This window comes from Tasmannia lanceolata, unplaced genomic scaffold (genome assembly GCF_043159265.1).
Source record: "Tasmannia lanceolata isolate RefF3 unplaced genomic scaffold, GAP_Taslan_0.1 ptg000015l, whole genome shotgun sequence".
NCBI lineage: Eukaryota > Viridiplantae > Streptophyta > Magnoliopsida > Canellales > Winteraceae > Tasmannia > Tasmannia lanceolata.
In genome coordinates, this window is record NW_027518692.1 from 40,259,710 (window position 1) to 40,310,449 (window position 50,740).

The 50,740-nt window shown below is 39.4% G+C and overlaps 3 protein-coding genes across 4 annotated transcripts; 1 reads left to right on the top strand and 2 right to left on the bottom strand.

The window, feature by feature from the left end:
• The first annotated feature begins 807 nt into the window (after positions 1-807).
• On the top strand, positions 808-17,272 carry LOC143847239 (E3 ubiquitin-protein ligase ORTHRUS 2-like). Its single transcript, XM_077355995.1, has 10 exons — positions 808-1,419; positions 3,153-3,685; positions 4,382-4,507; positions 12,903-13,002; positions 13,476-13,537; positions 13,620-13,722; positions 15,049-15,190; positions 15,451-15,668; positions 16,214-16,527; positions 16,619-17,272. The coding sequence occupies exons 1-9, from the start codon at positions 940-942 to the stop codon at positions 16,514-16,516; spliced, it is 2,067 nt and encodes a 688-aa protein (XP_077212110.1). The 5' UTR covers positions 808-939; the 3' UTR covers positions 16,517-16,527; positions 16,619-17,272.
• A 1,984-nt stretch (positions 17,273-19,256) lies between these two features.
• On the bottom strand, positions 19,257-34,280 carry LOC143847240 (integral membrane family protein). The gene is made up of 5 exons (XM_077355997.1): positions 33,973-34,280; positions 26,124-26,487; positions 20,165-20,235; positions 19,722-19,820; positions 19,257-19,576 (listed from the first exon to the last, which is right to left on the bottom strand). The coding sequence occupies exons 1-5, from the start codon at positions 34,252-34,254 to the stop codon at positions 19,469-19,471; spliced, it is 924 nt and encodes a 307-aa protein (XP_077212112.1). The 5' UTR covers positions 34,255-34,280; the 3' UTR covers positions 19,257-19,468.
• A 7,858-nt stretch (positions 34,281-42,138) lies between these two features.
• LOC143847242 (ethylene-responsive transcription factor ERF113-like) lies at positions 42,139-44,220 on the bottom strand. 2 transcript variants are annotated; one of them, XM_077356001.1, is made up of 3 exons: positions 43,799-44,220; positions 42,585-42,942; positions 42,139-42,488 (listed from the first exon to the last, which is right to left on the bottom strand). In XM_077356001.1, exons 1-3 carry the CDS (start codon positions 43,905-43,907, stop codon positions 42,434-42,436), a joined length of 522 nt encoding a protein of 173 aa, XP_077212116.1. In that variant the 5' UTR covers positions 43,908-44,220; the 3' UTR covers positions 42,139-42,433. The 2 variants fall into 2 exon arrangements, with proteins under 2 accessions (XP_077212116.1, XP_077212115.1); XM_077356000.1 differs by having other exon boundaries at positions 42,139-42,942; positions 43,799-44,219.
• Positions 44,221-50,740: the final 6,520 nt, after the last annotated feature.

Consider the following 50,740-nt stretch of genomic DNA (forward strand, 5'->3'; position numbering starts at 1 on the left):
ATATTCGCATTCGCTAAGATCCGGATATCTAATAAACGGGTTCGGATAATATCCGTTTGAAACAAATTCGGATAATATTTGCTTTAAAAAGATTCGGATGCGGATAGTAATTGAATTTTCAAATGCCCATTTACAGCACAAATATGGTATAACCCACACGCGAATGTTTCGATCCCATGTTTTTGGAACAAGAAGCGGCTAACAAGATCATGTGCATGTTGAAATGCATAGGATTTTCACCATATTATGGTGCACAAAAGTTGCAATGGATCAATTTTCTTTTACAAGAAAAAAAAAAAAACAAATTAGCTAATTAAAGCAAAAAAATTTCGTCTTTCCCCTTTTCGTACTTATATTAAAAATTCTTTCAATCCCAATAGTGCCATAGGATTCTATTAGTTCGACATAAGATGGGTATAAAACAAATTTGCACCTATTTTTAAGTGAGTAAATGGGTGCAAAATTTGTCTAGCTCTATTTCTTTCGACGTTAAATTATTAAAATTGTTACGCCCATATGTAAGCCTAACAAATCAAGAAAGCCTAACCCTACAAATTATCTTCGCATGTGAACAATATATTGAACTATAGTAGTGTTAAGAAAAATCCATTCATGGTTTTTGAGAAGATAAGAGTTCGTAGGTAATTTTGTCATTTTAAATCAATTTAGTGAGAAATAATGAGTTTTATTTTACCGGGGGTAATTTTGTAATTTCATGAGTATACCGGGGCTAAACTTGGAAATATGTTTCAGAATACGCCCCAAAAAATTTAAACCCATGTCTCCTTTCATTTTGAAACCCCGCCTCTTCTCCTTCCCCTCTCCTTATAAATAAACAAATCCCGTCGCCGTCAATCACCCCATCTTTCTGATACTTCCACCCCCTCCTTTTCCGGCCCCCCTCTCCTTCTCTTATCCTTCACCTCCCTCTACCCCGACATGGCGCACGTTAGCAACCTCCCCTGTGACATAGACGGCACTTGCATGCTCTGTAAGAAAACCCCTTCCGAAGAAGAAAAACTCCTCTGCAACACGTGCGCCACACCATGGCACGTGTCCTGTCTCTCTTCCCCTCCTGAAACCCTAACTTCGACTCTCGCCTGGGAATGCCCGGACTGTTCTCCGGCTCCGATCGGATCCTCCGGCATTATTCCCCCTCCGGTTGCCGGAAAATCAGTCGCATCTGGTTCTGGAACTTCCGATGCTCTTATTGCTTCTATTAGAGCGATCGAGGCCGATGGATCGCTCACTGATAAGGAAAAAGCTAAGAGGAGGCAAGAGCTGATGAGCGGAAAATCGCCGAATATTGATGAGGAGAAATCTGGTAAGACGAAGAAGAAGGAAAATGATGTTTTGGATGTTCTCGATGAGAGCTTGAACTGCTCTTTCTGTATGCAGCTTCCAGATAGGCCTGTCACGGTCAGTTATTATTTATTTTAATGATTTGCAAGAGTTCTCTGTTTTTCGTGATTTGATTAGTTTTGTTTTGACTAAGTTTTGATTCTTGTTGTTTTTAGGTCATTGGAGGAGTTCTCTGTTTTCATGATTTGATTAGTTTATTGGTTGATATTTTTTTTTTGATTTGACGAGGTTTTGATTCCTGTTGTTTTTAGGTCATTGAAAGGTCCGCTGCTCGCCGTTTATTCTTATTTCATACTCCTTTTTTAATGATATTGAGATGAGATTTTGATATGCAGGCTTATCTTCTTATGCTCTCATTTGTATTTGAAGGTGTTATCTGTTTTTCATGATTTGATTAGTTCATTTGTTTGAAACTTTTTTTTTTTTTTTTGATTTGATTTGATGAGGTTTTGGTTCTTGCTGTTTTTAGGTCATTGGAAGCTTCGTTGCTGGTATTTTATTTCTTTATTTCTTTCTTTTTTCTGACAATTTTTATGTTAAATCGAACCTGCAGAGAACATTTCTTAAGATTTTTTTTTCTTCTTATTTCCTCTTAAGATTTCTTTTTATATTCTTGTACTCTATTTGTGTTTGAAGCAGTTCCTCATTTTTTCTATATTTGATTATTTCATTTGTTGATTTTTTTTTTTTTTTTTTTTGATTTGATGAGGTTTTGATTATTATTGTTTTTAGGTTATTGGAAGCTCTATTTTATTTATTTATTTTTATTTTTCTTTTTTTCTAACAGTTTTTTCTTAATGTTAAATCAAACATGATCTTATTCTTTTTTTTAATGGTACTGAGAAGATAGATTCGACATGCAGTGATTCTGATTATTTCTCATGTTATCAAACTCTGATTTGTGTTTGAAGTAGTTCTTTTTTTCATGATTTGAGTATTTAATTTGTTGAAACTTTTTTATTTTGATTTGATGAGGTTTTGATTCTGTGTTGTTTGTAGGTCATTGGAAGCTCCCTTGCTGGCTTTTATTTCTTTGATTCTTATTTATGAAACTTTGATTGTTAATTTTAGTAGATTTTTTTTCTTAATAAGTCTTTTATTTATGAAGTCTTTTATTTTCTGATGACGTGATTTCTGGCTATGAATGATTTTTGCTTGAGATAGATGCTCTGCATTGCCCCTTACTTTCCTTTAAAATGTTTCTTCCTTTTTTGGATGCTTTTGGTTTGAGTTTTCAAAGCCCCTTTTCTCTCTCATTTATTAGGGTTTTAGGTTCAGTTCACTGAACGCTCCATCACTGCTTTCTAGGTTTTATTTGATCAAGATTAGAAGCTCGGAATCCTCTTCATTTATTTCCTCTTTGGGTATTTTGATTATTGGTTTCCTTAATTTGTTATAAAAAGTTTCTAATCAAATATTTTTCTTCCTGTATTTTGGTTATTGGTTTCCCAAATTTGTTAGAAAATTATCAATTGGAACTCTGCTCTGGCTCTTAATGGAGTCCCATTTTTCGTTTTCTCAGTCGGTTGGGTTGAATCTCTGTGCTGGATGACTTTTATTAAATCGAATGAATTTCAGGAAGAAATTACCCAACCAGTTATTGAATTACCAAAATGCCCTCCCACACAAATTGCCTGCTAATATTAGAATTAGTTTTCGTGGCAGTTTGGTCATTTAGAGATTTCTGGGGCTCCACTCTTTTAACAGATCCTGTTTGACTCGGTTTGAGTCTCCTGTCTTTTGATCCTCATACCTCTGATTTTCTATCCCTTTTTTTTTCTCTGTTCCAGACGCCTTGTGGGCACAACTTCTGCCTGAAATGCTTCCAAAAATGGCTCGGTCAGGGGAAGCGCACTTGCGCAAAGTGCCGCAGTGCAATCCCCCCAAAGATGGCAAGCAATCCGAGGATCAACTCAACACTTGTTATTGCAATCCGTCATGCAAAGGCCGCAAAATTGATCTCCACTAGCGGGCCCTTGAAAGTATACCATTTCATGCACAACGAAAGCCGACCAGATAAAGCATTCACTACGGAGCGGGCAAAAAGGGCCGGCAAGGCAAATGCTTGCAGCGGAAAAATCTTTGTCACAGTCCCTCCCGATCATTTTGGCCCAATTCAGGCAGAGAATGATCCAGAAAGGAATCAAGGTGTATTGGTTGGTGCCTCATGGGAGGACCGTATGGAGTGCCGCCAATGGGGTGCCCACCTTCCCCATGTTGCCGGCATTGCTGGCCAATCAGAGTATGGTGCCCAGTCAGTGGCACTCTCAGGAGGATACGAGGACGACGAGGACCATGGCGAGTGGTTTCTCTACACTGGAAGGTTTGTTTGTTGACGTTTAACACACTCTGTTATATCTAGAATAGACTGATATGATTCATTGAGTGAGATTGGTATAGACTTAGCGAGTGTGCTTATTGGTTTCCTAGCTGTTTTTTTTTTTTTTTCATTATAACCCTCTACTATACACAATAATATGCATGCAAAATATTATGGTTTTTGCATAACTCAGCATTTGTTGATAATAAACCCAGTAAAAGTTCATTGATCCTAGTGAGCATGACTTGGGTAGGATCACGAGCTGACTGATAGAGTTTCTGGAAGTTCGCGGCCCCATATTCCTGTAGTTTTTCTTTTTGTTAGCAGAACTCCTGTTGGAACTCCACTTGACTGAAATCTGTGATGATTTTGATTCTAGAATTTGTTTTGATTGAAATATGATTTGGTTTGTTCTGAGTTAACTCGGCTCTAGGCTAGCTCAAGGCAAATATTTATTCATTCTATTGTTTTGAACAAAACCTATTAATGTTCCATGATTTACTTGCCAAGCTAAGTGGCACTAAGCTTAGTCCTACCTTGATCCAATCCTGACTAAGGTCTTTAGTCAAAGTATCAGTTGTATTCTAGACGTTTGGCATATTTTCAATGTGGATTTTTATACGTGTTTCCTTTTTTTTTGAATGGTTTGATATAAGTTTCTGCTAGATGCTTTATTGGTTTGTTTATTTTGATGGGCAGTGGTGGGAGAGACTTAAGTGGCAACAAGAGGACAAACAAGGAACAATCCTTTGACCAGAAGTTTGACAAGATGAATGAGGCTCTGCGTGTCAGTTGCAAGAAAGGTTATCCAGTTCGGGTGGTGAGGTTAGTGGCTTGATTCTTTCCTTTAATCGAGTTTGTTCAAACATTGAAAGGAAGCTTGTATGATATTGTGATATTTGTCAGGGGAATGGGATTTTGAGGGAGCAACCAGGGCAGTCAATGGCCTGTGTAGCCAAATGAGTCATTAAGCCCATTGTTTAAAATCTCCCCTAGTCACTCAATGACTAGCGAGTTGACTCAGTTTTACGTGCTCCAAGTTCTCATTTTTGTTCGAGTTTTTCTATGCCACGCCAATCAAAAACCTTTTGACCAGCCCAAGTGAATGAAAAACTGATTGTGTTGATCTGACATGTCTTAGTTGACTCCTTTTATTTACATTGACCGAGTTCCCGTCTCAAACTAATTTTTTTTAACATCAATTAAAGTTCTATTTTTGGCCTGGTTTAGTCCTATCTCCATGATTCATGGGCCAGGCATCAGCCCTGAACTACTTAGTACATTAGAAATTTAGGTCCATGTAGTTTAAGAGATGAATATATCATTAGCAAGCACTTATTAATCTTGACCGTTATATTACTTACTAAAGCATGCATTTATAAACTAATAACAGAAAATAGAAATTAGTCCTACTTCTCTCCTCCACAGAGTACACTTCTTTCAAATCCACCGTCACTAGTGGGATTCAATTTTACATACCAACAAAGAGATGTTGCCCCATATCATCTCATGTGGGTCTAATGCAGAGGCGGTGATGCTTTCTGAGTTTTCAAAATCATCCACACTCAGGACTGGTTGAGGTGATAACCAGTCAATTGGGATGCATCCTTCAATGCAACAAGGGAAGAAACAGCGATAAGAAAACCCAAACAGAAACGTGCAATTTCTGTGTTGTGCAGCCTTGCAAACGTTTAACATCACAAGAAAAATAAATAAATAAAGAACACAGATTGTATTTTTGTCCCAAAAGCTTCCTTCTTTCATTCATAGCCCTTTTATAGACGAGGTCCTCTTTCATTATATATATATACTCTTGTCCAGAAACAAGCAACCTCACGTCCATGTGGCAAGATTTGCTATTTTTACAAACATAAATAGAATAAGCAGACCATTTAAGTAAGTTTCAGCAACGATGTATTGTAAAAAGGTAACTTTCCACTATAATGATTCTCCAAATAGCAACTCTCTTCCTTCGTTTGGAATTTTCTAAGTCTTTTGTAGGTATTAGCTGCTCCTGTTCTCACGTGTGAGATAGTTGTTATCTCAACAATTCCAACAGCTTTCTTGCTTCCCGTACAAGGTGAATTTCCAAATCACATTCAAATGAAATGTCGGTGGACAGCAGCTTACTATTTCAGCAACCGATAATTTAATAAGTTGGTGTGCTGCCATCCCTCATTTACTTCATTAAATTCAGCAACAAGAGATGGCTTACGAAAATAGGACTTTCCTTTAAGACTTAGGGTTGTTAACAATGAAAAGAAAGGTGCTAAATAAGGTAACATAGAAACAGAAAAGTCTCGCTTACAAAATTGCTTCGTTACTATTTTGGATAGAATTGAAATAGCAATGTATAAGATGAGATTTGACCCATTACGAAGTTCCTATATTGAGTGAATATGAAATTAAGAAATTACTAAACATAGGCGAACAAAGATAAAAACTAACCAGCTTAGAAGTCAAAATTCAAATTTAAAAAGGGTTTTTAAATTTGTAACCAACCAATTTGGAAAATTGACAAAAATAGGAGTTGACAAAATGAGAAACTTTCAAAGTTGGAAACTTTTCGAAACGGCAGGTTATCTAATAATGTCATTTCATCACCAGATCATAGATTTGGGGTGGATCATCCAGCTGAGAAATTTCTACCGCTTGATCATCCAGCTGAGAAATTTCTACCGCTTGATCATGGATATGAGGTGTCTGTCTGCTTATTTGAACGGTCTGATGAGATGTACCTGCATCGTACACCCTTTCTTTAAAAGAACTCGACCACTAGTTCATATGAACGACGATAATGACGTGGGGAGTAAAGATCTGCATGAAAGATCCGCTCCTCGTTCCGACTTCAAATTGAAGTCCTTTCCATCGAATCAAGTATTTCCATCAAGATGTTAACTCGTTTCCTGTTGCTCCCGACGCATGCTATTGATTACCTCCATTAACTGAGTAAGGTCTAGAGGGCTCTTACAGACTCTAAGGGTGGAGAGTTTAGAACAGCTCAGGGCTCTTTCCTATAAGCCCAACTCCGATACCAAATAATGCAGAGGTGCTTGCGGAAGCTTGCCAAGTTTTCATAATAATCCACGTTCGGGACTGGTCGTGGTGACAACAATCAATTGGGATGCATCCTTGCATACAACAAGAAATGATGAAAAGAAAACCCAAATAGAAGCGTGCAATTTCTGTATTGTTCAGTCTTCAAAAATCTTACCATAAATAAAGAACACATATTGTATATTCGTGGCGAAAGCTTCCTTTCTTCTTCCATTCATAGCCCTTTTATAGAGGACGTCCTCTTTCATTACCAAAAAATATATTAAAACACTCGTCTAGAAATAGTAACCTCACGTCCATGTTGCAAGAGTTCCTATTTTTACAAACATAAATAGAATGAGCAGCCCATGTAAGTATGTTTCAGCAACGAAATATTGTAAAAAGGTAACTTTCCACTATAATGATTCTCCAAACAGCAACTCTCTTCCTTTTTTTGGAATTTTTGTAAGTCTTTTGGTAGGTAGTGCCCCTCTTCTCACGTGGGAGATAGTTGCTATATCAGCAACTCTATCGCTTTCTTGCTTCCCATACTAGGTGAATTTCCAAAGGACATTCAAACAAAATGCAGGTGGACAGCAGCTTACTATTTCAGCAACTAATAATTTAATTAGTTGTTGTCCTGCCACCTTTCATGTACTTCATTAAATTCAACAAACAAGGGATAGGAAGGAAATTTCTATGTTTAGGAAAAGTGATGACTTACGAAAATGGGGCTTTCCTCTAGGATTTGGGGTTGTTAATAATGAAAAGAAAGGTCCTCAATAAGTTGACATGGAAACGGAAAGGTCTTGCTCACAAAATTGCTTAGTTTCTATTTTGGAAATAATGGAAATAACAATGTATAAGATGAGAGTAGACCGATTAGGAAGTTCCTGTATTGAGCGACTAGGAAATTAAGAAATTACTAAACAAATGCAAACAAAGATGGACACTACCAAATTGGGAGTCAAAATTCAAATTTAAAAAGGGTTTCTAAATCTGGAACCAACCAATTTGGAAACTTGACACATTGAAAATTGAAAAAAATTGTAATTGACAAAATTAGAAACTTGCAAAGTTGGAAAGTTCCCAAAACGCCATGTGTCCGTATGATGTCGTTTCATCAGCCAGATCACCGATTTGGGTCGGATCATTGAGCTAAGAAATTTGGACGGTGTGATCATGTCCCTGAGGTTTCTAGCTATTGATTTGAAGAATCCGATTAGATGTACCTTCATCATACCCCCTTCTTGAAAGAACTCGACTGCAAGTTGATTTCAATGATGATAATGATGTGGGGAATAAAGATATGCACGACAGATGTGCTTCTTGTTTCGACTTCGAATTGAAGTCCTTTCCATCGAACCAAGTATTTCCCTTGAGTTAGCAGTCGTGCATGTTTGGGTGGGCGATGGGATATGATTTGATTGGAAATTATGCTGTCGAGCAACTCTTTGATCTGGTGTAGCTGAGGCGGAAAATATCCGGAACACTCGGCATGAAGGGCAGGACAATTACTTAGGTGGGGCAAATCTCGGTTCGCCGTCGGTTGATCGTATGTGTTAACCCGCATTCTATTGGCTCATCATTGTGGGCATCCTCACCCCGAGGTTCAAAATCTTGAGTGGCTCTTCTTCCTCATGATCTCGAGGTTCAGAACCGGCTGCAGTCCAGGCTCGACTCGGTCACAGGTTATCATTACCCTGACCTAACATGCCAAGCTATTGACTCGTCTCCTGTTGCTGCCAACGCATGCCATTGATTACCTCCATTAATTGACCGAGGTCTGGTGCTCTTACTGACTAAGGGCGGATTTTTCCAGATCTGTTGTTATGGAACTCTTGCAAGCCCAGCTCTGATACCAAATAATGCATAGGCGCTAGTGGAAGCTTCCCGAGTTCTCGAAATCATCCACGTTCGGGACTGGTCGAGGTGACAACTAGTCAATTGGGGTGCATCCTTGCATGCAACAAGGGAAGAAACAATGATAAGAAAACTCAACCAGAAATGCACAAATAAAAAATAAAAACACAGATTGTATATCTCTCATATACTTCATTAAATTTAGCAACAAGACGGCTTATGAAATTCAAATTTATATGTTTAGGGAAAAAGACGGGTTACTAAAATGGGGCTTTCCTTTAAGATAGAGTTGTTAGTAATGAAAAGAAAGGGTGCTAATTAGGGTGATATGGAAACAGAAAGGTCTCGGTCACAAAATTGCTTGGTTTCCATTTTCGATAGAATGGAAAATAGCAATGTCTAAGATGAGATTTGACCAATTAGGAAGTTCCTATATTTAACGAAAAGGAAATTAAGAAATTACTAAACTTGGCAAACAAAGATAGAAACTACCAACTTAGAAGTCCAAATTCAAATTTAGAATGGGTTGCTAAATTTGGGAGTAACCTATGATTTGTGGACACGGACACGACTGTCGCGTGTCGACACGGACACGGAGTTTCGAACACGGCAAACCCCCAAACTTTAGAAATGGGGACACGGCTAAAATAGAAAGTATATGTAATCATGATTTGTGGACATGGATTCGTGTGTCCAGTTTCGACATGGATACGAGTTGTCTCAATGAGGTAAACACAATATTCAACAAAAAAAAAAAACAGAATTTCACATTTGACACGGTACAAAAATATGTCCGCACACCCACATTAAGTCTAACACTTCCAGCAATACAAGTAAAAGTGTCCAAAGGAGTGTGGACACGTGTGGACATGCGTGTCGTGTCGGACACGGCAGAACACGTGAGTCGGCAATAATTTTGAAGGGTCAGACAAATCATAGGGACTAACCAATTTGGAAAATTGACAAAAATAGGAGTTGACAAAATTAGAAATGTGCAAGGTTGGAAACTTTCCGAAACCGCAGGTGTCCTAATAATGTCATTTCATCACCCATATCATAGATGTGGGGTGGAACATTGAGCTGATAAATTTCAACCGTCCAATCATGGATTCGAGGTTTCCGACTGTTGATATGAAGGATCCAACCATATGTATCTGCATCGTTCCTCCTTCCTTGAAAAGAACTCGACCACGAGTTTAGACCAAACGTGGTGGGGAGTAAAGATCTGCAGGACGGATGCACTCCTCGGCCCAACTTCAAATTGAAGTCCTTTCCATCGAACTTGGCAGTCGTGCATGTTTGGGGCAGCGGTGGGACTTGTTTTGATTGAAAATTATATCGTCGATAAACTCTTCTATCTTGGGAAACGGAGGCAAAAGAATATGTCGGCATACTTGGCATGAAGTGTGGGACAATCACTAAGGTGGGGGCGAATCTCGGTTCTCCTTCGGATTGAATGTTGCCTGTAGTTGCATCTTCTTTGTCTTTGGGTCCATCCGATGCATGTGTTACCCCGCATTCGATTGGCTCATCATTGTCGGCATCCTCACCCTGAGGTTCAAAGATTTCGAGTGGTTCTGCTTCCTTCTTTGTCTTTGGGTCCATCATGCAGAAGCGGATTGTCAAGAATCTGTGAGAGCGACTCGGAGTCGCTCTGCTAAATCTCATTATTAACTCGCAAAAATGAGAATTTTTAGAAACGGGCCTTTCTGGGTCACCTTCCGAACAAGATTTTTGCAATTTTTGTGCTTTCACGATTCCCGCCTAAAAAATAGGTAGAAACCATTATTATAATAGTTGCCGAACACGCCCTAATTATTTAATAAGTTGTTGTGCTGCCATCTCTCATATACTTCATAAAATTCAGCAGCAAGGGATATGAAATATGAAGGAAATTTCTATGTTTAGGAAAATAGATGGCTTACGAAAATGGGGCTTTCCTTTAAGACTTCGGGTTCTTAATAATGAAAAGAAATGTGCTAAATAAGGTGACATTGAAATGGAAAGTTCTCTCTCACAAAATTGCTTGTTTTATATTTTTGAAAGAATGGAAATAGCAATGTCTAAATGAGATTATACCAATTAGGAAGTTCTTGTATCGAGCGACTAGAAAATTACAAAATTACTAAACTCAGGCAAACAAAGATAGAAACTACAAACTTAGAAGACAAATTTTAAATTTAGAAAGGGTTTCTAAATCTGAAACCAACCAATTTGGAAACTTGTCGCAAACAGAAAACAGAAAAAAATTAGAAACTTGCAAAGTTGGAAACTTCCCAAAATGACAGGTGTCATGATTATGCCATTTCATCAACTAGAACACCGATTTGGGGCGGATCATCGAGCTGGGAAATTTGGACGCCTCGCTCATGGATCTGAGGTATGCGGTCGTTGATTTGAAGGATCCGATCAGATGTACCTGCATTAGGGTCTCATTATTACAACCAATGCAAAAGGCTGAGGACAAACTCCCACATGGTGCTGAACTTTTATTCAAACAAATTATAGAGTTGTTTTACTTTTACACTTTATTTTGATGAAAGCATTTCTATGATGATGTATATTTGTCCTGCCAAAAAAACTTGGAACAAAAGTTTTAGATATCTGGTATTCATAATTATTGAAAGTTTATGTTTTCTTTTTTCTATAGGTCAAATTATATGGCTATTATTTTGATAATATGTAGCTTTCTTTTAAATTAAAAAAAATATGATACTTTTTACAATAGGTAAGGTTGCCTTAATTTAAGGAGATGTATTTCGCAAATGGAACGATATAATTTGCACTAAATTTGGAACTACTATAAATTATAATGATTTAGGAAATGGTTGATAAGGTTGAAACATGGCATGCCTTTTTTGCTATGATTTAGCCGACACTTTGAATTTATTGCCGACGCACGTGTCTTGTCGTCCGACACGACACTTGTAGAAGGTGCCGACTTTCCTTTAGACATTTTTAAATGTACTGCTCTAAGTGTCAATAACTTTATATTTATGTATGTGTATGAGTGTGATCCTATTTCTAAACTTTTAGGGGTTTCCATGTCAGAAACCTTGTACCCGTATCGAAACTCAGCACACGAATCCGTGACTATAGATCACGATTATATGTGATTTCTATTTTAGTAGTGTCCCTGTTTCTAAATTTTGGGAGTTTGCCATATCTCGTGTTGCATGTATTCTTTGCCCCCTTATTCCAAATCCGTGTCGACACCTCTCCACATGCTAATCAGACATGGATTCACATGGGACACACCCGGATTCTTGTCGTAGCCGTATCCCACATGAATCCTGTTTTTCGGACGAATCCGACTCATGATTGTCTATTTTAAAATGCGAATCCTGTATATTTCCCCTTGAAACGTGTTCCCTTCTTAACTTTCTTTTATATGAAAGCACAACCCGTACTCTTTTAATAAAAACCCTAGCGCCTCGACCCTAGAACATCGACCTCCCTTCCTTCTTTGACTCTCTAAATAAAAACTCAAAGGCTTCAACCCTTCATCCTCAATTTTTTCATAAATGTATCCACAGGTTGCTGAAAATATATATTTGAAATTTTAGTTTTTATTTTTTAAGACTTTATTTTAAAAAAATTATCGAATCCACGATTCCTACTTTTTGGGGGTTTACTCAATCTCACACCTCGAATCCATGTTGGATCCCGACATGAATCCGAATCCATGCAACACAGGTAGCGTCCGATACTCCTTGTCCGTGTTGACATGCGACACTCGTGTCTGTGTCCACAATCAAAGCTTTCTTGAATAAGGAATGCATGTATATCCAATTGCTTGCACTTGCAAATCTCAAAATATTGAGGGTACAAATCAATTTTTATCCTATAAAACCAATAGGATCCACTTTGTTTGTTCACTTTTGTTTTAAATGAAACCCATGACAGAAAATTTGTTGGTTAGGATGTAGGTTAAAGAGTTTCATTGAAAAATTTCCAGGGTTAAGTTGGGTTACGTTTTTGGAAAACAGGGAATTTTTTTGGTCCTAGAGATATTCTCCATGGAAAATTATGGGAAATGATAAATGTGCCCCTTTCATCACTTGGGACACCCCGCTGCATTGTACGTGGCAATCAGGTCACTTCATTCCTTCGAAGGTGAAGTACATCAGCACCTTTGCAGTGATAGATACACTCTAGCTGAGTGTCCCAAATGATGGAAAGGGGCGCATTTATCATTTCCCAAAATTATTTGCCCCATGCATTGAAGTTTTACATAATTTTTTTTAAATCAACCTTTTGATGTTACCATCTATAGTAACAAATTTTATTACCCCATTTACTTAAGTTTTCTTATTAACAGGTCACATAAGGAGAAACGCTCATCATATGCCCCTGAAAAGGGGGTGCGATATGATGGCATTTATAGGATTGAGAAATGCTGGCGGAAAGTTGGAATTCAGGTATGGTTATTGCTTTTGATTGAGGTGCGTTAACTTGTATTGTGTAAGCTGCTTGGGTTTTGGTTTGAGGATGCTTAGTGCGCACGCTTTCTCTTGCGCGCGCGCACACACACATATATGTATGTACGTACACACACATCTGCTAAAAAGTGAGCCTATGTGGCTGTTTTCTCCTGCAAAAGTGAGCTGGCGCTTCACAAAATTGCCTAGCAAATACCATATATATATATACCATATATATATATATATGTTTCTTTTTATCAAATTCTTTGAAATTTAATCTGCTTATTTTTTGTGATATTTACAAATTCTTGGTTTTGCAGTGTTTTTTTTTTGTTACCTTTTGATCATTGACTGTCAAATCATTTTTAGGGCAAAGATCATGAAGTTGATTTTGTTTTACAATGGGTACACTTCCATATCTGCCATTCTTGCCAGCTTTTAAGTTTCTAATTTTGCTTTGACTCATACAGGGTTTCAAGGTCTGCCGGTATCTATTTGTCCGTTGTGATAATGATCCTGCTCCGTGGACGAGGTTCGTGCTGTGTTCTGCCTTTTGGTCTCTGCTTTTAGTACATCTTCTGCTGTAATATAGCTTATTCACTCTGTAACTACAGTGACGAACAAGGAGATCGCCCAAGGCCTTTGCCTATCATTAAAGAGCTTAAGAATGCAACAGATATTACTGATCGAAAGGACAGCCCATCGTGGGATTATGATGTATGCATCTGCTCTCTTCTTTTATTCGCTGGAATGATTATTTTAGTGCTTACATGTATGTATGTGTGTATTAGCTCTTAACTTGTTACCAGTATAGTAGTTCACATTAATAGCATGACAAAACTTTGTTTGACAACAGTTAGCCTTAGGTGAGTGGTTATTTGATAAATTACAAATTGGCTTTTGTCATTATAGCATGTACGCATCTCTTTTTATTTTCCCGCCGTCAATCCAACCGCTGGACGTTCATTGGTGTTGTCAGGCTAGGACTTCCGGCCCTAATCATTTTTGGCTAGACACGCTAGCGGGCTGCCAATTTCCCTCCATCCAATCCATCTCTCTCTCTCTCTCTCTCTCTCTCTCTCTCTCTCTCTCTCTACACACACACACACATGAGAATACCCCAATTTCTTTAACAAAATCAAAACCTGTCTCCAAGGGCATGCAATGGTGATTGGATCACATGTGTCGAGATAAAAAAAAACCCTGTCGTGTAGAACAAGAAAAATCCAACGCAGCCTAGTTGGTTCACATTCATTTCCCACAAGAAATCGCAAATCATCTGAAAAGAGTGTCTTATAGCATCTTGGTATCTCTGCATGCAGAAACCATTTAACATATCGAATTTCCGGTATGTTTCAGACACATCAAAATACGATACTTGTCATTTCATATTGCCTGAGACAAGCATTGTATTGTGTGATATGGTTTGTTTTCTGGGTGAATTGTTTTTTTTTTCTTGATGGATTTCATTAATAAACACGAGACCAAGAGGGTCTCAAATATGATGAAAAAGGATGGATACAGAATTAGAGAAATATGGAACAATGAAGATTAGAAGTTACGGGGAAGAAAATCACACAACTCTAAATTCTCCCTAAAATCTCCTTCCCTAGCTAGTTTGTCCGCCTCGACATTGGCAGATCGCCTGACATGGAGAAATAAGACCGAGGCAGATCCGAACCTGTCCTGAATCTCATCAAAGAGAGCAGCAAATCTCCAGGAACCACATGTGAACCTCTAAACCATCTGATAACATTGAGAGAATCCCCTTCAATCACAACCTTGTTCAAATCCACATTGAAGAATAATTTGACTCCTTGATGAATAGCTGATTAGCTGATAACATCGGGTGAATTGTATACATATCAGAAGATACCTACATTTTGTATATCTTGTGCCATTTAGCTGAAAAACTGAGACATAAAAGGTAATGCCTCTTGGCATTGGTTTTGTTTACTTGGAACGTTTTGAGTCATTTAGTTCCAATGTCGCAGCTTACTAGCTGCAGGTCTATGTGCTTGAAGTATTTTGTTTCTCCTTCAGGAAGAGCATGGTTGGAAATGGGCAAAACCCCCACCAATGAGCCGAAAACAGGTTAATACTGGGAATCCTGAAGACAGGAAGAGAGCAAGGAAAGCCATTAAGCAAGCACAAAACATCTCAGTGAGAGATAAGCTTTTGAAAGGTTTGGCCTATTATCTGGTTCTGCATTGTGTTTTTACACCCAATTAGGTAGTGGTCTTCCTTGCCTTTGACCATATACATGGGTATTGTCCAATTCAAGTTTAACTCTGTTGAATTATGGAGAACTTTCTCATCCAGGAAGGGAAACTTGATTGTGACTCTCAAGGGATTGATGATCATCTTAGTAGAGTATCAATCACTCCTTCATTCTTTTTATTTTTTAGTTATTCTCAAAGAGGAATTGTTATTTTGATCATGCAGAGTTCAGTTGCCTGATCTGCCGCAAAGTGATGACACTTCCGCTTACAACGCCCTGTGCTCATAACTTTTGCAAGCCATGTTTGGAGGGTGTTTTTACTGGTCAAACTTTCATACAAGAAAGGACTCGAGAGGGAGGGCGGACACTTCGAGCACGGAAAAATGTCATGAAATGCCCTTCTTGCACGAATGACATCTCTGACTTCCTTCAAAATCCTCAGGTACTATTATCAATTGGCTCTTAAGGGTGTGTTTGGTTTCCCAAAAGCCAAGATAGTTTAGGGGTTTTCCTTTGCATCATGTCAGCCAAATCTCTTGTTTGGTTGCCAATGCGGCATCAAAATCCTTGCAGACTATTAGACATTTTTCATAGGTAATTATTGCATGTCTGGTGATGTGGCATCCATGTCCCCTCATACCTTCCAAGCCAAATTTCACCTCAAAAACAGGTGAAATTTGGCTTGGAGAATGACATTTTTTCTCTTTCTCTTTCTCTCTTCCCTCTTTCTCTTCTCTTTCTATATTGCTAATGACAGCCCCTCCCACTACGAGGTTGGCAACCAAACACTACTTATCAGTTATCACTATTCTATGAGGCAAATTCTAGGTAATCAAATGTTTGTCTTCCCCCTATTGACTACTTATACCATTAATCTACCAGATAACTATCCGCAGCCAAATAGAGCCTACAAGAATGGCAGTTGTTTTGCTTCTAAAACAATATGCCTGATTATTTACTTGAATCCAATGGATGGTCTGTGGACAGGTGAACAGAGAGTTGATGGATGTGATTGACTCTCTCCAACGTAAGACGGAGGAGGATAACACCGAGGAGATGAGCGAAGAAGGGAGTGATGATGTGGAGGAGATGCTTGGGGATGGAGATGCTGAAATTGGGAGCTCCCCAGCAGGTAAGGCTAGGAAGAAAGTTAAAAGGAACAACGGATCCAGTGAGGAAAAAGTAGGAGAGGAATATCCATTGAGCCCACTCCCTGTTGATTCGGATGAGGCAAAAGTAAGAGAGGATTCACCGTCTAGCCCTCTCCATGTTCAAGCCAACTTCGAGTGATGTTCTCTCAGGTGAGAGAATATTGTCATTACAGTATGGTGCTCTTTTGTTTCTCTGTTTTTGGGAGTCTTACTGCTTTTACATGATGGTCTTGTTTATCAGGTGAGAAGATTGTCACTACATGACGGGGCTCTTTTGTTTCTCTTTTTGGGTGTAATACATGGAAATGGCAGAGGAAATATCTTCAAATTTTGAATAGCTTTTTGGGAGCCAAAATGCTCATACAGAAGTCACAAACTTTTCTCATTTACAATTTGTAATTGAAAAACCTCAATATTGCTTATTCTGAGGCTATTATTGTAGAACATGTAATTTAAAACCTCAATATTGCTTATTCTGTTACTCTATTTTTATAAAACTTGTCATTGAAAAATATATTGGTCTCTACTTTGTTTAGATGAGACTAATGTAGCTTATAGATCTTTGCTTGTGCAGGGGATAGAATTAATTCCAGTATGGTAATTCTGCAACCTAATTACTTACTGTGGATTTCCAGGTGAGATTTTACCACTTGTACTCTAAATCTGAGCCCTAACTATACATTCATGCTATGTTAATTGTAGCATATTGTAATCTAATTACACTGCAATAAGAAACCAACAGGTATCAGCATGATTGCAATCTAAAATGGTTGCAATTACTTTTGATATAGGTTTGCTAGAGCAAAGAGACTCTTGTTTCTCTGTTCATTGACCAATTAACAAAGTAAACCAGAGCCCCCTTTCATCAATTGCAAGGGTTTTATTTGAACTTAAACTGCTTCTGGACCTCCCTTTCAAGAATATCTTCTTTAACAGGAAGCCTAAGGAAACAAAAAGAGAGAAGTTCTTTCTTTATTTATACTTTCTTGATTGATTGAGAACTTGGTACAATGCTCTATTTATGTAGTTTTACAATGCATTTACAAGGATATTTTGTATCCTATAAATAAAGGTATAAAAGAACAAGAACAAAAGAATCTTTGAAGGGGTTTTCTTGCAATGCAATATTTTGCCTGGTTCTCCAAGATTGATATTGCCATTTATAGCTCGCGTTGATTTGCATAATATAATTTAACTTCTTGACTTGATTTGTTTGATTGATACTGACATCTATAGCGTTGCGTGGATTGCTTAGTTAAGTTGCCTTTAATTCTCAATTTACCTTTCCTCATTAGCGCAATACTTTCCTCACTATCAATGCTTTCTTGTTTCATAATTTTGATTTTCATTCTCTATATTCTTGTACCCCCGTACCCCCCCTCCTAGAATAATCTAATGAGGATGGACCCAAGGGCAATGAGCTAGGGTTCCAGCTCAATTTGACTTTTGGGGATTTAGGTTGAGCTTTTACCATAAAATTGGGGTTTGAATCGTTCTTGTTGTGGCAAGTGTTACAAACCATGTTATGCTACGTACGTGCACTTGGTTAATTTGGTGTTAAAAGTTATCAAGAGATGAGGCTTAGGCTGGTTATAGAGGGATTATGCGTCATAGGCAAGACGAGTAAATTTGATGCTTCAAAATTTCATGCTCGTACGTTGTTTGATTACACGTGAAAATGTGACTCCTACGGGAGTTCAAATTTTATAAAATAGAATTCAAAACAAGCTTTTCTATAAAATAGAACAAGCATATCTATCTATTAGCAGAGTTTAACCACTAAGTTCGGCATGGAAGCATATCTATCTATTAGCAGAGTTTAACCACTAAGTTCGGGAGGGATGGATTGGTGCGGCCCAGCATCCTAAAATCTCTCTCACACACACACATTTATGAACTACATGGCGGGGCCCAATAATTTATAACCATGACCACCATATGTGGGGCCCACCCTTTACCCTCCGGCAGGTCCACTATCTCCACCCACCAAACCCATGCGCAGGATGGGCCCCACCAATTTACATCTCATTTTATTGATGAGCTGGGGCCACCACTTTACACCTCATGTTTTCATGGGGCAGGGCCTACTATTTTGCACCTCACTCCCATGATGAGTGGAGCCCACTCTCTACCCAAACCTATGCATTCGAGTCGGGCCTTACACCCATGCACGGCGTGCCTAGAGAAATAGGTAAAAAGGAGATTATATGAAAATGAATTCTTGAGAGGGAGAACACACATTTCTCTCTCTTTCCGATGATAATTTGTATATGACATTGGAGAAACCATTCTTTCTACTTAGAATTGGCTTAGTACATGAATTATTCTCCTTCATGATAACCATCTATATATGTTCTCATGTGATGGATATATGAGAGGAATTTCTTTTCATGATAAATGGGTGTCTCCAATGGGTGATGAGTGTTAAGTAACTAAAAATCAGGAAACTAAAAACAGAAGACACTAGTTTCCTGTTTTTTGTTTCCTGATTTTTAGCCACTTCACCCTCATCACCACTTGGGGACCCCGATTTATCATGAAAAAAAATTTCATGATGGCCAAATGTGCCTAAAAGTGTAGCAAATTCCACCCCACTGAATTAATATAACCCTCCAATTTGTTGAGGCTTTCTTGATGAATACAGACCGTTGATCTTTTATTTTCTCATCGTCCATCTAGTGGCCACAAATTGGAGGGGTGGAATCCTCCACTGGGAGTGGATTTTGCTTCATGGCACATCTATAGCAAGGCCTAGGAAATAAATGGTTTGGTTAACTGAAAAAGTAGCATCCCCTTGTACTTTTGCCCATCAAATTAGAAACTTCAATCTATATAAAGCCTTGAACACGGTCTAGAAAGAGTCGGTAAAAAGATCGATCGACGGCAACCATAGTAATTTACCAATCTAATAAGATACATTTCTACCGTTGATTTGAAAAGATGAGATCTACAAAATGAGTAGCTTCCATAAAGGCACCACATACAGATGCAGTTCGAGGAATTTAAATTCCAAAATTAATACTGTATCATCAGCTTCTCTGAGGGTGCCCAAGTAGAGTACCTGTGTATGATAATATTTCTTCATAGCATTTTAATTAAGATTCTGCCCAAACTCTTGCTCTAGTTTCTGCACCAGAGCTTGTTTTTCCTCTTCCGAAAGAGCGTTAAACATGAATACCGACTTGTCGCCAATGTCGTCCTTGAAAGGAACAAAAGAAAATCATGAGAAAGGTATGAGAGCTTAGAAGAAAATCAAGTTAAACTGCATGAGAGAGAGAGAGAGAGAGAGAGAGAGAGAGAGAGCATTATTACACTAAAAAAACCAGATTTATCCAACAAGGTACCTTAATGGGCTGAGTAAACTTTCTTCCTGCGAATACGGCAAAGAGAGCCATCCACACACCCAATAGACTAAGTTTCAAGCCATCATCCATTAAACCACTCTGCACATTTCCAATAGTATAAAGAGGATGAAAAAAAATGTTCTGTACTCCTAGGTTTGGCGTTAGACGAATTGGACAAACTCTAAATGCTAAGCCTATTCTAGGCCTACTAGGACTGGTTGAGGTCACCGAGTTTTCGATGAGACAAGGAATAGAGTTTTCAATGAGACAAGGCATACTTTGTCCAACTCAAGAAAAAAGTATCAAGAAGTTTGGTTCGTTCCTACCTAGGACTTCTCCAATTGCCATTAATGATTATATGCATGGTGCTTTTATAAATAGCTGATTAACTATGAAATGCAAATAAATAAGGTGTGGCTATGAGACATTAAAGATAGAGATACCAGGTGGCCAAGAAGAACTGTAGGGATGATAAATGTTAGGATACCAGCTTCCAATTTTCCATAGCATAGACCTGAGCACAGATTAAGAATTAAAACAGAATTATACGCAGAAAATGGAAGGCCATAGATTTAAAAAAAGAAAAGAAATGATACTACACTAAAGAAATGCTGCATTATGGGCGGATTGGATCAGAAAAAGTATTGCATCAAGCATCCATATGATTTTTTCTGCTAAAACATTTATACACCATAACTGGAGACAATGTAGCTCCAAGTGAAGGAGGGGTTTCGGTCAGAGAGTCCTGTGTAATAGGCTTTTCAGTTAGGTCGTTTTGAGGCCCCTCTTGAGAGAGGATGGATCTATCTCTCTAGTGGCCGGAGTTTCAAGAGCTCCTATTCCGTTAGAATTCAAGATCTTTTCTGGACAGCTTTAATGGGGAAGATTAATACTCATGGTAAACAGAAGTGTTTTTTTTTTTACAACGATCAGTAGAAATATTTTCGACTGGAAAATATCTGCATTTTATGTATAGAAGAACCTCAAACTATATTTTCATCCATTGCAAGGTATATGTAGAGTGTTGAGCATGGCCATGTGATGGAATGACCTAGTTGGGCTTATCCTACCTCTAAAGGTAACCTCCTTAAGGCTGATTCTCCCAACATAGGATATGAGTCACATTCTTTGGGTCAAGGATGGGAGGAGTTCTTGGGAATGGAAAAGAAGGAAATTTTCAAGGATAATTCAGGCCTACTGGTTTAGAGGAAGCAGGAGCTCTTCTCACAGGTTTCAAAATCTTTGTTATGGAGTTGAGGCAAAAGCTTCCTGTAGAGGGGAAATTTTCAAGGTTAATTCAGGGCTACTGGTGTAGAGGAGGAATCAGGAGCTCTTTCAACAGGTTTCTAAATCCCTGTCTTGATAGAGGGGAACTCATTGAACACAATGAAGTGAGTTCATGGCCCCGGTCATTGGTATCTTGCTTTGCCTCATCGATGATGTCAATGAAACTTGTAAAGGCTTGCATATATTATTAAGGGAAACCTCTATCCCTGCTGTAATTCTCTTTCCTTTTGTATATATTCAATAACCGTTTTCACAAAAAAAAATTGTTAAAATATAGCTGTGTAGCAGAAATGCAGGCTCCTTGTGAGTCCTTTCTTCTGAAATAGGGGACCCGTCTAGCAGAAATGCGGGCTCCACGAATGCATCACTTATGATAAAGGGATTGTCTCTTGCAACTTTTAAAAGATAACTTGCATGGCGCTAAGGCTCGTATGAAGCACCAGGCTGAGAAGCATTGACCTAAACGAGAGTTTCAAAATGAAGATTGGGTATTTCTGCGCTTACAGCCTTATCGACAAGCATCAATCAACATGTGTTCTTCAATGAAGCTCTCTTTCCTCATTTCTGTGTCCTTTATATGATAGAACACATAGGGCCTGTGACCTATCGATTAGATCTTCACACCAGCTCCAAAATCCATGTTTGATGTCTGAAAAAGCATTAGGGAGATCATGATGCACTTCAAAATCAATTTCCAGGCACTAATGCTAACGGAGAAATCAAAATTCAGCTTCTTCCCATATTGGATCGATGAATAGCTAAGCGACATAATCAGGCTGTGACCAAGGTTCTTGTTCAATGGGCCAATTTAGCTATAGAAGATGCCTCTAGGGAAAATTTCCGTTCATTCCAAGAAAAGCATCCAGGGTTTGCTATAAAACAAACTTGAGGACAAGGTCGAAACTAAGGGTGGAGGAATGTTAGGGTGACAACCCAAAAAAGCGGTGTTAGATTCTTGTTGAATAGTGTGTTAGCGTAGTTTAGTCATTACTAGTAGTACGAGGGGCATTGTAGTCTTTGTACAAGGTTGCCCTACATTGGGCCTATACATACATCATTTACATGGGAGGACTCCTTGGTGGAGAAGTCTCACCTTCTCCCTCACTCTTCTCCTCCTCTTCTCATTCTCATCTCCTACCATGGTATTAGAGCCAAGATCCTAGGGAAAGAAAAGAAAAGGAAGAGTCCTCTCCTATCCATGCTTCTCCCCATCTCTCTCGCACGTGACTCTCCATCCTCGCCTTTTTTTCTTTTTCTTTTTTATATTTTTGCCGCAACTCCAAACCCTAAAATCTCTCCCCCTAGATTTCCTCTCCTCCTCCTCCTCCTCTCTCTCTCTCTCTCTCGCTCTCTCTCTCTCGGTATTCTCCCTCTCGCATTACATTTTTTTTCACCCCACCGTAAACCTCTCAAACTAGTTTTTGGGTTGCCGTAACACCTCCCTCACCCATTTTTGGGTTGCCGTAAACCACCCTCCACTATAACCGTAAATTCAATCCCTCCCTTAACCTTTTTATAAACCCAAATCCATTCCCAAATCCTAAATCTCAACCCAAAATTCACAATCTCTAATCCCAAAACCTAAATCTTTCCTTTCTCTTTTGAATATCCATTTGGGAAGAAATTTTCTTCCCAAATCCTTTTTTAGCATCCCCAAAATCCAAAATCTCCATCCAAAATCCCAAATCTATCCATCCAAACCCTAAACCCTTTCTTTTGGGTCCCTAAACCCCAAATCTTTTCTTGTAAATACCATTTGTAGATCCATCCATCCTCAAAAAAAAAAAAAAAAAAGAAAACCCCAAAAGATTCATTCTTGTACATTCTTTTCCCTCTTTTCTCCATCCAAATCTTTCTTTTCTTGTTCTTTCTTCTCGTAAATCCATTCTTTTTCTTCTTTCTTGTTCCTTTATTGTCCTTTTTGCTCTAAATCCCTAAGTCTCTTTCTTCTCTAAATCCATACCCTTGTTGTGTTCTTTCTAGTTTCCTCTCCTCTTTCCTTATGGTTTAAACTCTTCATTTCTTTCTCTTTTGGAAAACTCCCCCCATCCACTCCATCATACTCTTTGTTTTCCTTCTCTCGATTCGTTGTGTTTCGTGGACTCTGTGTTGTTCTTCAAGGTGCACACCAAGTGTTTGGTAAAATGTCCGAGAGAGGTGCGGTGCCTTGAGAGTATTCTTTTTACTGCAAGTTGAAGGCCTTCGGCCTCAACTTGAGGGGAGTGTTGAAGGCCTCGTGTAGTTCCAAGGATGGAGTGTTATCTTGGTGTTGTCTTGTTCCTTTTCGTTGGTCTAGTGTTGTCCTGTTATTATCATATTGTATTGTTGTTATTTCCGCATGATGTAGTTTCGTCTTCCTTGTTGGTTTGGTTGCCTTTATGATTGCTCCTTTGTTGGTGGGTTTTCTTCCTATTATGTTTTGTCGTCGTCTTCAGGTTGATGTAGTATCGTCCTCCTTGTTGGGGTGTTGTGAGGTTTCCCTCGTTGGTTCATTGGCTGGTTGGTTAGTTTCTTCTTCGCATTGTTAGTTATTAGTTCTTTGTGTTGTTAGTTGTTTCCTTCCGCTTGGTGTGTTGTTGGTGACTCCAGTTGATGTCTTTTCACTATTCTCCGTGTTCTTTGTTAGTTGCTCCTTCTACTTGTTGTTGTTGGTTATTGGTTGGTGGTAGCTGGTTGTTGGTGGACTCACATTACGAGTCGTGTTTGTTGATGCTTCTACATGGTGAGTGTAGTTGCTTGGCGTAGTTTTACGCCTTTGTTGCTGTTGTAGTGGTTTGCGTTGCAACCCACCTTGTTGGTGCTTCTGCACGTGTGTAGTTGCCTTGCGTAGTTTTACACATTCGTTGTTGTTATAGTGGTTTGCGTTGCAACCCACGTTGTTGGTGGCTATATGCCTGGTTGTTAGCATTGCTTTCGGCCTTGTTTTTGTTGGTGGCCATATGCCCGGTCGTTAGCGTTTTTTTCGGCTTTGTCACTGTTGGTGGCTGTATGCCCGATTGTTGGCGTTGCTTTCGGCCTTGTTGTTGTCCAAGCGACATGCTGTTTGGCCGTTGTTAGTTTGTTGTTTCTCCCAGGCGACATGTTATTTGGCCATCGTGCGCCCCCTTGTTGAGGGCTAATTGTTGATTGTTGTTGTGATGGACTGATTTTCTAGTGCCCCTATTTGTTGGTTGGTTGTTTGGCTGCTTCTCACGCTGGAGTTCTTCTATTGGCGATATGTTGTTCCGCTGATGTCTACTCGTAGTGCTTTTCCATTGTTCGTTGTGCGTGCCTTTGGTGTCAATATTTTGTTCGTGCTTCGTTGCCATTTTCCTGCGAAGGCGCTTCCGTTCGATAGTTATTGGTTTGCAGATTTGATAGCCATGCTCTGATTTGGGGGGAGGCTCGGTGGTGATCGCTCTGACGGTGCTGCTGATTCAGGGGGAGCTCGTTGTTTTTTGTGGCTGTTGTACTCGTTGTTGCCGTTGTCGCTTTTTTGTTATGTATTTCACTATGTATTCACCACACCAGCTTGAGGGGAGTGTTGTACCAAGCTGGCTGTGTATGAGATGATTATCCTTTTTTGTTGTATGGGTTTTATAGTTGTTTGTTTGGCATTGTAATTTTCTTTGTACCAAGCTGGAGTTCCATAGTAAATTATGTATATACACTCCAGCTTGAGGGGGAGTGTTGAATAGTGTGTTAGGGCAGTTTAGCCATTACTTGTAGCATGAGGGGTATTGTAGTTTTTGTACAAGGTTGCCCTACTTTGGGCCTATATATACGTCATTTACATGGGAGGACGCCTTAGTGCAGAATCCTCACCTTCTCCCTCACTCTTCTCCTTCTCCTCTCATCCTCATCTCCTAACAGTTTAGTATATATATCTTCTGAATGATAGATTTGTTTGGTATATTGTATTTATTTAAATTATAAGTTGGTCTGGATGGTTATTTTTTCTACATTATAGTTAGAAGTTAAGGTAGTTACTGTGTATTGGGTTATGGGTTATGAAATCTGATTTCTGAAAATGACTTGTGAACTTCTGTGTTTACAACAAGATGAATGTCTGGATTGCCTCAAACTAACCTTCTTTGTTCTCCTTTAATCTAAAGTTTCCATTAGAACCCAATTGATAGACCAAGTGCTTTATCATCTACATACAATAGAACCTAAAGCACCTACCAATGATCTCACCCATGCAGGGAAGGCTTACCGAAAAGAAAAAACAAATCCAAACAGTTTTTGCTCCAATGTTCACGGCTGCATTCCATGGGGATAGGGCCTCCAGTTCCTTGGTCAACGCTTTGCCGCCCTGGTTTATGATTCTTTGAGCATGTTCTTCTGATTCCCATAATCCCGTCTAAATAAGATTTCCTTTCCATTCAATTTCCATGGTTTTTTTTTTTTTTTTCAATTTCCATGGTTCTGGCATCAATGAGAAACTCCAATGTTTTAATACTCACTTACGGATTTCCTCAAGATTCCATTATTGCTATGTAACTCTTTCAATCAGGCAAGACTCAAGGATCTTCACCATTTCTTCCACCTCTTGCCCTGATATTTTTACATACATAGTGATACCTCTTCCATCAAAAGTTCAAAACCTCAATTTTTCCTCAGGCCATTGACAAGCCTTCGCTGCATAGAGGAAAGAGTTCTTTGGTTCAATTTGTCTCTTGCCCCCCACTTGGTTAATCCTAGATCCACATCGCTGGCATTCAATTCTCCTCCTTATGTTGCGGTATCGATATGAACTGCATTTCCAATCTCCAGGCAGGAAATTTTGGCTCCCAACATCCTTTTCTATTTTGGCCCCTTCTTTTGTTTCTTGGCACTTCCCATGTTCTGTCTTCCATTCTGGCTGATTTCAGACAGAATTTATAGTAGTTTTGAACAACTCGGTTAGGCCTCTGGGTTTTCATTTATATGCTCTTGAATAAAAACTTTTCAGTGTATACTTAGGAAGAGAGAGAGGGAGGGAGAGAGATCGGCAAGTCTGAATCATGCTATAGAATAGTTGCAGTATGATACATTTGAGGTTGAAAAAAACAATGATGCACATTATTATAACTTTGGAAAATGCTCATCAGATGAGGGATTAAAAGAAATTAAAAAAATTCTATAAGTACTTGCCTTCCTTAAAGACGAGTCCTGTCAATGATGCAAAAAGGGGGCCAACTAGCCATATGGCACTGGGGTTATCAACAACATACTGTGCCAAGCTCTGGCCAGCGGGTTGAGCAAGACTTAGATATGTTCCGAGTGATCCAATGAAGCCAATTACCCATAACGCTTGAAGAGTGCGTTTAATTGGGGTGACATAAATGTGAATTAAGAACAATGACAAGCCAAGCCCTCCCGCTCCAAGTGCATATAACAAATCAATTTCTTGTTTTATTATCTCTCTCAAGAAAGTGTTTTCTGGTAGAAATGCGGCTGAAGCGGCAATCACAAATGATGCAGCAGCAGTCACCAGTCCAGATCTATATAAGATCACCTGTCAAAAGTACACAACCAATCATATACTCAATTAAATTGGAAATTAATCCATGCCAGAGCCGATATTCAGGAGAGACAGGTAATTAACATGTATATTAGTATATGCGTGCCAAATTCGTTAAGATCTTACAATTTACCATCACAATTAGTAAAAATTGCACATGTATCCAACAGTTGAGTTAAAATGGAATGATAGTTTTCACCAAGGATTGAAATTTCGGTGGAAATTTTGGCTTCGGCTAAAATTTCAGTAAAAATATTATAATTTCAGCTGAAATTATTAAATTCCGGTTTTAAATTTCAGTCCCTGAAGAAATCAGAAATTTTGGTATTTCGGTGAAATTTAAAACCATGGTTTTCACGACAGTGAAGAATTTCAAGGTTAGTTATCTAATGGACTGAAGGGAGATGAAATGGAAGTGCAGGTAACACACTTAGAGTGATTCCTGTCAAATGTTGGATAACTATTGATGTCTATATAATTTATTATTCAACATAAATGAAATGAAATGTTTCTTTTTTGATAAGATTTTGTTGATAAAATCAAACTAAAATATAATTTAGACAGGAGTAGGATTCCTTAATATAAATCCTGCCTATTTACACCTGTAGCTAAATTAGTCAGCTACTTCAATGGCCTCATGTAGAAGACGCTTGAATGACATATCTAGGGAACTTGTTAAGTGCAAAGCTCAATCAATTATGAAAGATATTTCCATGTACATGGACTACTACTCTATGCAAATCAAATTTGTGGAATCCCATTCACCGTCAACTTTGTCTCTCTTACACACGAGTCTTAGCCGTCCAAAAGGGTTCTAGCTTCCCCTAATGGAATCTCTGGTTTCTATTGGGATGATAATCTCTCCTTTAAATATACCCTTATACCCAGCTAAGCCAAGGTTGCCAATCATGCTTTGATAAAAAGATGAGCTTCATGGTGCCAGCTGATGCAGGAGCATGTCCCGGGAGTCTCTACACTGGCCATTGATTTGCTCATTAGCATAGGTATTATGTTTTCATTAGTGCTAATGATGTAGGGTGGATTGGTTATTTCATTAGTTTTCATGTCCTTAGTGGTCTTTTACATATATAAGGTAATTTGGTTATTTTCCCATTGATCCTTGGGCTTTTAGTCATTTTGAGTTGCTAGGGGTTGCCAAGTCATTTTGCAAATGTCACGGGCCATAAATAGCCAATTTCCCTTCATTTGTAGTTGGACCTTGATTTTTGAATAGAATTTTTCCATTTTTGCAAGAAGGTTCTTCTTCTTGTGCTGAAATTTCATGCAATATTAAAGAATTCGAAGCTTAAATTGCAAGCTTATTCCTTGATTTCTCATCTCTTTGTCGCCGGTTCTTATATGGTTCTTTTGAAGCAATCACGAAGGATGATCCGGATGGCGCGAATATGCCATGGAAAATGTAAAGCAGTGCTTGAAACAAAGGATTTTGTGAGCTTGTCGGTGAAGTTTTTCATCAAATCTCCAATCTGTAAGTAACGATCCTCTCACTGATCGACTTGTAAGAAGCTTCTGTTTACATATTAGTATCTTTAAGGAAATTAGTAGAAATTTCTCACTTCAAGTGATGGAATGGCCACTCTTATCTGTTTGCACGTTAGTCCATTGCTAATAAGTTGCCAAGCACAGAGATGGATGAAAATATAAAGGTGCTTACAAGCTCTGGATATCCATCTGAGGAGATATCCCACTGATGGTCAGATCTGAGTCAATTTGAAGCAGTAAATTCGAGTGCTATTTTCGTATTTCTCAATTCCATGTGTTTAATCCAATTGATTCAAAGGACTTGTTGAATCTATCTGTCTCTGAAGCTAGGTGAACTAGTTTGCAAGAAAATAATTGTTGTAAAGGTATTTTAATCGCTCTAGGTCCTGATCCATCGGGATTCTACACCATTTTCTCTGAAGCTGAAATCCAATATTACAATGAGTATCAGTCAGATCTTTGAATGAAAAGCCCTAGTTGAGAAACCGATTCTCAGTTCTATTGTGAATTGACTTGTTCTTGAGCCTCTGTTTCGAAGTCTGAAACCTAGTGATGGTTTGTAGATTGGTGTTTCATGCGACTTGTGCAACTTGAAGTGTGGTGTTTGAGGTTTTGGTTTGTACTTCCATGGAGTTTTTCCAATCTACATGTGGCACTTTAGAATTGAGAAGATGCAAGCTGAAATTTTTAAAGAAAGCATGTGTCCTAATCCCTATCCATATGACACTAGTAACTGCCACGTAGGCAGCGCTATAATCTCCTCTCTATTGTTGGAATAAAGCTGGATGTGGTTTATAAGAGTAGGCTCCTGAAGCCTCTATGGTGATGAGTTACTGTGCATAAATGCTCTAGTGGATTTACTCAATTCAATTGAGTTAATTCAAGATTGGGAATACAAAATAAACTCATCTACCGGAATCCTTTTAACACCCGAGACTTCATTTCACAAACTACCATATTAATTGAAACAAGTGCATCCAATTACTATATTAGCCCCTGCAAGCGTTTTCAACTGCGTCACCAACCAAGGTTCTTCCCACCAAGCATTGCCCTCCTTGGAACTCCATCTATCATTTCCAGCTGTGATTGCAGTCTTTCTACTACTATCCCAGGACTCTTTTTTCAATAAGAGTTGAAAACCAAAGCATCAAGCTTTTGATTTCCTTCGTTAGCTATGAAATCAGAACCATGTCTCTGAATATCATATCATTACTTTCCTATTGATTTTCCCATAAGATGGCGTATCAAAAGCTACTCCATATTGAAATTGCTTTCAAATTCCTTCTAAAACCTCAGGGCCAAAGCACTCGCCCTCCTTGGAAACAATTGTGTACAGGCTCAGGTGGCCCTAAAAAGAGGTTAATTTCCCCAGTAAAGAACATCCCTAAACTTCACTAGATCCCCAACACCCGCACCAAAACTAATACATTTCATAATGAGACACCGACCTCATCATCTCTAATGTTAGATCACTCTGGGTATTGCAAGAGTTTCCTTTCTACATCACTTTGGAAACCCTATGAAGCTTATTAATAAATAGAATGCCATGAAATGCTTTCTTTCGGAAGGAGAGGAGATAATGGAAGACAAATATCTCATCAGGGATACGACTGAACTTCTTCTCTTCTCTATACTTGCAGGAGGTGGATTGGAGACCGAGGTTGGAGGGATTGAAGTTCAAAAGATAGAGCACCTGGTTAGAGAGCCACATTTTCGAGGAATAGGTGGGAAACACCATTTTCAGCGTGTCAAAAGATAAAGCACTGGGAACGGATGGCTTCCCCATCGTCTTCTATCAAAGCCGAGAGCTAGTTAAAACAGATGTTCTAGCATTCTTGACAGAATTTCATGAGAGGGGCAAATTAAGAAGGAGAGGAGATAATGGAAGACAAATATCACATCAGGGATACGACTGTGAACTTCTTCTCCTCTATACTTGCAGGAGGTGGATTGGAGACCGAGGTTGGAGGGATTGAAGTTCAAAAGATAGAGCACCTGGTTAGAGAGCCACCTTTTCGAGGAATAGGTGGGAGACACCATTTTCAGCATGTCAAATTGTCAAAAGATAAAGCACTGGGGATGGATGGCTTCCCCATCGTCTTCTATCAAAGGTACCGAGAGCTAGTTAAAACAGATGTTCTAGCATTCTTGACAGAATTTCATGAGGGGCAAATTACGAAAGGAAATGAATGTCACCTTCATTACCCTTATTCCAAAAAAGGAAGGAGCCACAAGATAAAGGATTTTAGGCCAATCAGTCTGGTGCATGGAATGTATAAGATTTTGGCTAAAATATTAGTTAGGAAGGTAAAGATGGTTACGGAGGATGTTATATCGAAGTTTCGAGGAGCTTTTGTAAAAAGGGAGACATATATTGGAAGGAATTATAATTGCCAATGAAGTCAACGATCCCACAACACGTAGTGGAGAAAGCATAATTATATGCAAAATTGACATGGAAAAAGCATACGATCACGTTGATTGGTTGTTTCTTGACTTCATACAGGAAAGAATGGGATTCGGGGCATGGTGGAGGTCTTGGATAAGGGAGAGCTTGGTTACGACATTCTTTCCCATATTAGTCAATGGGTCGCCGACGGGTTTCTTTGGTTGATTGAGAGGCATAAGATAGGGGGACCCCAATCTCTCCTTTTTCATCATGGTTGCAAAAGCCCTTAGCTTACTCATTTCATAAGCAGAAGAAAAAGGTTTCATTAATAGTTTTGCACCGAGTAGAAACTCCCCCTCCATCACACACTTATAGTTCGCCGACGATACATTGATGATCCTTCAGGAAACTCAGAGCACAAGAAATCTCAACAGAATTTTTAGGTGGTTCGAAATGGCATTTGGCTTAAAAATTAACTTATATAAGAGCGTGTTAGCAAGGCTTGAATATGGATGCAGAATCTATAGCAAAAAATGCATCCATTTTGAGAATCTATAGCAAAAAATGCATCCATTTTGGGATGTAGCTGGGAGAAATTGCCTATCACTTACCTTGGATTGCCTTTAGGTGTTGGCATGCATAAAGGCTAAAGTCTATCAATGGGACCCCATTATTGAAAGAATGGAGAGACGGCTAGCTACATGTACATTAATAAAGGTGGCCTTGGCAAACATGCCTCTGTACTTCATGTCCCTATATAGAATCCCAGTTAAGGTGACGAGGCGAATAGAGAAACTACAGTGAGACTCCTATGGAAAGGCAGGGAGGTCAAGGGCAAACTAAAACACCTGATGTAATGGGAGAAGGTATGCAAATTGAAACCTCAAGGAGGTTGGAATTGGAAGAATAAAGAAGTGCAATATATGCCTCTCGGGGAAGTGGCACTGGAGATACGGGGAGGAGGGGGAGGTTATATACTTATATGGCATTCGATCATCAGCAACAAATATGGGGGGACTGGGAGGGCAGGACCTGACTTTAGGAAAAGGACCGGACACATGGAAGTCTAAATGCGCCTCTAGATCATTCTTTGAGCCATGCATCAGATTATCTGCGGGCAGGGGAGAGAGCACTTGACTCTAGTTCGATCTCTGGCTAGGGGAGTCATGGCTATGCGATGCTTGCTTGGACTTATTTGCGCTAGCAACCGACATATGGGCCAGAGTATGCAATTATATGCAAAGAAAGGAGAAGAGAAGCATAGATTGGATCATAAAGCTATGGAGAAACTTAAAGGATGAGGAGATAGCCAGTCTCTCCAGTCTTCTCTCTTTTAAAGACTCAGTATTAATCCCCTTTCTCTACCGATCAGAGAATTTGGTGTCGTGATACCTCAAGAATAATTTTTGTTCACCCTTTCTTCCACAAGTTGGTTAGTGATGATGGGAATGGGACCAGCTTCTCAAGCATTTGGTAGTCGGTGCCTCCACCAAGAGTCGTAGCTTTTGCATGGACGATAGCTAATAGAAGGATTAACACATGTAACAGGCTCAAAAGGCGTCATATCACCCTGGCCAGTCGGTGCATGCTTTGTAAGGTAGCAGAAGAATCCATTGGTCATGTGTTATTACTCTGCCCTTTCTCCTTTGATCTTTGGAGGGCCATCGTAAGAAGCTTCGGTTAGCCATGGGTGTTCCATAGATCAATCAAGAAAACTATATTAAACTGGTGTAGTAGCCCTTTTGGGAAGATGGGCTGCTCTCTGTGGTCGCTAGTCCCATATGCGATTGTATGGCATATTTGGAAAGAACGGAACACGAGAATCTTTGAAGACAAAGAGAAATGCTTCGGGTAAATAGAGTCGGAAATCAAAGTTTACTTGATTGTTTGGGACAAGATGGAGGATGTCCTAACACCATATTCCACAGCAGATATTATTTTTAATTGGAGGTCGATTATTTGGGAAAGATGTTCTAAAAATCGCCCTTCTTCCTCTTGGGATCCCCCTCTGAGCGGATGGTTAAAGCTCAACTTCGACGGTAGCACTAAAGGAAAACTGGGCCCGGTTGGAATCAGAGGGCGGATTCGCGATTTTAAAAGCGGCTCTTTGATGTCTTTTTCGGGAAGACTTTACAACGCATGCTCCATGCCGACCCAAAGTCCAATGGGTTCCCACCGACCACAGGAGAACCATTGCTAATCATGGCATCATTCCACGACATCTAATCAACCGTCACTCCTCCCTCACTGGACTCCTGAACCCTCTTGCCACACCAAAACCAACACCAATACTGACGATAGCCCCTTTGTCACGCTACCGCCTCCTCGCCAATCGACAAACCTCCGGCTATAAAGGGTAAGCTTCCTACGCAGATCCAAGGTATGAAAACCAGACCTCTTCACACAAGTGTCATTGATAACCTTTCTCTCATGCATTTAGTTGCATTTATTGCTAATATACTGACTTAAGCGTCAGAGGGTTCAACCAGAGTTCCCACTCCCAGCATCCCTAACCTATTTGACTGTGGGTGCTGGCTGCCCTCGAAGCCCACAAGGGATTGGCGAAGGAAGAAGGACCCACTCGCTCCCTCAGCCAGAATCCGACCGCAACAGAGGGTGATTCCTCCAATGTCTTAGCTTGGGACCGCAGTTCGGCTCCGGGCCCTTAAAAGTTGTCAAGAATTATCAACTATTTATACACATCACCAATCCACTTGCCCAATTACAAGACACATCATCAACAACCAACACCCACTGCCCTAAAACACATAAGCGATAAACACATAATAACTACATACAACCATGGTTTTAAATTTCGACTGAAATTTCGGATATGGGTGGAGACCGACACCGAAACCACCAAAAACTGAAACGGTCATTTATTTTGGCCGAAATTTCAGTTTTTCCGAAATTTGACCCAAAAAATCTGTTTTTTTTTAAATTAAATTAATATTTCACCGAAATTTCGACCGAGAAATTACCGTAATTTCGGCCAAAATTTAATATTGAATAAAATATTGGTTTCGATTTTTGTACGAAATTTCGGTCAAAATTTCAGGGTCCGAAACCGGTACCGAAACCGAAATTTTAAACCTTGCAAGGTTTAAAATTTCGGTTTCGGTAACCGTTTCGGACCCCACCAAAAACCGAAATTTCAGTCCGAAATTTGGTAATTTGGTTCCAAATTCCGGACCCAAATTTCGAAATTTCGGCCGAAATTTTGTAACACTTTTTTTTTTATAATAAATAATGTCTTTAAACCGAAATTTCGGTCCGAAATTTGGTAAATGGCGAAAAATTGAATTTCGGAAATTTTCGGTTTCGGTCCCACGGGCCACCGGTATCCGAAATTTCGGATTTCGGTCGAAATTTTAAACCATGCATACAACTACCCCATAATAGTATGCAAGTATCAGAAACCAACAGGAATTGGACCCATCAAGCAGTCTACTGTTTACATGGAAATAATGAAAATAAAAATGTCAAATTGAACAAAAAAAAAAAAAAAAAAATTTTCGTCAGAAAAATGGATAAAAAATTACACATAAGCTTAGAATTTGGGAAAAAGAAATTGATTGAAACATTACCTCGCGAGTATCGGGAGGATCAACGGTCCAGGGACCGTAGATTCCTTGATAAACGGTTCGATCGAATGCCTGCTGAGAGCCTTCACCGAGAGCTTTGCATTTTACAGACCTGGTCCGAAAAGAAACCCTAGAATAAGAAGAGGAAGAGCGAAGAGAAACCCTAGAAGGAGGAGGAAGAGGAGAAAATGGATATGTTGGAGCGGAAAGAGAAAAATCGTTATTTATCGCCGATACTTGCGGTATCGAGCGAAGTTTCGGTGTAATGGATAAGAGTACGGCCATGTCAGGAGTGACGCAAAGACCATGAAACTTCCAAGTATATAAATGAGGAGTTTCTACAAGTCTCCGCGCGTTGCTGCTCGTTATGAGGGGCGGTACTCGCCAGCAACGCGCGAATATCATATGATAAAACTCATTTATTTTAGGGGTGCAACTCGGGTCGGGTCGGTTTGAGGTTTTCTCAACCCAACCCAAGATAGCATTTCCTCAACCCTAACCCGACCCAACCCGAGCCTGGGTTGAGGATGGTCAACCCTAACCCAACCCGACCTGATTCGGGTTGGGATCGAGCCATCTACGACCAAATAGAAAAAATACGAGAAAGAAAAACACAATCCTTGGAAAATCATGATAAAATTAGAAGATGGAGGTCGGGTTGCCAAGGCCTCGACCCTGACCTAACCCGAATTTAAATCGGGTTGGCTTTTCCCAATCCTAACCCAACCCAACCCAACCCAACCCAAAAAATGCCAACCCAACCCGAGCCAAAAGGTTCGGGTTGAGCCCGACCCAAGTTGCACCCCTAATTTATTTACTTCGAAAGTTCGAAGTTCTAACCGAAATAGTATGAGTGCGCGTGGGATCTAGTATTTTTCAAAAAGTACATTGTGGCTCACTTATTAGTACGATCCAAACTGTTCATTTGATGAGCCCCAATGTAGATAGGCTGTAAAACATAAATCACTCCCATGGTATGATCCTAACCCTCTGATCTATCGTGGTTTTTATAATGTTATAAAAACCAGTATAGATCGGAGGGTTAGAATCATCCCATGGAGTACGTTGTATTGCCTATCTACGTTATGACCCATCACAGGAACAGTTTGGATCATCTTAAGAAGTGGACCGCAATGTAAACTCAACTCAACTAGGGTTGGCTAATAAATCCTTTAGAAAATTTTCATGAAGAAGTTGAAAGGATCATCTTAAGAAGTGGGCCGTAGTGTATTTTCTGAAAAATACTGGACTTCAGGTGCACACATCATATAAAATCGCTGGTTTTAGACATAAGTTCGAAAAAAGTTTTTATATGTAAAGTGCGCGTGAAAGTTCAGTATTTTCCAAAAAGTACATGTCAACTTCATAGGATGATCCAAACCATTCATTTATTGGGTCACAACATAATAGGTTGTATCAGGTAGATCATCTCCATAGGACGATCCTAATCTACAAGGTATGAGCCGTTTGAGTCTTCCTATGAAGTGGACCCACTATACTTTTTGGAAAAGACTGGACTTCAAGTGCACACATCATATAAAATCTCTGGAAAAGAAGCCTAACCTGTTACAAGTGCAAAGGCACATGGTGCAAAAACCAAAATGGCATGTACCTAGTCTAGTAGAGATTTTATATGGCGTGTGGAGGGCCGTATATTCTAGCATTTTTCAAAAAGCACTGTAGGACCACTCCATTGGATGATCCAAACCATTCGTTTGTTATGTTCTTAACCTTCCCATCTATAGAGGGATTGCACATTAATGGAAACCTCTGTAGATCCGAAGATCGCACACCCTATAAAAACTCTGCCTTGCTCTGTTTGGTTGCCGGGTTTTTTTTGTTCCCGGGAGTTATGTGAGAGAAAAAAATACCCTGGGAGATAGGTGGGAAAAAAAAAGTCCTGGAAGTATCCTGGTAAAATAAAAATCCCATGTTTGGTTATGTGGGAGAAAAAAATACCCTGGGAGATATGGTGGGAGAAAAAAAAACCTTTGTTTGGTTGCTTGAACTGTTGGGTAGAAAAAAATTCTTCACAGGCTTATTTTTGGTTCCTGAGTTTATTTTTGTTCCTGGGGTTATCTTGGGATGGGATGAAAAGGCAATCATTACAAAAGTGGGATTAAAAAATTCACCCCATAAGTAATCATTACAAGAGTGGGATTAAAATAAACCTAGTGCTAAAAGGCAACCAAACATGGGATGGGACCAAAATTTAACTTACTCTCCCACAAAACTCCCAGGCACAAAAAAAAACCCGGCAACCAAACAGAGCTAATAGTCCTCACATCAACCTCACTGATAGACTTATTTTGCACACCATTGTCAATTCATAGAGCCCCGGAAGTGATTAGAGTGCTCAAATCCTTCGATGATACTTTTCCTGCACAATCGATTCAATTATGTATAGGCCAATGCCGCCAATGCATAGTCTTTAAATGGAACAATCCCATATTAGGATGCCGTGCATATGGATGCTTTAGAAAGATACAAGCAAATACACACATTAATGCTCTGTTTGGCTGCCGGGTATTTTTTGTGCCTGGGAGTTTTGTGGGAGAGTAAGTTAAATTTTGGTCCCATCCCATGTTTGGTTGCCTTTTAGCACTAGGTTTATTTTAATCCCACTCTTGTAATGATTACTTGTGGGGTGAATTTTTTAATCCCACTTTTGTAATGATTGCCTTTTCATCCCATCCCAAGATAACCCCAGGAACAAAAATAAACTCAGGAACCAAAAATAAGCTTGAGAAGAATTTTTTTCTACCCAACAGTTCAAGCAACCAAACAAAGGTTTTTTTTTCTCCCACCATATCTCCCAGGGTTTTTTTTTTCTCCCACATAACTAAATGGGTCTATCCTAGTTCTAGGAGGTTGTAGAGATTTTAAACAGTGCGTGCGAGTGAAGTCCAATATTTTTCAGAAAGTACAGTGGGCCCCACTTCACAGGATGAACTAAACCGTTGATTTGTTGTGCTACGATGTAAATAGATTGTACATTGTAGATCATCTCCATAGGATGATCCTAACCTTCTGATCTGCAGAATACTGACTGCACATTATAGAAACCTCTATAGATTGGAGGGCTAGGATGATCAGCAGGTACTTTCTATATATTTTATGGCCCAACAAATCAACGGTTTAGATCATCCTGTGAAGTTGTGCCCCACCGTACTTCGTGAAAAATAAAGTGCTCTCACGGTATAAAATCTCGTAGGTTGTATACCCACCACCCAGATGTCTATATATGGAGATCACCATTTCATGAGCAAGACATCTTAGAAAAACCTAAAGAGTTGGTATATCTTGTCCCACGTTAAAAAATGTCATTTTCTTCCATGTTTAGTAGTACCCCACCCTGTTAACCAATGTCATTTTCTTCAATGTTGTTTCAATTCTATGTAAAGAAGAGTCTATAAGGCTAGGTTAAGAAAGGATATATAGGCATAAATGATAAAAAATAGTTTAAGACAAGCTAAACTCCTACTTATAAAAGCTTTCCTTTCTAGCCCTCCACTGTTTCACTGATTTTTCCACTATCCCGTTGAAATATTCGTTCTCAGTGCTTCTTTTTGAATACTGGAGCTCCAAAATAAGTAATCAGCAATCTTTTGTATGAGATTCCAGTGGCTTTTAATGATAATTCTTCTTCTTGGGAAGTTTTCCGGCGCAGGCGAAGTGGCTTGTCTCCTTATTAACAACTTGGCGCGGAGAATTTTTCATATCTCTTCATAAAATTTATGATGCTGATTATGGATGACTTGGTCCCATTAGTAAAGATAATTGTATCATTTGTAAAAAAGTTAGGAGAGATTGGAATATTTCTGCTAGAAAGATGATAATACATCAATTTTCTAGTAAATGAAACATTACTCAGACATCTCGTCTCGTTAGTATCCTTCAACATAATAAATAGATATGGCGAAAAGCCATTTAGTGGCTCACTTTTGCTGTTCCCTCCTGCAAAACTCAGCCATGGAATGGCTATCTCCGAAATTGCCTAGCAAATCCCTTATTTTAAATATTCATAATCATTCAACGAGAGAAAAATCTAGATCTCGATATTTAGAATTACTTTAAACCGTATAAACTTTTTTTTTTGGTGGGTTAAACCATATAAACTTTAGAAAAACTACAAAAGAAAGTTTCACTGACAAGCATCTTTTAGTATTTCTGGCCATAGCTTAAACGCTTTTTATCATATGGCCACAAACCATTGATGTAGATTGAAAATCTCTCTCTCTCTCTCTCTCTCTCTCTCTCTCCCAGAGTGTAAAAGTGCAACTCTAGACGAATAATAGGTTTCCATTCTCTAAGATCCAAAGCTACTATGACTGACTCCAATAAAGCACCTATGTTACCTCAGAGTAGACATATGCTTCTAAAATTTACTTAAAAAGAACTCGCATGCCCAAAAAGACATGGGATACATGCAATGTACCCTCAAAAGCAATGGAGAAGAACTAAACTCAAAATGAAAAAAAAAAATACATAGAATATTACTATTTGAGATAAAGAGAGTTTAACCACATTATTTTATGAATTTCGGGAAAACATTATATAATTAAAAAAAATGGAGATTTTTGGTTGGGAAAACATTATATAATTAAAAAAATTGAGGTTTTTGGGTTGAAATTTCAATACTTCGGACGAAATTTCGACCAAAATAAAGTACCGTTATGGGTATTCCCGATTTCGGTTTCCAGATTTCAGTCGAAATTTAAAACCATGGTCATAAATAGGGGTGTAAACGAGCTGAGCCGAGCCGAGCTCGGCTCGGGCTCGGCTCGGCTCTGCCAGGCTCGCGAGCCTTACCGTGCTCGGGTTATATTAAGTTCACACCTCTCTTCTTCCCTGGACAGCCCTATCTAGTGTAATTTGACTACTTTTTTTACACTATGGGGGGTGGTCCAAGTAACAAATGGGGTTCCAAAAAATGAAGTGACATATTTTGCCTCCCCCTTTCTCTCTCTGGACAACCCTTTTAGTGTATATATTAATATAATATATATATATATTTAAATATATTAAATTCTTAACGAGCTTTAATGAGTCGAGCCGATCCGAGCCTGGCCTAAATCGGGCTCGGCTCGGCTCGGCTAGTTAAGGATTCGAGCCGAGCTCGAGCGAGCTTTCGAGCCGAGCTCGAGCGAGCTTCCGAGCTCGAGCCAAGATTGACACCCTTAGTCATAAATATAGTAGAGTGGCTGTCCCAAGTAAAAAAAAAAGAAAAAAGGGCAAATATATACTTCCCTTTTTTAAATTGAAAATATCTAATAGGATTTGATTAGATGAGCCCAACCAGACAATTCAATCCTCATTTGAAAGGGCCCGCAAATTGGAGATGCTCTAGCCTGGACGACAGACTATCAACGATTCCTAGCCGTTGGATCAGATGACTGAAATGTGGACTATTTCTCAAATTCTTTTCAACTATGCGTCACAAGAGATAATGTTGACATAACATGGATGGACCCTTTCAAGCCGAGCTGAGGAAATAAAACTAGAATCCTCACTTTTCTTCCAGTTATGAAAGCCCCAGCCGCAAAGGTTGACGCGGAGCCGAAAGTAAAACAAAAACTGTCTTGTTCCGGGTCCCAAAAGCACCGCCTTTTCCTTACTTTTGTCCTTTTCTAGCGGGTCCCATCTTAGCCGCACTAATCATAATCCGTAAGCACGGGTGCCACGTGAGCAAAGTGGGTCCCGTAATGCTGACGTGTAAAATGGCCCGGGCTTTTACCGGAAGCTTCTGTTTTCCTTTCCCCTTTTTTGTCGTTTAGTGGGACATAAGAATCCTCTTTAAACGTATTGCTCGGTTTCTTCGTCCCCACTTGGCCTGCATGGTTTGGGGTTAAGTGTCGTGGTTTGAATGACAAATTTAACCTTAATCTTTTAATCACCAGACATCCATGTCCTTTTGCGTATTTCTGGAAGCATTGATTGTAGGAAAAGGATTTCTATATACTACTACTACGACAAACAAACCTTCACCTTCATGCGTGCGAGGTCGTTTATTATACTTCATATATGAATTATGATTATTAGCTCTCTGGTCTAGACCGTCCATTAGGTGGTCATGCAAGAAAAAAAATGATGCACTTACTGGAATAGGATAGGAGTGAGAAGTGGATGAAAAAAATAGTAAAAAAAAGGGAAATGATTTCAGCGCTACCATGGTTTGATAAAGATGCGCGAGACGTCTTGTGGTTTAGTTTTTAAAGCTGTTAAGAGATTTTTGAAAACCGAAATATTCTTCTGACAACCCTTTTACTTAACCGCATCTTATCAAAACATGGTAGCGTTGTGAGAATGGTTCACTGCTTGACGATAAATTCACCTCCTTTAACGTTTTTATTTGCCTTTACAACTCAACGAATAACATTAAAGGGGGGGATTTTATTAGGGGGAAATATCATTCCAAAAAAAAGACTATATTTTTTTTTCCTTTTTTTATATCCTTTTCTCACCTTATCCTCACTCAAGCTCACTCTCTCTCAACCATTGGTTAAACGAATATTGCAAGATAAAAAATTCATGGTTGCCAAACATGGGCTGAAAAACTACGTATAGGGTTATTGGAAGTTAGGGTTGAATTTTGGGTATGATTCACAGCAAGGCCTATCAAGTGAACTATTCTGATCAATCAAAAGGTTTTTTTTTTTTTTTTTTTTCAAATGGCAAATATTATAAAAGAATCAGAAGGGACACCAGAAAGGGAATACCCGAAGTTACAGAACAAAAAATAAAAAAAACTAATTACACATTGAATAGGACATCAAATAGGAAATTGATCAGACCAATTCATCGAGTTGCATACCAGCCCTCTTATAGCCAACGCATCCGCCTTCTCGTTAGCAGACCTTCTAACATGGATCAACTCAATATCAGATCAAAAGGTTGGGGCTGAGATATTGCAAAATTCCCTTGATCTCTTTTTCAACAAAAACACGAATGAGAGTTTCTTATTGTATAGGAGAGAGAGAGAGAGAGAGAGAGAGAGAGAGAGAGAGAGAGAGAGAGAGAGAGAGAGATATGTGATACTTACATGGGTATTTTTGTAATTTGCCAAAATAATGCTTACTCGTTAATAGCTACCAACTTTAGCCGGTGTGAAAAGGGTGTCCCGTGGAAATAAAAAGGAACAAATATATCATCTCCCATCTTTAAATAATCAAGGTTATCTCGTATATTTGTCCCAATCCCCTTCACACCCTATTGAAAAATTCCCCAGAAAGAGTAGCATTCAAATGGGAAGGTACTACTTAAAGAAAGCTAAATATTGGCAAAGTAAACGTGTGAAATGGCAATTGGCATTACTTCTACTTTAACAATCGCATTCATACCACTTAGGCTGTATCTTCTAGAGCTGCTGAACTTTCACTCAGAATCTTCAAAAGCAAAGCTCTTAATTAAAAAAGATCTATCACTAGTACCATAAAGATAAAAAGGATAATCTCTCTGGTGCAACAATGACGGGTTTTTTTGGCAATTGTAAAGCACGCTTGAGAAACAAAGGATAGAAGGAGAAAAGGTACGAACAAAGATCTATTCTTTTTTGCTGGTTTTTGGGGGGGCTGATTAGGGTTTTGCAGACTTCTTCACTCTCTATAGACGGAAAAAAGGTATTGAATAGAGACTTTGAACAAATTGTAACTAAGAAGAGAGATTTATCAAAAAAATGTCTTTGATTTACATTAGAAACCCAAACCCATCTCTCTCTCTCTCTCTCTCTCTCTCTCTCTCTCTCTCTCTCTCGGGAAAAAAATTGTAACTAAGGCCATGTTTGGCAGCTAGCCATGAAAGTTTTTTCCATGGAATATTGGTTTATCAAGTGGTGGGAGAAGAGCAAGGAGGGTGGGAGAGAAGCGAATTGACAGGGCATGCATGTCTGAGGACCGAGGAGAGGGTGAGAGATTGCTGAAAATAGGTAAAACAGAAACTCTATTCAAAATAGAGTTTATTTTTTCCTTAATTTTCTGCCACTTCCCATATCTCATCTCCTCAGTCACGTCCTCTCAATTCTCCCCCTCTCTCCCACTTTCCATACTCCTCTCTTTCTTTGTAAGCTAAGAGATCCACCCTCTCTCTCTCAGCCCACTTGGCTTCCTTCAGGCAATAACTCCAAAGCAACTGTACAGATAGCACACACATAAAACCACATGAAGAGAGATCTATCAAAACAATTTTATGATATCAGAGTTAAACATACACCGGTCCCATTCTCTCTCTCACACAAACACAAACTTAAAAACCAATCATCAAAAACAAAAATCTAGTCTAAGGTGCGATCATACCAGCACAAATGCACTAGATCCCATCAGAACTCCCGAAATCAAGCATGCTTGGTGAGACTAGTACCAGGATGAGTGACCTCCTAAGATGTCCTCGTATTGCAACTGTCCCTTTTTGCCATTAAAATAAAATAAAATCGCATCTCCCTCTCATGTCAAAAACTCATCAAAGCTGTTTAGCTGCTTCCCGGGCCCGTCCCTTGTCCAGGAGGCTCCATGCTAGAGGAAGAGCTTCCAAAATTCGAAGAAAAGGATGATGACGTGGATGAGGATGGAGATAAAATTGGAATAGATGTTTCTGGATTGTAAAGCCCAGATGCCACGTACCTCAAATCTTCATCTCTACTAGATAAAATCTGCGCGTATTGTAGAAGATCTGGATACAGAACATGAGATGGCGGAGGGGGAAGAGGAAGTACATCGGCGGCGGCTGCCCCTCCGACTACACCGGATCCCATGAAGAATCCGATATCAGTCCTGCCTTGCACTCTTTCGGGAAAATTCAACTTAGCTTTGCTTCCTTTGAATCTGAGAGCAGCTTCGTCATAAGCCATGGCTGCACCCTCAGCGGTGTCGAACGTGCCGAGCCAGACACGGGCGGCTTTGTTGGGATCTCTGATTTCTGCTGCCCATTTTCCCCATGGTCTTTGCCTCACGCCCCTGTAATGCCTTCTCCTTGAGGGAACTTTATGAGAGAAAATTTCAGATGAGAAGAGGTGTAAGTATTTAGTGAGAGATGAGTTTATGGTGCATGTAGATTCGGTTGAAGGGGAACTTTATGGTGTATTTTATCTTTATCTGAAGTAATACTACAAGTACTAAAATTTGTAATGGGTGTATCTTCTTTCCAATAAGGCCTATTTGGCAACCACGTAATTTTTTTTCGTTGAATATTAGGTTGGAAAGTCTTAAGAAAGAGGCAGGGAGAGTGGGAAAGGGAGAGAATTGAGGAGGAAGGGAGAGAATTGAGAGGGCATGGGTGAGGGGATGGTGCAAAGTGGCTGAAAAATAAGGAAAACAAAAACTCTATTTTGATTGGAGTTTTTCTTTTCCCTTTTCTCACCCTCTCCTCACTCATACTCTCTCAATCATCTCCCTCTCCCACTATCCTTGCACCTCTCTCTACTTGAAAAACTAATATTACATGGAAAAAAACTTTCAATATGGCTGCAAACATGGCCTAAATCTTTCCTTCCACTGAAAAATGTCATATTGCGAGAGAGAGAGCACCTGCTACTTGCTAAAAAATGGAGAAAAATAAAGAAACAAGATGATAGAAAAAGGAGAAATAACGAAAAAAAAAAAGAAAAAAAAAAGGAAGGGTGTAATCAGAAATTAAAGATAATCACAACAAAAGTCATGGATGACTGTGTAGAATATAGAAAAGTTAGTTTCAAGTCCCCTTATTCTTCTTTAATAAAACAAAAGAATAATCAAAATCACGACAAAGACCCTTACACCAAACTGAAATTAGCCCTCAAGGAAAACTCATATTTACTTATCAACCCTTACCTAACCCATATTTACCCATCAACTATTACCTTGTTCCCTGGCCGGGTCGGTTACCGGCACCGGCACGTCAGGTGCCGTTGTTACCATCTCTGTCGGAGTCCCGATCAGGTGAGAGAAGGCCGAGACCATGGTGGTCATTTCTTGGCCAGCAAGTGCAGATGGAAAGGAAGGGAAGGCAGGATGATGAGTATGTTCTTCTTCTTTCTCCTCTGGTGTCTCTGAAGGAAAGGGCCTCTTCCCATGCCTTCGATCCACCTTTTAAACTTTTGGACTTTTCTAGATCGGATGAGAAATCAAAAGAAGAAGAAGAAGAACTATGTCTGTCTATGAAAAAGAGAGAGAGAGAGATAGAGAATTAGGGTTTTACTAGGGTTTTTATGGGCGAACATTCGAACCCGGTTTTTCTCATCGTGTAATGTGAAAATGGGTTTACAATTATTTATGTTAGAAATGGTAGTGCCACCCATCTCTTTTATACGAGAAATGTATAGTCCATTATTTTGCAAAAAAGTATTTTATGCCCACACCATAGGATGATCCAAACCGTAGTTTTGTTGGGAAACAACTTAAATAGGATGATCGGAGCGTTGGGATCATCCTTTAGAAATGATTTTGGGGGCCCAATCTATTTACGTTGAGACCTATCAAATGGACAGTTTGGATCATTGTATCGTGTGAGCCGTACAGTGCTTTTAAAAAAAATACTGGACCATACGGGCTTACACCATATAAAATCTCTTTTTTGTGATAAGGGTGGACGGTACAAATAAAAAACAGCTCATTCAAATTAGGGATTTGCTAGGGACCATCGCATAAGGCATTTCCCCGCGGGCGCTCTATTACATGAGAGTGTAGCCACATTAAATGAATTGAATGATCAAATAAGACCAAATTTGTACATATGTGGCTGTTCTCTCATGCAACAGCCCACACAGGAAATGCCTTCTCGGATGGTCCCTAGCAAATCCCTTAAAACTATTATAGGCTACTGTTATTTGCATAACCTTGTTTTAATAATTGCACAAACTGAGCTTGTATTTTCTTTTGTAATCGGCTTCTGAGTAGGGGTGGCAATGGTTCGGTTTCGGTTCGACCCCCAAACCGAACCGAATCAAACTGAAATTTGAATCGGTTTGGTTAACCGAAACTAAATTTTCGGTTCGGTTTAGGTCCGGTTCCCCCAATTTTGCCACCCCTTACTCATAATCATTGGAAATATTCAGTTTCGGTTCGGTTTGATCCCCAAACCGAAATTTGAATCGGTTTGGTTAAACCGAACCGAAACCGAATTTTCGGCTCTTCCGGTTCGGTTTGGCCAATTTTGCCACTCCTACTTCTGAGTGCTTTATAGGAACTCTAATATAACCTTTGACAGCTGTTTAAATAATAAAAGACATGAGTTGGTGCAATTATCAAAATGTGGTAGTGCCACTGCCAACATAGAGCATTATTATATTAGTATTCTATTTTCGTCTATATGTTAAATATCGCTTTTGTTACATTGGCCTGTCATGTCTTTGTTGCCTTCGACTTTGTAATGGTTGAATAGAAAACGGTCTCAGGGTAAGTTGAAACAGAGAGGCTATTTTCTTTGCTTTAGCTTTCTTTCTTTGGTTTTGTACCACGTACCCTTGTTCTCAACCGCTAAAATAAATGCCTCTCTCGTGGTCTCTCTCTCTCTCTCTACAAGTGTGTGCGTGTGCGAGCACGAGCATACTCACAAACATGCATGCTTTGTGCATGTAAACCTATGAAGGGAAGCAGATTGCGAGCACATGCATACTCACAAACATGCATGCTTTGTGCATGTAAACCTATGAAGGGAAGCAAACACTTTCTTGCATGTGAGAATATACACCTAACACAAGTGTAAGAAAGCGTGTAAACACACAAATGAGCGCATTAAGCACTTACCCTTTATTTTTTTCTTTTCCTACTTTATAAGCTCAGGGGTACTGTTTGATAGTGAGGGAAAGTGGTCGAAACTGGTGGAATGGAAAACCTTTTCTAAGTTTTCATCACTTCCCTCTGTTTAGTTGCACGAGAAAAGACTTTTAAAGTTAGATTTTTCTTCAAAAAAAAAACTCAAAGAGAGAAAAACACCTATTTTTCATCTTAAAGTTTTCCATCTCAACTTTCTTTTCCGTTTGGAAATAAATGTTGGGTACCATTGGCATTAACGCTCCCATTAGTTTTTTACTGTTGGGTCCTCCATTTTAGCCCCACTAGTTAATCATTGATTAATATAAATATGGGTCCACTGTTTTGTGGCCGTTAGGCCTTTCATGCAGGCCCCATTACTCTATAACTCATTAGTCATTAACTCATTATACTATATGTGGTCTTCATTTGTTTTTTTGTCATTGAAGGCTCCATTCTCCGCTAGAAGATCACTGATTAGTAATCATGTGGCGTCCTTTATTTTTTCCCCATTATGCCTATGCCCCACTATTACTATGTATCTCTCATCACTGTACATGCGTCTAGCTATTTATTCGGCGATTGGGCCCCCCATCTTATCCCAACTAATATATTAGTAAGTAGGGTCTATTACTTATCTGGCCATTATCTTAATTAGCCCCACTAATAGGTCAGTGATTAGTGTATATGTGGGGTCTTTTTACTAATATATAACTCATTAGCATAAATTTAAAACTGCATGCAGATGGCACAATCATTCTGTACCCCTCATCACCGCAATCATTCAGTACAAGACACCTGGCTTGTTGCAAATGGATTTAATCAACAAGCTGTGATCAATTATAGGGATACATTCAAAACTGTTGTCAAACCAATCAACAAGCTGTGATCAATTATAGGGATGCATATGTGAAAGAATACTTGACAAATGGACATGAAAAATGTGTTCCTGCACAATATAAACTCTTAAAAAGTATTTATTAGACGACCATCAAGCGTATTATATGAAGGGAATCAAACCGGGTAGAACTCACCCCTAAAAGCTAGCTGTTAGAGGAGGGTGCCCATTCCCTTATAACCCATCCCCATTCACTTCACTTATCCGATGTGTGACTATTTGCTTCACGGATTGGCAACGTGGGAACTACGAGATCTGTCCTCGGAGGCACACCGGGGTTACCGAGATCTTCCCGGGAGTTACCACGCCCCAGCTCTTATACCATTTGAAAGGAATCAAACTGGGTAGAACTCACCCCTAAAAGCTAGCTATTTGAGGGAGAGTGCCCATTCCCTTATAACCCATCCCTATCCGCTTCACTTATCCGATGTGGGACTATTTGCTTTTGCGTGGAATCCCAACATAATGAACCTCATATCTGACAGTCTAGATGCTTCTCGTTGTCAACTTATTGGGATGGGTAGGTTGTCCAGATGATCATCATAGATATATGGGCGAATATTGCTTCTATCTCAACCAAAACCTTGGGGTGCTCGAAAGTAGAGAACCATCCCAAGGTCAAGCTCTGAATATAAATATTGCGCCTTAGCTAATGTTGTGGTAGAAATCACATGGACTTATTCAACCCTTCATGAAATTAGCATCTTTCCATCAACTTATCTAGGTGTGACGAAGTAGGAGGGCCACGTACCTCACCCCACCAAGCTCGGACCAAACATTTTGAAGTTGACTTCCATTTCGTTGAAGAGAAGGTCTCCAAGAAGAATTTGGATGTTTGTTTCATAGTAAATGCGTACGTTTCATCGCTCTAAGTTCCAAGCTTAATGTGTATCTACCACTTCCCTTGCAGGGGCATGTCAAGGACAACGATCCCAAACAACAAAATCTGATATCTACTTGTTTAATTTAGCAATCTAACTGTTGTTTAAATTTGAAATTCAAAATGTTGTAGATAAGTGTGTTGGGGTTCCATGCAAAAGCAAGAATCTCATAAAGGGACGTGGAGGCTTATAAGGATTTGGGTAGCCTCCCTTCAACGGCTAGCTTTTAAGGGCAAGTTCTACCCATGTCCCAACAAGTGGTATCAAAGTTGGGCGTAGTAACCCCGGTGTACGTGCCCTTGAGGAAGGTGAAAATTCCACAGGGAAAATCTCGGTAACCCCGGTGTACCTCGAGGATGGAGAAAAATCTCTTGAGAAAATCCCGTTGTCCCCACGTTGCCGCCGCGTGGAGGGGCGAGATTGTCTGTGTTGCTTCCGCATGGAGGGGGAGGTTGTTAGTTTCCGCACAAAAGCAAAGAATCTCATGTCGGAAAATGAAAGGGATGTGGATGGGCATATAAGGATTAATTGGGCACCCTCTGCTTACGGCTAGCTTTTAAGGGCGAGTTCTACCCGGGTCCCAACAAACTAAATCACCTGTAATATTTAACAACCACATAGTATTTATATATGGTTTATAAATACAACAAGCATCTCCTCACAAGTCAACCTAATGAGAGAGTTTTTCTCCATTGGGTTCTTTACACCTTCACATAAAGACATACACAGTTAATTACCATATGAAAATAAAGAATACCATGTGAAAATAATGAATATCATCATAAAGAATACCATATGAAAATAAAGAACTCTCTCTCTCTCTCTCAACAGGCATCATTAACGAACCTTCACGTGAACATGTCTCCTAAGAAAAGGCATCACTTGGAGAATTTCAAACCCTCACATGCCTTCTCTTGTCCTACTCTATTTTTAACATCCCTTTTAAGAGAAGGCAGCACTTGGATAATTTCAAACCCTCACATGCCCTTCTGTGCTCCTACTCTATTTTGAACCCCTACAAAGGTTTAGAGACCCAAATAAATCAAATATAAGAAGACATATATATCTATTTACCTGAGAAATTATATGGTGCCTGCAGCGTGAAGTCTAGTACAGGTGGTACGACAAAGGTACTGCCCTTTATATTTGATCTAACAGCAGCCTCTTAAAAGTGAGCTGCTGTTGGATCAAATATCAAGGGCGTGAAGTCCATTGACTTCATGCCCGGGCACCATATAAAATCTCCAATTTATATATCTATCTATAAGAGAATGTGGGCTGCTGTTGGATCAAATATCAAGGGCGTGAAGTCCATTGACTTCATGCCCGGGCACCATATAAAATCTCCAATTTATATATCTATCTATAAGAGAATGTGGGCTGCTGTTGGATCAAATATCAAGGGCAGTGGTGACTTCACGCTCAGGCACCATATAAAATCTCCTATCTATCTACGTATCTATGATATACACCAACCGTGTCTTTTCCTTGGTCGTTCTTTTTCTTTCAATGGAAATCTTTCCATGAAAAAATTTACTAGATTTTTTCTACGATGGATTTTTAAACCCCATGTGTAACATGGGTGTGGGCGTGTGGCCCATCATTTTACAATGTTTTGATCGAGTGAGGCGCTTCACTTTACATCCATGCATAGCATAAGTGGGGCTCAACCATCTCCAAATCCAATCATAGGGTGGGGCTTACCATTTTGCACCCATGAGTAAGCTGTAGGCCCTCCATATCCACCAAAATCCATGCATAAGGTGGGGCCAACCATTTTACATCAAGTTTTGATAGGGTGGGTCCCACCAATACCACTCAAACACATGCACCCCTTGAGGCCCGCCATTTTACGTTATGCTTTGATGAAATGGCCTCACTATATTTATCTCCACCCAAGCCCATGCATAGGGTGGGGCCAACTATATATTGCACACCTCATAGTTTGCCTCATATCATGGGCCAAGAATGCTAGTCAAACTTATTGCCTTCCCAAACACATCTCCCTAACTTGGGTTCCCCCGTGTTTTTGTCTTTTGACTAGCCCATGGTCATGCTTTGCTGCCTTATTTTAGGCTAATTTAAGCAGACAGTCAGTTGTAACATGTGACACAGTCAAGTATGAAGTATCACATACCTTTTTACACCAGGTCTTGATCCCTTTTGTCCATCCAAGTCATGTAAACATCTTTGACCAACCATTTCAATACGACTTCCTCTTCATTGGGTGGGTGGAACAACAAATATTTCATTTTCCCTTCCCCGTCTTCTTCCCTTTAGGCCCCACACCCATCTCTTTAATGGGTTTCATACATGAGTCCTATATTCATTTTTTAGACCTCAGAAGTGTAAGCTGGCATGTTTGGCAACCATGAAAAAATATTCCATAGAATATTAGTGGGGCTAGTTGTGATAGTTTAGTGGAGAGGAACCGACTTGAGTGGCTGGGGGTGAGAAGCATGAAAAGCCAAAGAAAAAACAGGGGAAAAAACAATTTGATGCATGGGATCTTTGTCATTTAGGGCCCAACAGATGAGTGGTTAGGATTATGAAACAACTTGAACCCACTTGTGGCCCCAATTTTTTTTCTTGGAAAAAATATGGGGAAATTAAGCAGGTGTTGAGACGGGTTTTGCATCAATCATGTTCATCAGTTTGTAAGTAACAATACATAATTCCTTTGATGTAGGAACGGTCCGTATTTGTCAAGTCATGCTTCAATGCCCCCAAAAAATGCAACAAACTCACGTCCTTGATGTCAAATGCCTGATTTATGAAGGGTTTTTTTTTATTGATGAAGTTTATAGTGCTAACACTGCACATTTATTATACCCCATGAGTAGAATTTCATCTACACAGACAAGGATAAATAGGCTTATTCAATGATCCTTATAAATAAATGAGAACTTATATGATGCTCGACCGTGAGATTATAAAGGGCGGAGAGAGTGAACCATCTCTTCCTTGATTTTTAATCCAAGAGAAAGCCTCTTTTTTGACTTTTCCTTCGTTCAAAAACCAAGACAGCAGGTTTTGTCTCTGCCCGCCCTTTACGATTTCACGGTCGGGCATCATATAATTTCTCTAAATAAATAGGGACAATATATAACCATCAAATAGGACTAAATGTATCATACAAATCAATTCATGCTTACTGATCATATCCTTTGGCTAGAAGTCGTGCCTTAATTGTGTCAGTTGATGGTACCATCTGACATGTATTTTAACTTCAAATATTCATTTGCATTGCAATGACATTCATGCCACGCCTA

Coding starts and splice junctions, on each gene's coding strand:
- LOC143847242 (XM_077356000.1), bottom strand. CDS start 43,907: ATGACCACCATGGTCTCGGCCTTCTCTCACCTGATCGGGACTCCGACA. Junction 42,943..43,798: donor CGACCCGGCCAGGGAACAAG/GTAATAGTTGAT, acceptor TCTCTCATAAAG/TTCCCTCAAGGAGAAGGCAT.
- LOC143847240 (XM_077355997.1), bottom strand. CDS start 34,254: ATGGCCGTACTCTTATCCATTACACCGAAACTTCGCTCGATACCGCAA. Junction 26,488..33,972: donor ATCCTCCCGATACTCGCGAG/GTAATGTTTCAA, acceptor TACTTTTGACAG/GTGATCTTATATAGATCTGG. Junction 20,236..26,123: donor AGGACTCGTCTTTAAGGAAG/GCAAGTACTTAT, acceptor ATCTGTGCTCAG/GTCTATGCTATGGAAAATTG.
- LOC143847239 (XM_077355995.1), top strand. CDS start 940: ATGGCGCACGTTAGCAACCTCCCCTGTGACATAGACGGCACTTGCATG. Junction 1,420..3,152: donor TTCCAGATAGGCCTGTCACG/GTCAGTTATTAT, acceptor TCTCTGTTCCAG/ACGCCTTGTGGGCACAACTT. Junction 3,686..4,381: donor TGGTTTCTCTACACTGGAAG/GTTTGTTTGTTG, acceptor TTTGATGGGCAG/TGGTGGGAGAGACTTAAGTG.